Genomic DNA, 72,089 nt, shown 5'->3' with positions numbered 1-72,089 from the left:
AACAGTGTTATCTACACAATCAAAAGAATATAATTGTAATTAGGATGCACCACATGGATGTCAAAGTGTATCATATATAGAGTCAATAGTGGATCAAAATATAGCAATGGTAGAATGCAAACATGTGAGGCATTACATATTTTGATAAATACAAAAATTTATACCTCATTAATTATTTTATTTTTTCTTCATTTTTAAAATTTATCTAGAAAATTTAAATCACAAATTTTGACATTGAGGTGATATGTATATTTATATTTTTCTTTTATGATTTGTCTATATTACGATAAAGTTATTTTGTAGTTCGCATAATTACATGAAAGTAGTTGTACGATTTAAATTTAGCTTTTATTATTTTTGTATGTAGACTCTTAAATAGTTTTTATTAACACACTCACATCTCACTCATTGTTGTAATAGAACTCTCAACGTAATTAATAACTTTACTTTATTTCTAAATTTAAATGAGAAAATTTCAATTACTTCAAATAAAATTTTAATTAATTATTATACAGTATTTAAATTTTTTTTATATAAAACATATTAATATAAATAATTCTTAAATATATTAATATGATTTTTTACTTTAAACTTTATATTTATATATTTTAAACACACCAGTTTAATGCAAACATTATCTCTGGATTTCTCTTTCTCAATCACCTCCACATTTGAAAGAATTCAGTACAAAATTGTTTTGTATTTTCAAGTAGAATACTAATGAAAAAACCAAACATTGATGTGAATGTTTTGTTTGAGAGTTTAGGAATAGGTGCCTCTCTAGGAAGGTGGGAAGAATTCTCGTGAGTTTTTTCCTCACGAGAATCCACACTTATGCTCGTGAACTGCAGTCTTGTTTTTCTCCTGATTTCATTGCAGTACGAGTTATAAAAGGAGCTACCAAACTCTTGAGAATGCAGAAAAAATATAACATGCAGAAAAATTAAATTTATGAAAACAGTTGAGGAAATTGATGAAAATGGGTAGAGTCACTTAGAAAGTTTCAAGAAAGGTTTTATTTTATTTATATGTTCAATGCAGTCAAGAAAAGCTTAAGGCAGAAAGAAGCGGTCAGTCTTCAATGGATTATAATATAACCAGAGCATAAACTTCCTTTCTTCCACTGCTGCAGTCTTGAGACAGTCATTCTGCTTTTCCGGCAAGAACGTCAACCTTCTTTGTAACATTACATTCTTTTAGTTCAGATGGTTTCAAAACCTACATAAAAAACATCAGCAAACCTACTTAGTTAAATCGTGTTTTCCTTTTTATGTTCTTGAATGAAAAATACAGGAAATCATAAAGCTTCTACTGATGAATAAGGCGAGGATATGCATAACAAACAATAGTATTACAAGGACCCACCAGCTTCACTTAACCATGGCAGTCAAAATCGTACTCACAAAAGAAATTAGTACCCCCACAAACATATAATATGTACCTACTCATTAGAATTGGGAATATACAGGCATAATAATGCACCATGCTCATTTGGCTCATATTAAAAACATCCGGTCAGGTGTTTCCCAGGCAACCCACCGGCAATTTTCTAATTTAAGAAGGCAAACAACTTAACAAATTAATTTTAAAATTGACAAATATTATTGCACTGTTGCAAGACCTGCAAAATCAACTGACCACTTTTTATCACTAGAAAATCCATCAGATCTCTAATAACTCTATTCAAGTAATATATATATTACAACCTCGAATAACTAGTAAAAAGAGACTCTTTCTTGCTCATATTTATTATGGGAGTGCTTGAATTACAGCCAGAGCTTCAATAGCACTTAATAGCCACTACCTCAAGTATAAAATCTTCTCTTAATGATACCAAGAAAACAAATATGTTAAAAGAGAGATGTTGAGAAATATTGCGTAATATGATACACTTATTTTTCCGCTTAGACAATTTTACTCAATAGCACTCAGTAGTATTAGTGAAACAGATATTTTCAAGTAGGGATTATGAGAGCTACTGAATAGTATGATATATTGTATTCCCACTTTATCATATACCTGGAGATTTTTTGGTGGGAGGTGAGCCATTAAAGATGAGCTGCAGCCTTCTTCAACTGAGGAATCTTTGGAGTTTGAAACTTGCTCTGTTACCTTCATCAATGATACAAACAAGATTAAGAGAACCCAGAAATTAAACATAAAATAGGTTTTGAAAATACCCACTGAAGTTAAGTTACCTTGATAGATTTGGGCAGTATAACTCTCAACATTGAATAAAGCAAATTCAATTTCCTCTCTCTTCTTCGTTTCAGAATACGGCGGCTGATAATTCTCTTCCACACAGAAGCTTTTACGTTTCCCCTTGGCAATGTTCTGGTAACATTATCCTTCATTTTGATGGTAATAATTGAAGAGAAGGAGAAGATAATTCTATAGGCTAAATGCCTGTGGTCTTTATAATTTAAAAGCGTGCAGCAGCTGAGTAGTGTTGAAGTTGTAGAGGGTCACGAGATCTGCTGTATAGTACGTTTGATTGGGATTCGACCACACATTCTGAATTGACGTTCCACACGTTTTCCTTTCTCTCAATGATAGTGCGTCCTCATATAATCTTAATATTAGATTTTCTAGTGCCAACTACTTTTCTTCGAGTTTTAAATTACTGTATTAGTCGTTTTAAATATTTTAGTTTTGATAGATTATGGCGTTGTTGGGATGTAATTGGTAAGATTTAATTTCTTTTTTGAGCTGTTTAGCTTTATTAATAAATTTGAAAGTTATTTAATATAATTTAGAAATTATAAATAATTTAATATGTTTTGCTTTTTATTTAATTGGTTAAAAAATTTAAATTTTTAGTGTATAAATATTGAATGAACTGTTTCTGGATTTGATTGTGATGAAAAAATGTTCACATAGTTGAATCCAGAAATAGTTCATTCAATCATATGGATTGTGGAAATCTACTAGCATTAATGTATAAATATTGATGATAAAAGTTTGTTTATGATTCTTTCAAATAAGATAGTATTATATATTAGAGTATGTATAATAGTATCATTTTTTAATTTATAGTTATCTGAAGCTGTTATTTTTGTCTTTTTTTTCTATACTACATAACTTTTATTGTATGGAAATTATTAGCATAATCATAAATTTTTTTTTTAATAATTACAATATCTTTATTTTGTAAAAATAAAATTACTTTTCATGGGCATCACAATAGCATTATGGAAATGCTTCATTTTTATCAACAAGTCACACCAGTGACACAAATTACAATATTTTTTAATCTATCTTTACTATTTAATAATTATTTACTCAATTATACAAGTCCATGTGATTGCCATTTTATTCTTTTAATATATTTTTGAAGAGACAAACTAAGATAAAATCCATAAGATAACTTAGATTGTGATTAACAATTAGAATTAAAAAAGTAAAGATACAAATATATGATTTTCCAGTCAATCTGAATTATTTTTATATATAAAATATTTTTTAAAAATATAAAAATATAAAAATAATTCCAGGGGTTTCTACTTGCTCTTTGCCAAATTCTGACCCATCCTTGCAGCCGCAGTCTGTTTGGCTTCCGGTCCCTTTGATTGATGTCTCAAATTTTGTTATGGGGAAAAAGGTTCATGACCTTCGGACTTTGGTAGTTATTATTCAAGTGTGGGGTGATTCCATTCCTCTTTCAAAGCTCCATTGTAAGATTCATGCTCATTGGTATGGCACTTTGTACTTCCAAGTTTTATCTGCATATTCTTTTATTATTGTCTTCGATTCTGCAGAAGCTAGGGATAAGGCTTTGAGTGTTCCATTTTTTTGGCTTGGGAAAAATTTGATTTTGTGGAAACTTGGAAACCTTTTTTTGCGCCCTCTAGGGTTGGTTCTAAGCAGGTTCCATCCTGGTTTAAACTCCCTTTGTTACCTTCTGAATTTGTGGAATCTGACATTTTAACAAAGATTGGGGACTCGTTTGGTAAATTTTTTTTGTCCCATTCGGTGTTCGAAGATGGGTTGTTTGTGATCAAAATTTGTGTCTTACTTTCTGGTAATGCTTCTTTTCCTAAGACTTGTAGCATTCGGTCATCTTTTGGTATTTGGCGTCAAAACCTTATTAGGGATTCTGTGCAATTTGGTCTCTCTTTCGTGATTATGGATTCTCCTTTGTTTTTTCACATTAAAAAGATTAAATTTGGCTTAGGAGTGATTGATTCCTCAATTGATAAGAATTTGGAAATGTTTGCTTGGAATAAAGATCATGTAGGAGTTCAAGATTCTCATTTGGCTTATGTTCCTTCCCCATTGAACAAAAATTTCTCAACTAGGGTTACCTCAGATTTACCTCATTGTTCAGTTCCTTCTCCTGTGGTTGGCTTTGGTAATATCTCTAATTTAGATAAAATTAATGACATCTTGAATGCGGAAAAACCTTCTTCGCATTCTGGTGGTTTGGAGAAAGATTTGAGGGCTGGGTTAGAGACTCCTCGGTCGGGTATGAAATGTGTTGAACATCCCTTGGAGGTTGATAGTTTTGTTATCGTTCCAGATGATCATCTTATTGCCCAGGTGCAAGATATTGTTAAAGTTGGCATTTTTTATGTTTATGTTGTGATTGTCATTGATGGACACACACTTGTATAGAGATCCCCTTTATATGTATGAACTAGAGCTCAACTGGTATTTGTTCCAACCGGTATGTTGTATTCTAGTCTTTAGACTATTGGTGATTTTGCAGAATGTGTTTCCCGGTCTGAAGCGGCATGTCGATCCCAAGCGGTTCGTAGATCTCAACCAGTACAAGGGAGTAAAGCGGCATAGCACATTCTTACCAATTTTCATTTTTGTCAAGCCGGCAACCAGTATTTTGTATGAATCGGTAATACTCTGTGATGAGTTACCAACTCACCGATTGATTGACGGTGCCGACAAACTGATGGTGCTTTTTGTGTCGTGTTACTGAGTATGTCTAGATTCATTGAACCTAGGAAATTGTAATGTAATCCTATTGGACTGACATGAAATCAGATTCCTTTAAAAGGACATCATGTCTAGGGTTTTGAGTTGTTGTTTCTATTACTGAAAGGGTTTATGTTGTGGATAGGGTTTAAGGTGGTTGTTGAGTTATTATAAGAGCGATCTTATCTGAGAAGATCAAGTTGTAACACAAAGAGATAGAGAAGACTGAAGTAATGCTGAAATGCATTAGTAGTGAGCTACACTAGATCTAACCAAGCAGTTTGTGCTATTAGATAGATCAAACACTTGTTGATTACTCACATCTTTGACAAGTCTGTAGCCCTTAATTGGGTAGGCCCAAAAGCCTTTGTAAAATCCTCTAACAAGGTGGTTCACTTCTGTGAATCTAAAATCCTCTAACAAGGTAGTCTTTAATCGGACTTATCTAGTAACACAGATTGAGATTCCTAACAGGATCTGTTCTGGTGAAGAACATTGTAAGACCTTAACCGATCTAACCTTAACCGATCTGGTTTCTATTCTACAGATAGTGACTTGTGAGTTCCATCTCACCGTGGTTTTTTTTTTCCAGTTGGTTTTCCACGTCAAATATCTTGTGTTATGGTTGTATTGCTTTTGTGGGTGAATGCTTTATTTGCATTTTGGTTTGCATGTGTGATAACTGGTCTGTCTGTTAGACTGTTGGACCGGTTTATCTTCAAACTATGTAAGTGTTTAAGTATAGAGATTTTTGGCATACTAATTCACCCCCCCTCTTAGTATTCATCAGTTAATACTAATAATTTGGCTCTAAATTCTGCTTTAGCTAATAGAGTAATCTCTTCGATTTCAAAAGATTTAGGCACTCTAGAGAATGAGTTAGTTGCTTTCCCTACAAAGAGTTATTTTGATCTTCTTAATCTGGAGAGGGCTCTAGTGTCGTTGGTTATTGGGACACCATCAATTCCCATTGAATCTGGCAAAGTGAATCATGGTCAAGATAAGGCACCCGTGGATTCTACTCCTTTGGGTTTCAATGGGTTTCCTTTGTTATAGTCCCCTCTTTCTCCTACTTCACCTTTGTCTACTCCTCGTAAAAGAGTTCGAAAGCCTAAGCATGTCAAGACTTAACTGGAAATTGATGCAGGCATTCAATCAACTCTTCTTTCTTCTTTGGAATCTTCCAAAAAGAAACAATCAAGAAAACCCTTAAGCTTGCCGGTTACAAGAGCTTTGGTTTCTAAGAGAAGTCTTCATAAGGCCTTCGTGGGAGGAAAGGACTCTCAAGTTTCTTTGTGTGTTTTGAGGGGAGTGAATGCCTCCCCTTTGGGTCAGTGAGGATTATTTCATGGAATGTTAGGGGCTTAAACGCCCCTAACAAACGATGCTTGATTAAGTCTCAATTGGACTTAATGAAGTGTGATATTGTGATGGTGCAAGAAACTAAGTTAAGTTTATCATCTAATGATATGTTATTTTCTTCTTGGAAAACTTGGAAATTTAGTGCATCTTCCTCTTTAGGTGCTTCAGGCAGTCTTACGATCCTTTGGAAAGATGCTTGTGTGGATTTCTCTTTGATTGCTTCCTCATCTAACTGGATGCTTGGACTGGTTAAGAGTAGGATATCAAACTCTAAATTTTGGCTTTTTAATGTATATGGCCCATCTGGGGTGTTGGAAAAAAAGAAACTTTGGGATTTTTTAGCTTCTGTTGCGCTTCCTTTGCATAATGCCTTTTTTTAATTTTTGGAGGTGATTTTAATGCTATTGTTGGTTTAGATGAGAACGTTGGGGGAATCATCCCTAATAAGCATGTTATCTCAAATTTTTGTCACTTTATCGATACTTTGAATTTGGTTGACTGTAAACCTCTTAATGGGCCATTCACATGGACTAACATGCAGAGATATTTTTGTCGAATCTCTGAAAGATTGGACCGGTTTTTGGTTTCTGAAAATTGGTTTAACTCAGGTCAGGATTTTGTTTCCTCAGTTCTCCCCTTCTCTGTGTCAAATCATTTCCCTATTTTGTTTTCTCTTCTTGAGGATAGGGCCCCTAGGAAACTACCTTTCAAGTTTGAGCCAATGTGGTTTAGGGACCAATCTTTCTTGCCTTCGCTAAAACATTGGTGGCTTTCTGCCCCATTTATTCCTGGGTCTAGGATGTTCCAGATTGTTAAGAAATTAGCTTTCTTAAAACATAAGATTAGGAGTTGGAATGTTGCACACTTTAAGAATATCTTTGGAGAAAAGGCTAGGATTCAGGAAGAAATTGAGCAGCTTAATAAAAGTATCATTAATTCAAGTATGTCCTCTTTTTCTTATGATAGGGTTAAATTGTTAAATTTTCAATTGGGTGAGATTCTGGCTAGGGAAGAGTCTTATTGGAGGCGGAAATATAGGGATCTTTGGTTATCTGAAGGGGATAGAAATACCAAGTTTTTCCATTCTTCTTCTAAGCTTAAGAAGCAATGCAATAGAATTTTGTGTATTATTGATGCTAATGGGAAAAGTCTATTTGACGAGGGTGATATTGCTTATGAAGCTGTCATGTTCTTTAAGGCTTTTCTTATGGCTGAACCTATTGCTTTAGATAATGCTTTTGGAAATTCAATCCCTCCTCTAGTGACTCAAGAGGATAATAAGATGCTTATGGCTCCCTTTTCCTTGGAGGAACTTAAAGAGATAGTCTTTTCCATGCATCCGGAAAAGGCTCCGGGTCCGGATGGTTTTACGGCTTTATTTTTTCAGAAGTGTTGGGATTTTATAGGAAATGATGTCTTGTCAACCCTAGAAGAGTCTAGGAGAAATAGGTCGATATTGAGAGAACTTAATGCTACCCTTATTGCTATTATTCCAACAGTGGATAATACTATCTCTTTTTCTGAGTTTCATCCTATTGCCTTGTGTACTACTTTATATAAAAAATTTACTAAGGCAATTTTTGTTAGGCTTTCTAGACTCCTTCCTTGGATAGTTTCCATGGAGCAGGGTGGTTTTATGTCAGGTAGGAAAACCTCTAAAGGTGCGATTGTGGCTCATGAAATTTTGCACTCCATATCGCAATAAAAGGTTCCGGCCATGATCCTTAAACTAGACATGCTAAAGGCTTATGATTGTGTCAACTGGCAGTCCCTTGTTGTTGTCTTGAATCGTCTAGGGTTTTTGTGTGGTTGGGTTAAATGGGTGTTTTCATGCATATCTTCAACCCATTTCTCAGTGTTGATTAATGGTTCTCCTTCGGGATTCTTTGCTTCCTCTCGAGGAATTAAGCAAGGGGATCCTCTCTCCCCTTTTTTGTTTATTATTTTGGTTAAGGCGTTAAGCAGGGCCATTTCTAACGCTATAACATATGTTTTGTGGTCAGGAATCAAAATTGATGGCCTTTCTTCTTCACAATCCCATTGCTTGTTTGTTGATGATGCGCTTTTCTTTGGGACTCCCTCATTGAGGGAAGGTAGAGTTATAAAGAAAATTATTTATGATTATGCTGCATTTTCTGGTCAGAAGGTTAATAATCAGAAGTCTAAGGTTTTGTTTGTGAATGTCTCTCCTCTAGTTAGAAATGGACTCATTCACTTTTGGGGCTTTCAAGAAGGGACCTTTCCTTGCAAGTATCTAGGCATTCCTTTTTTTCTGGGCTCTGAAAAGACCTCCTTTTGGGATAAAGTTGTTCATGTGATCACTTCCAGAATATCTTCCTGGAATCACAAGTGGCTTACGATGGCCGGTAAGATTCTTTTGATTAGATCAGTTTTGAATGCCATCCCTACATAGTTGTTGTCTATTTTGAAGGCTCCCCCTAAATTTGTTAAGGACATTAAGATTTCCCTTAGGTCCTTTCTTTGGAATGATAATGTGGGGGGTAGAAAGAAGATTCCTCTTCTTGCATGGGACAAAATCTGTCATCCTAAAGAACTGGGTGTTGCGGGTATTCGTGATTTAGTAGCTCAGAATAAGGCCCTGGGGGCTAAACTAGTGTGGAAGTTATATGCAGACCCTTTATGTAAATGGGCTTCCATTATGCATGTTAAGTATTTAAGGGGAGCTTCTAGAGAAAGGATTTTTACGGCTACATCTCTCCCAAAGGGTTATGCATTTTGGAACTTTCTAGTTTCTTGCAGGATGGTTATTCTACCTCACCTTCCTTGGGTTGTTCATAATGGGAAGAAGGCTCAGTTTTGGGATGAAGTCTGGAATGGTCATCTCGCTCTTTCATCTATTCAAGATTGGTCTTCTTTTCCTGGAATTTTATCGGATCTTTGGGGGGCTTTAGTTGTTGATTATTTTGATATTGTTTCTACAGATCCATATTTAGTAGCTAAATGGAAGGATATTCCTCCTTTTCCCATTGATAATGATCTTAGACTTGCTTTTATGGAAGAACTTCAGAGAAGACCTCTTGTATTTCAAGATAAGGAGGATTCGTTGGTAGGGACTAAGAGTGCCATAGGTGTTTATTCAGTAAAAGAAAGGTATAATTCATTGTCTCAGGCTTCCAAGTCCTCCCTCTCCTGGTCTACTAAACTATTTTGGCATCTGGCTTGTCTTCCTAAAGAAGGGGCTTTTGCTTGGTTAGTAGTCTAGGATAAAGTTCTCACTGGGATGCATTTAGACAGGCTTGGGATTACAACAGTATTCCCTTGTGTTTTTTGTGGATATTGTATGGAAACCATGGATCATCTTTTTTTTCTATGTCCTTTTGCTCGTGAGTGTTGGTATTGGCTTTTTGGGATGCTTGGTTGGTCTTCTGCTCTTAGTTCTAATCTATTCTCACTTCATGGACTGGCCCTTGTTGTACTCATCTTCTTTTTATTCCTATTTGGGTTGTGGCACCGTCTCTTGTGATCTAGAATCTCTGGATAGAAAGGAACTCTAGGATTTTTAAACATAAATCTGCTATACTTGATGAAGTTCTTAGCAAGGTTCAATCCTCTATTTGTGAGGTGGTTTTTTTAATATCTATAAAAATTTAGATCACCTCAGGTCTTTTTCTCACTAGGATAATTGAGTTACTTGGAAATGGGGTTCTCTTCATCTAATGCCCTCTCATGGGGCTATATTAGCTAGTTTATCTTCTCTTGTTAAGCGTAGGATGGCCAAATGGAGGCCTCCCCGCAAATTTGCCTTCAAGCTCAATTTTGATGGGGCTTCTAAGGGAAATCCGGGAAGGTCTAGTATTGGAACGATCATTTTTTACCATTCTTCTAAAATTATAAAAGCTGTGGGAAAATATCTTGGTGAGGGTTCTAATAATGTAGCTGAATTTCAGGCATTATCCTTTGGCCTTGATCTCGTGATCTCTTTGAATATTAAAGACATTGTTATTGAAGGAGACTCAATGTTGGTTTTTCAGGCAGTTGTTGCCAAAAAAATGTATCTCTTGGCATTTACAGTATTTGTTAGAGTGCATAATTTGTACAATTGAAATGTTTTTCCACCACCTCCATCTCTCATTGTTACAAAGAGATCAATGTCATTGCGGATTTTTTGGCTAATAGGGCTATTGCTGAGGGTGCCGATCTCTTAGAGGTTCTTCCTTCAAATATCCAGCCTCTTGCATTAGGATTCTCTCTTAGCGGGAATTGGGTCTTTCTTGGAAGCCTTCCTCATTCTCTATGCTAGATGTGGTTTTCTTTCACAAGTATTAGCAGTGAGGGTGTTGCTCCTTATGACAATTTCTTTGTTGTAGATAGTTTTTGTTAGAATTTCCTCATGGAGCTTGGAGGATGTGGTGGCTTCTCTTGCTGGTGTGCTAATTTTTCTATGGTATTGTGTTGTAGTCTTTTTTCTTCTCCCTGTTTGGTGTGGTTTTTCTTTCGTATATGGCTATAGGGAGGATGTTGTCCTACCTTATAGCAACATCTTTGTTGTGGGTATATTCGGTAGTATCTCCTCATTGAGCATGGAGGGGGACGGGGCTACTGTTGCTTGGCTGGTACTTTATGTTTCTTGCATTTCTTTTGTGCCTTTGGTTGTTTACTGTTTGGTGTATGTTATGTTTAGTTGTTTGGTTTTGGCCTGGGTTCCATTTGGTGTTATTTTATTGGTGGCTGACTCGGGCTCCTTTGATGATGTGGCTTAGTTTCTTTGCAGAATGGTGTTGGGTAATAATGGTTTTATGTAGTGTTGGATCTTCTTCATTATTTGGCAATCATTAACTCCTTGGTGTGGGCATGGTGGTTATTTGGTGGGGGTTTGGATCATGATTGTGGTTTGGTTGTGCTGGCCTCATCATTCCACGGTCACCCAATGTCATGTCTGTTCATTTCCTTTGTGTGTTGCTCATTTCATGATTGGGGGTGATGTGTGAGGAGGTTGTGTTCTTCTACATGATTATATTTCATCATTGGTTGGTCAGTATCCGCCGAGCTCCTGCATTTTCTGCTCATTTCCTTGTGCATTGCCTTTTCTTGATCTGGGGGGCTAATCATGTTTTTGATATCTTTTCTTTTATTTATATGCATGGAGGTTTGTATTCTTGGTATTATTTCTCTCTTTGCATTATCTTTTCTACTAACACAAAATGCTTTATTTTCTTTGGAGAATACTTGTTAAAATTGGGGGTTGGTGGTTGTTTTTGAGGAACTGGAAATTGCAGATAGCTTGGTGTTTCAGATGGTTTTTCATCCTGCTGCTATTTCTTTGGTTGTTGCTTTGGCTTACCTTATGGCTCGGTCTTATTCTGCTTCCTCAGGGTCTTCAACATCCCTCTCTTCTTCTTATCTAGATTATCATATGTTTGCTCACCATTTTTGTGTTGGCAGGTTCACTTATCTTAGGTTCTCTTCTGGTTGCGAGTTTTATTCTATTCAGAGGTCTGGAAACATGTGTTGAGTAGATAGGATGATTCTAGGTTGATGACACTAGTTTTGGTTCTGATTTGATGGTGTTGGTTCTACTTTGATATATTCTTTACTATGCTGGTTGAGGCAGCTTCCTTTATATCTAATGTGGATGGCTTTGTATCTGGGAGGGTTTTTGGGGAGCCTATGGACTTTTGTAATGGGGTAGATAGGCTTATGTTTTCTTGAGCAATACTAAAGGGTTTTCTTATTGGTTCTTTCCCTTCAGTGCTCTTTGAACCAGACACATGTAAAAAAATAACAAAATTTTTAATATAATTTCAGTGGTTTCATCCACTTTTATCAAAAAAAAAAAAACAATTTCTTATTATTTTAAATTTATATTTATCTTACACTATATAAATTTATGTAGAACTATATATGATACATTCTTTCTACTAACACACTCTCGTGCTCTACTTTTACTTAATAGTTGCATTCCTCAATCTTGACTCTCTAAAGACATAGCCATGATCGTGATCATGCTCACAATATTGTTCTGAAGTTTAGTCCCCCTTATGGTCAATACACTTTACTATATGACTATTGTCTTATGGACCTTCATTTGATATTGTTTATGCCCATACCACTTCCCCACTAAGAAAATTTCATGGAGGTCCAAAAGTTAAACACTAACTAATATCTTAGTTATTCCTATGGCCATAACAAGAATAGAAACATTTCCTAACATATAATAACATTTATTAGGGTTTATTGGAAAAACAAACACAGGGTTTGTGAGTTGATGAGACTAGGGACTCAAAGACTAAGAAATGCCTGAAATTTTCAAGAGACTATCCACACATGCCACCAGTGGTAGTAACCTGGGCATTACAAACATTGGAAACAAGAGGTCAGGTTGTCCCTGTGAAATATTAATGCCTGGGATTCTCAAACTCTGAACTACGCATACACAATTTAAGGAATTCAAGAATGGATTGGATATAAGCTCACGTATGCCAGAGTCCAAGCCAGTCATAAATGACTTAAAAGATAAATAAAAGATAAATAAAAGATAATTTTGCCAGGGTCATGCCATATTCAGCTCTGTATATTTCAGAATGCTTCTTAGTGTCCATTAAACAAATTTGTATCTGGACCTTTGAAAATGTACGTAGAACTTAAAATTTGTATTTATCCTTGCTGTGAATCATAGATTGTGCGGCTCAAATTATGCATTGTATTCCCATATATAGCCATCTTCCAATAGAATTCCAAAAACTCATTTTTCTCATCTATGAGATCATGACTAGGATTAGATTATTTTGATCTGAAAATTGAAAACTAAACTTTTGGACGGTAATAAGAAATAATGGGTTTAATAGTTTAAAGTTCTATTTATCATGCGAACATATAGTTTCTTTCAAATCCTTCTATACAAACCAGAGGGATTGGGAATGGATTTCAGTAAGTAATAACTGGCAAGTTTAGTGTAGTCAATTTGTCTATATTGATTTCCTTTTCCATGACAACTTTTTAATGAATTTTCAAAAAAAAATGGTTATTTGGCAGTTATTGTAAAGGGAGACTATAACTTTCGTGTCTTTTCAGATGTGATCTACGAATTGTGAGTGATGCCAACTTGTTTTTCATCAATATTATTCTTGAACATCATGACCTCTTCCACTATTTTATTGACATTAATAAAATTCCGGCAAAATTGATGAAGGGAGACTAAAGATATTTCCATTCCATTCAGATACTGCTGTGCCAAATGGCTACCAACTTTGCCTTACTAATATGTGCAAGGTTCAAACACATTATCCTCTACACCTATTTTTCATTTGTGGTATTAACAAAGGCTGTGCAATTGTAAGTTTTCTAATAATAATTAGTAGGCATATCTCACCCATAAATTATTTTCCTAAACTGATTTGGCAGTGTCTAGCTTTAGAAAATAAACCAAAGTCTTCCCATTTAAAAGAACTATTAATTAGAGAATCCACGTGACCTAGTTTGGTATGTTTCTTTGTGCATAGTTTTTAAGTTGTTTATGTATTAGTTATATTTATTCTATTATTTATTGTAGGGAATAATAGTAGATGACATTAAAAAAAAGCTTCTCTTTAAGGTATAAGAATCATTTTATTTATGTTGGAGATGAACGGAGATTTTTGTTCTCTATTGAAATCAGAAAATGAGGATTATGTCCTTCTAAGAAAAGGGTTAGTCTAGTTAACTATTTCAGCTTTTTAGACCAACCTTATTTCTTGTTGTAAACTAAACCATACAAAATATATTTTCAGACCATTATGTAGCCTTCTTCAAGTAAATTCTAATCTTGTTAAATATTAAGTGCATAGTAGGAGCAACACCAAAGAAGTGGAAGATTACCTTGGCAAGTTACTTAAAACTTGAGGAAGAAATATTTTCCTCTTTTTGAGAAAATGAATGTACATAAAGTTTGTTTTGAAACAACACTCATGAATATTTGTTTGATTACAAGTGCCAAATTTCTCCATGGTTGGATACTTAAACACTCTTGTAGAATCCATACAATGCATATTTCATTAAGGAAAATCTGCAACCTATATACTAGAGTCAAATTGTGTTATTCTTTGTTCCGTTATATTAATAAGTTCAAAATGTATGCCCAAGGAAGTTGAATATAATTTCATATCATTATTAACATGAAATTTTATCATTGTTATTTTGTTCTATGATATGGGTTTGGAGTTAAAATGGATAATTTTATGGCCTATCTCATAAATGCATTATAAATAGCTTTTCAAAAATTCATAGTTTATAATGATGTTATAAAAAATAGAAGACATAGTTTTAGGTGTGTTTAGGTATTTTTCTAATATCAGAAGCTAATACAAATCTCAACACATAGTTTTTTCTTAACTGTGATTCACTTTTAGTTCCATTAAACTTGGAAGCACTAAAAATAGAAAAATATAATTTTTACGTGGAGATTGATAAATCATGCAAAGAAGAATGGGCCCAATCAATGAGTTTCACATATAAGAATCAAATTGAGGAGAGGTAAATGGAGAATATATATATTATACAACAATGAAGAAGAACATCCAATTAAAATATGTTGGAAGTTATAATATTAGACAAGTCTAATGGATTGGAGGCTTCTAATCTACAAATAAACTACTACAATGACTCTCCCATCTAGTTAGGCTCAAGTTCATCCAATGCATCCAAATTTTCAAAACCAAAGAAACCTCTTGATTGTCCCTCATAACTAAATTCTTAATATTGAATTTCTTTTGTGTGAGAAGTACTAATCATCATTAAATTTTCTAAAATTATAATTCTTAAAGAATAATATTCATGAAGATGGAGATAAGTGTGTTGTAAGTAATTTTAATATGAATAATATATAATAAAATGTATAATCTCTTAGTTAGATAGTTTGAAGTTCTTATAGTTAGTTTTTTTCTTTTTAATTGTGTTCATTTGATGTCTTAGTTCATAGTTCTAACTTATGTTTGAAATAGTTAGATGAACCAATTTTTTTAACCTTGATTGCTCTCATTCATGTTGTAATATCCTCTTGTAAGTATTTATAGAAATGTTTTGACCTTTTATCTAAACTATCTTAAAGAATACTTCTCAAATAATTAATTTCTTGTACATTATACTCGTGAAGAATATTTTGAGGAGACAAATTACTAAAAAAATTATAGTCCACTTAGGAATATCCACATGCATGATCTATAAAGTGAATTATATTGTTCTTCTAACTCATATTGGACACATATCACTAAAAAAATCTACCTAAATGTAGGAACTTGATAGAAAAAAAAAGGTCAACTTGGAAGATGTAGAATCAAGAAGGTGGGATAACTAAATAGCTAGCGTACTGATACAAATAATAATTTATGATATCCATGTTTCTAAACTCGTCTCCAAATTTCAAAAAATAGACATAATACAGGAAGATATGGTTTTAGTATTAAATATTTTAGCTATTGTTGTTAAAACCTAAGATCTTTTGTGAACAATCTACATAATATTGTAGTTAGCAGATGGTATAAAATTTCAGAAAGATATTTCTTTTAGTAAATGCACAATATTAAATTTATATTTGGTGGCAACTTTATATTAAGGTACAAAAGGTAGTAAATTTTTGTGATCTTTAATGGACTATAAGTAACAAATTTTGTAATAACACTTCTACTATATTTAACATCAAATAGAATAAGTATTCAAATATCAAAGGTATCCTCAAGACAATAATATGTTGATTTTTATTTTTAATATATTCATCTAATGGAAAATGAATCATGTGCCACATTCATTTTTAGACCTTAAGATTGGATGAATCCCAAACTTTAAAAAATTGTTATAAAATTACTACAAAATCTCTAGTTTGGTTATTTTTTCAAAAAACATCAATTTTGTATTGTTGGAAATATGCGCTAGATGTTTTCATTGATTTCAACCTATCATAATTATATAGTGATGGTTTGGTGTAGTTGAAGAGGATGAGATATGATGGATTGGTGTAGTTAAAGAGGCTAAGAAATGGTTTGAGACGAGAATTTAGAGAGAGATGGTTTGACAAAGATAGAGACATAGGAAAAACATGATTGAGGATAAGCAAGACATTTTGAAAGACTGGTAAATATATTCATGATAGTGTAGCGTCTTAAAATTGAGACATTGCAATTTTTGACCACATTTGGGTCTTCACATTGGCAAAACGAATCCCTAAGCTTGATCGGAGACGCGAAACATGCTCACACATCCCGAAACATGCATTTCCTTGCACCCAGCATTGCTTGTTCCTTCTTTCTATCCTAAATTGGGGTAGGACATGGGCGTGGTGCCCCTGTCCCCCCTAGGACATGGTCATGGCACCCCTATCCTTGCCCTATTTTGTGCCCCCTCCACTTAAAACTTGCATTGGGCTTGTCAATTGTGAAGCGGGAAAAGCTTTTCTATGTTGGCCTAAGATGGAAAATTAGTCAAATAACCCTAATTGGCAAGTATATAAAGATGCATTTCCCCTCTTATTCATATAAGTTCAATCAAGTGCAATTAAGAGAAAATAAGCAAAATCAAGTGCAAGAATTCAAGCATTCAAGCATTCAAGCATTCAAGAATTCAAGCATTCAAGCATTCAAGAATTCAAATAACCTTTCAAGCATTGAGTATCTCAAGTCTCCTTTCAAGGCTAGGTGTTGCATTCAAGTCAAGGATTCAACCATTGAAGAGGAGATCTCTTTTGACATCCTACTCTACATATCCTTTCAAACAACTCTATATACATTTAAATTGCATCCTCTCTTGAGGTTAATTCTACTTCAAACATTTCTTTTCATTTACTTGCAATTATTTTTCATCATTTGGTTAATTCCAAAAATGAGGTTTGACCTAAGAGAAAACCCCCAATCCCAACAACATTTCCTCTCTTTTATGTGTAGGTTGTAGGTTCACAACTATATTATAGGTTTAGACTTCATTTTTAGAGACAGGAAAACCCTTTTCAACGCGCGGATTTTTCGAAGGACCAAGTAACATTCAAATCGGTCTCAACAACTTTTGCCCAAATTTATAGGAGAGCTTTGTCTCGGCATTGTACCACTAATTCCAGGTGCATAGCTTCGTTCTGCATTTCTATCTCAAGTTATAATCATTTCTTTGGCATATTTACACTTAGTCTCAAATTGCTTAATTCAACTTGTCCATCCTAAAAGAAGGGTTACTTTACTTTCCAAATCCATTGACAATTCACTTAGCATTCAATTTCTTTCCATTGAGATTAGATCTAGTGAATTCAACCCCCTCTTTTAAATGTAATGTGTGTGAAAGGTTGAAGAGAATCCTTTATGAAACTTTCACTCCTTTCTTGAGGAGGGTAAATCTTTCCACTTGATCTCCTCATCACCCTTTTTCCACATTACATTTTTGTGAACCCGATGTCTTACATGCTTGACATTTCAAATTATTGCATATTTTTCATTTACAAGTTTATTTTTCTTGTAAAAGTTAGTGGTTAATTTTTTCAAAACCACAGTTGTTAAAATTGAAATTGAACTTGTGGCTTGTAAAAATTGCTATCTATTGTTTTAGATCTAAAAATTGCATTGCTTGTCAAATTCAATTTCTTCATTGCTTTGTTCATTTTGCAAATAAAATTTACAAAATTAAGTGGTTAATTGTCAAAACCCTAATTTTCAATAATCAACTTGAACTTGTGCAAAAATTAAATTTACATTTAATTTTCAGATTTGTCTTCTTGCCTAAAATTCAAATTTTCAATTTCCCTCCCTTTTCCAAAATTCAAAATTTTAAAATTCAGTGGTTAGGTCCTAAAACCCTAACTTTCAAATTCACTTGGATTTTGTGTAAATTTCAATCAATTTCAATCAATTTCAGTTTTCCAAATATTATTCAAGGTGGCCCTATCCATTAGGTTTGACCTTTTTCAAATTTGCAATCCAATTTCATATCTTTTACAAAACCTTAATAGGGTCCTATTTTCGCATTCAAACCTTAATTTCACCTATCTAGAGTTAATAAAATCAACCATTTGGGGGGGTTTATCTTTAAAATCATCGTAACTTTCATCCCTGAAAAATTTTCGAAAAAGTTGGACAGACCAGGTGCACTTTCAACCTAGTCCTCGGCTTTTTTCTCGAAATTTTGGGAGACTGTTATGATTGTATTCAATTGCTTAAATCCAAAAAATTGGCTGATTTTAACGAATTTTGATCCCTCTAAAATAAAAAATACTTCCAATTACAACATCACAACTTTCAAGGAAAGATTTAAAATTAAGTAGTTAATTATAATCTGCCCTGATTTTAAAAATATTAATTTTTGCAATTTCAATTTTAAAATTAAGTGGTATCCCATTGGCCCTAATTTTCAATTTTCAATTTCTTTATTTTCAATATTTTTCTTGGAAAATTGTGTCATTTTTCTTCTTTCCACAAAGTTCAAATTTCCTTGAATTTTGCGTTATTCAATTTTGCCAACTTTGTTCCCAAAATTTAAAATTCAAATACACATTCAAATTTTCCCTCTAGTGCATGAGTTTCACCACTATTAGTCCTACCTATACTATCCCCATTAGATGAAGCATTAGAATTAAGGCTTCCCAAGGTTTAATTCCCGAAGAGATGGAGCCTAATTTGGGTGACTTCTTCAATGAGGACAATGCTAATTCTTCCCATACTAATAACATTCCTATCTACCCAATTGATGATTCTAATGATGAAAAAGAAGCTTTGACTAGAGTTTCCATAGATCAACTTTCAGAATTGGACAATCAATTTGACAACTTTCAATAATGGATGTCCCAAGAATACCCCAACAGTGAAGCTCTTCCATTAATTGAAGGTCTAAAGCACATGATTCAAAGTGATAAAAATAGAATTGATATATTGCATGGTATTTCTCATATTTCTTATTCTAATGTCATGCTTATAAAGAGTTGTGCTGAGACCTTAGGTTATTCACAACCTTCTACATAAATCAATCATTTTATTCCTTTGACCACTCCAATAACTAGAATTCCTAGTTTCACTTCAAACATTATGACTACATTAAATCAAACTATTATACCTAAAAACATTAGTGATGGGGGAAATCTATTACATTTTCTTTGAAGGATGTGTTACAATATTTTTTGGACCCCAATTATGATTTGGGTTGATTCGCAACTCATTTTATTTCACGATGCATGTGTTTGAAGTTGGCCTATGCAGTATCACATATTTCATATAAAAGATCATATTGAATCCAACCTAATTAGCATTTTGAGAGGTTGCAAATGATATATAAAATAGAAAATCTTTATTTGAAGTGTATCAGTTGTAAACTATGGAGTTAGTGTGCAAAAAAGAAGTTGTCACATCTACATATGTCAGATGCATATTTTATAGCAGTTCAAGTTCATGTTGTTCATTGTAATATTCATGTGCCCTTCTTTAAGTAGGTACTTCTATCTTTACCTACAAGTTCATCAGGAAGAAGTGAGCTTCCTTAGGTGGTGAGCCTTAAAAACAATATTGTAATACATGTTCATATAGTGTGAGTTAATGCTCACCATTTTTTTCCCTTATTCCTTTTTCCATGTAAAAAATATTGGTGTCCTTATGTGGAATATTGTGTTGCATGCTTTGATTTTTGTTTTCTCTTTTAGAAAATATAATTCAATGTTTAACTTGAAAATGAAATTGATTAATTTTAAGTAAATATCGACTCAGCCCCCCCTCTCAGACTTGGAATAAAATTTACATGTCATCATGAGGAAATCATATTGATGGAAAATATTTTTTAATTTTTATGAGATTGAGCTTGTTGTAATGTATACATATAAAAACTTACCTCATAATTCAAATATCTAGTTGGTCCTAATGTGCATCATGGTCATAATCATCTCAATCACTTAATTTGTTCTCAATAATAACAACATACTAGGGTTTAAATGTACACTCCTTCTAGACATATACTAGATTTTATATTTGAGAATAAAAAAACTCAAGTAGATCAAATAAATATTAGACATAAATTGAATCTGAAATCAAGTGGAAAATAAAAACTTTAATGCCAACATAATGGTGTGTGGAATGGATGATAGATCTAGGAAGTATAAATACGGACCAAACTCTAAAAGAAAGATATATCAATGAGACACAATAATATTTAGATCTTATTTAAAATATGGTCTAAAATTAGAAAATTGTATATCTAAAACCCTAATACAATGTAAAATCTAAAAATAAAAATTAAGTTATGTAGGATCATATGAGATCACCCAATTTTCTCTATTGGTAATCTAAGTTAATTTTCAATGAATTCCATCAATCGAGCATAAGCAACCTAGATTAACTAAATATATTGAGAGCGCTAGTATATGGTAAATCAAATTAATCTAGTTGTTATGAATTAAGAAATATAGATGTGAGAATCGGGGTACTTAGCTCTATGACTAAGGAATGAGTTCCTTAGTAGAAGATTTTGATATCAAACTAACATATGATTAGAAAATAATGTCTCTCCATTAGTAAAATGTCTTAAGCTTTGTAGTATATTTAGACTTTGTCAAAAAACAAGATTGAATTAATGATCTAGATGTGCCTTTAGTCAACTCAAGGCAAGAGAGTAGATGGGATCAACTAGGTGATATTTGAACTTTGTCAAGAAGTACTGAGAATGGGCAAACAGTTAGAGATAAATATCTAGGTAGGTGCATAAAGAGATGTGTTAGAGGTGAATGTGTAGAAGTGTGAGAATATGATAAGATTAAATATATAAGAATATTTATATATATAGATAGATAAATGACTAAAAAAAATGAACTAACATCACATAAAATATTATCATTTGTCATTATATGTATCAAAATATTTCCTCAAAATACACCTAAAACTAAATTAAAAAATAGCATTTAAATTTCACATCTTCTGAAGATCAGTCACTATTTATCAACTTTTTAGACTGATTTTATTGCATTGATAATTTTAAAGCGTCTGCTGCAAGGATAATATAATAAAGAATGGCAATCCAACTCTAGAATGTAACAAATAGCTATTATAATAAATTTATAATATAAAAAGGATAAGGATACCTTGATGCATTTTAGAAATTAAATAATAATTTTCTTCACATCACAATAATATTAAAAGAAAAAACCACTGAATATATTGGTAAAACTATCTGTAGATCTTTTCAGTTCATTCGACATTAACATTAATGAAAAATTCTACGGAACGTCGATGTGAATATCATGTGAGTTGGGAATGGTTGCCTCCGTAGTAAGGAGAAAATAATTACCTTGGACTCTTCCCTCACGAGGATGCACACTTTTGCTCGTGACTGCACTCCTTGTTTTCTTCTTATTTGCTGTTAACTTTACTTTATAGAATTGGAAGTACTATTTGGATTCGTTAGCTCAGATTTCTTTGCTTTGTAAAATGTTTGGATATGATTATTCATCCTCACTTTTCAGTAAAGATGAATTATAAATTGTTATTGATTGTTTGATGTTTAAGATTTTATTATTATTAGTATATTTGACTGTATTTAATAATTTATTAAATTTTAAAATATAATATAAATTTCAATTTCAATTAATTAATAAATGCTGTCAAATGTATATCTATAATATTAGATAAATATTGTTCTGAAGAAAATGCTATTAAAATAAAATAATTTATTACAAAAACTACAAATAAACAGAAAAAACATTCAGAATCATATTATTTTGCAAATCAAATTGAATTATCAAACAGTAGAAAAAGTAATAATAATAAATTAGATCACCAAAATGAGACTTGAGCTTTAGAAAAGGAAAACAAATTTTCAATTGAGTGAAGAAAATGTGGCATTAGAAAAGACAAATGTTTTTAACATGAAGTTCATGTACAAATATTTGATTTGTTTTCCCCTTGCTTGCGAATCCTTGCAGAATGATGCTCCTAATAATATCACATTCTTCCAACTCAGATGATTGCAAAACCTACCTACAAATCGACCACCACATTCAGCTCCGTTAAATCAGAGTTTTCTTTCTAACTAAACACACAAAACATTTTGTAAATTCTTTCCTGCAAGTACAGAGAAACAATGGAACTAATATTTCTAAATGGAATAAACTCAAACTAATACGGAAATTTCAACATAGCAACCAATATTAGTATTTAAAGCATCCATCAGCTTTTGAAAAAGATCTTCAATGAAAACATAATAACCAAAAACAGCATAATATTTGTATATGATTATAGTGGCTCGATTTAAATATCTCACACGTTTTAGTTAAATGATTGAGAATATATTTCCTTGTTACCAGTGAATATAAATCCGCATATCTCTTAGAATTATATTAAGAGCACACCAAATTTAAGAGGAAATCTAGTAATATAAATGGACGTATTTAAATACTGTCTAACTTAGTTCTAAATTTAAATCTCAGTACAACTGGACATATTCAAATCAAGCAGTCGTTTTTTTTTTATCTCTTGATCCATAGTAATATGAAAGGCTTACTTCAAATAAACTTATATAATGAAATAATATAAAAATATTGATATATTAATTATATAAAAAGGTTATATAAATTCAAAACCCACCTGATCTCAAATAGATTGAATACCCAATCTGTGTAGCATGTACTTATGCAATCATAATATCAATGAACGACCCTAAAATTTATCATACCACAACATATCCACACAAAAATAATATTATTTCTTTCTTATTTATCAATAAAATAAAAGGGTATAAAGTCAAGATGCTTAAATTCAGATTTTATAACAACCATTAAGATAGTAACCTATTGAATACAAATTTATAATCAGATTTGCCATCATTAACCCTTTTTTTAATAAATGAAGCCTTTAATGCTTAGATTCTAAGCACTGTGGTCAGATTGAGAGTTCTTGCCTTACAGCTAGGGCTTTAACAGTAGCAAGAGGTGAGCATGTAGAGTTGGATTCAAATATTAATACACAGCTCTTCTTTGGAAGAAAAAGCCAAAAACTCTATAATCTATAGCCAAATCTATCATCCTCAGTAATTCATCTATGAAATGAAACAGATATTTTAAGGGAGATGATGAAAAGCAGTGAATACAGTGGCAAATTGGTACGGATGATTTGCTGCAAGAAAATTTCATGACATACCTATACATCCCTTCTTGAAAGATCAACCACTAAAGATGAGCTGCAGCTTTCATGATCAGAAAAACTTTCAGATTTTGCAGCATCCTTTGTCACCTATACAAACCATAGATATAAATCAAAAGACCAAGAATCTGTTACAGAATAGTATATTATGTTGCTCATTCAATATAAAAAAAATATAAACGATATACAGTTATATCCCAGAAACATTAATAATAGACTTTGAAGTTACCTTGATAGATTTTGGCAGAAGGGCTCTGAGCCTTGCATACAGCGAGTTCAATTTCCTCTCTCTTCTTCGTTTGAGAATACGGCGGGTGATAATCCTCTTGTATACAAAATCCTTTTTGCTTCCGTTTCGCAAGGCTCTGATAATTTTATCCTTCATTTTGGTCATACATTATAATCATCTAAGGGAAAGGGAGTCTAAATATAGTCGCCAGGTTTTCTGTGGTCTTGAAAAGGTGGAAGTAGTCACGAGATTCGCTGTGGTGTACGTTTCATTGGATTCGACTGCTGTATTGTGACTTGACTTGCCATGCCTTTTTCTTAAAAGGATTCTGCTTCGTCACACTCTCAACTTTTATGTTTTGTAGTTATTATTAAAAATTTCCTGCTCGTGTTTAAAAAGTAATTTGCATCTAAAAACGTACACATTAACCTGTGAACTCCTGCATTCATGTAAATCCATAAGTATGAGCAATCTAAGCTATGCCTCTTAATGGACACATAACTAAGTATAGAAATTTATATTTGAGTTTTTGTAATTTTGGTAAATTTGCTTGAAAAAGAATGTAACTTAAATGTCAAAGCTGAAAGAACTTAGTCAGTTCAATTAAAAATTGGAATTTCTTATATTGATTTAGTTTTCTAATTTTTTTAAATTAATATCAATTCTAATGATTTTTTTTTAAATTATTGTTTAGTGAGTGATTTTTATATTAAAATTGTATCAAAATATGGTTAAAAATAGATAATATTTTCAAAAATTGATATAAAGTCTAAAAATAAAATAAAAGTGATCATAATTAAAATGATCCCAACAAAAAAAGATTTGTGAATAACTCCTTTATCATATTTTTTTTCTTACTCTCATAAAAAACTATAAAATAATAATGTATATAGGAAATAAATTAAGATAGGTATTTTAGTAGTATTTACAATATGTAAACAACATAATAATAATGCAATCTTAATAAAGATAATTGAAGAATAAATTTAATGAAAAATAATCATTGAAAATTTATTAAAGATTATATTTTTTTAAATCACAAATTAATGTTAGCTTCCTAATTAACTATAATATAAAAGAAGATGAAAAAATGAAGACCAATGTAAGTAATACAATCTTGAAGATAAATTTATCATGTCAATTACTCATATTTTTTATTATCAATTTTAACAAGTTTAATTGATATTATTAATATGTATGTAGGAATGGAATCTAAAAGAATTTAATATGAAAGTGACATATTTTAAATTACATTTTTATAGGATAATAAATGTAATGTTTATTTTTTACAAATAATATTAACACTAATTTATAAATAAAATTATATTTTTAAAATATTATATAATAGTGATCACGAATAAATTTGGCAATACAATTTCATTTGATAGTAATATGTATAGATATGTCTTTACACCTTTTTAAAATTATTTTAGAAAAATAATTATTAAAAAATATGTAAATTTTATTTAATAAAATGATTAAAATTATAAATTTCTATAGTTATTTAATAGTGAAATATGTATTTTTCATACAAATAAATGTATTTGTAATGGTTAATTTAACATATTCCTACCAATCTTTATTTATTTTTCAATTTAATTACAAAAATATCAAATCTAGATATATATATTAAGTTTAGTTTCTTCTTAGATCTTTATCAATCTTCAATTACTCTCATTTTCTACATTTCCTTAAACTTGATGATATTTGAACCTTATTTATATATATACCACACATTTACTTTATTGTTAGCCTTTATTTCCATAGATCTTATCTCTACTTCTAGATTCCCTCTTTATTTAGTTCTAGTTAATCTTGAGATCCACTTGGCATGGATCTACTAAAATTTTCAATTCAAATTGTTAACATCCACCCTCTTGTACAATGATCCATTGTGTCTTACTATTTAAAAACATTCATTTGATTAAAAAAATTCTAAAGCACGTACATGTAACATTTATAGGAGAACCTATATTTGAAGCACTATAAAAATACTTAGATAAAAAATTTGCATCTAGATCACTTGCACATTGTCTATCTATCTTCCAGCATTCACTCAAAGCCTTTAAGTTGGTCATTCTAGGGTGTTGACTTAGGAGAGCATGAAATCTCACAATCCAACAATCTCTCTAAAGTATTTCAAGATATTGTAGTCCTTACATATTAAAGAAGAGAAATGATCATAACAAACTAAACCACAATAGTTTTTATTTACTTAAGTTAAGGTCATGCATTAGAGATCAAATAAGTGTTTGATGATTTTATAAGATTGATTTCAAACTATGGAATTAATCTTTATAAAATCTCAAATTTGTATAAAGATCACAAGAATCAACACATCAAAGTCATTAATTTTCTATACAATAACAAATTGATTCTATAAATTATCTCTATTCACATTCCATACTCAACTCAAAAACAAATTTATTTTTTTTATTAACATTTAATTTCTTAAATAAGATTTATTACTTACTTTATATACCAATTCTATAATCTAAATTAATCTATATGCATTCATATATTCTTTCTTTGCAATTACAAAATTCATGTTGTAGGAAGCTAAATAATAATAGTTTAAATTTTCTAAAAAAAAAAAAATTACTTTATAGAATGTCTATCCTCTCAATTTTTTAATTCATTCTAATTATTTTTATATATTTAAATTTACTTTCAAAATAAAGTAGATTTCTTATTTTACCAATCACTTCATTCTAGATAAAGTTACTAAACAATTATAATATTTTAAACTGTAAAAAATGTTTTTAACCATTAAACCAATTAAAAAAAGCCACAGACAACAATCACTTCTCCACAGACCTGATAAAGTAAAAAACCAATTGAAAAAAGCCACAGGCAACAATCACTTCTCCACAGACCTGATAAAGTAAAACTCTAAATGGGTGGTGGTCTTTACTAGAAAATTTAAAATTAAGTTATATATACAATCAATCCTGTATAGCTCACGAGAAAGTCAAAAAAAATCAAAAAACTAAAAGCTCACATACGATAAGAATTACTTGTTACTCGTGACCTGAATGTCAGTTTCTTCTTTCTGATTTGCTGTGTAAGGAATCCAAACAAAGGTAAAATTTAATGGATGTACAAGAACAAGCGATCTTTTCTTTTCCCAACTCTAATGGAATATTATCCAAACGAAGTGATGCTTTGAAGCATTGCATGTTGACAGATTTCTTGAACAGAGTGAGAAAGTAGTAAAAAATTCAAAAGGCTGATGAAATGAGAAGTATTTTCAATCTAAAACAAGGTGTTAAAAATGTCATGATCGATCATTTTACGCTCCCATTGACAGGCAACTAGGAAACAGAGACTGTTTTCTGAATATCCCAAAATACTTTTGAGCTCATCGACCCGTATTGCTTTCTCTTTATGAGACCAAGCCTGATAATGCAATATTTTGATACGCTTAATATCTTAATGATTAAAGGGATTAACAAGTTGAACTGACATTAGCGCTCTCAAAATAATATCAATCAATTCTGATATGAAACTCTCGTGAAGCATGGGACGTACGGGATGAGGAGATCATTATGGGTGCGCCCTCCATTTTGGACAGATTCAGAATTGTTCTTTCTTTTCTAAGATTAAAAACGGTTTTTAAGGCTTTTCAATGGCCCTCTTCTTTCTCACAACGTTCACAAAAACATCAGGGTGGTACAGAATACAAAATTTTGAGAAGCATGAGAGGGCATCTCTTTGACACATGCCCTCTCAAGGGCCATGTCATGATGGAAGATGTTATAAAATGTTTCTTATGATTTTTAAAAATGATTCTTTCTCTATGAAATTGTATCAATTGATTTGGATATCGTTGAAGTCGTGTCACAATAAAAGATGTTACAAAATCTTTCTTAATGATTAAAATTTTGTTGTTTCTTAATGAAATTGTATTAATTATATGGATATTGTGAAAGATCGTATCACGGATAATAATACAAAATGTTTCTTGATACTTAAATCTTTGATGCTTTCTCTATGAAATTGTATTACTTTTGTGGATATTATAAAAGATTGTATCATGATGGAAAATGTTAACAAAATGTTCCCCAACACTAAAGTAAATCTTAAAAAATTAATATTTAAGTTGTATATATCCAATTTTGAACACCCACAAACTTCAAGACTTCTCTAGATTTTTTAAATTTGAGATGTGATATGACCTTTGTGAATCCATCTCCAAGTTGATCTAGAGTGGAACACTATTAAAATTTCAAATCTTCATTTTGAGTCTTTTCTTTGATAAAGTGACAATAAAATTATAAATCTTTTGATCATCATACATAATTGGGCTCTTTACCATTTTCAAAACACTTTAATTATTGCAAAATAAGTTTAGTGGTTAATTCAATGGTATGTTCATATCACTCAAGATTTTATAAATCCGTGGTGTTTCATAATTCTTTAGGTTTCTTTATACTTTGCTTCTATATATGAAGTAGTGGCAACCAACCCTTTTTGGGTTGATCCAAGAGATAAGTCTTGAAGCCATGTTGTGCCCTAGACCAACAACCCATTTTGACTTGGCAAAATGAGCCCCCCTCCCTTTTTTTTTCCTTGTGTACCTTCTTTGTTTTTCTTATCTCTTTTTTTTTCATATTTTTCTTTTGTCTTTAAACTTGTTGGTTCTCTCTCTCTCTCTCTCTCTCTCTCTCTCTCTCTCTCTCTCTCTCTCTCTCTCTCTCTCTCTCTCTCTCTCTCTCTCTCTCTCTCTCTCTCTCTCTCTCTCTCTGTTTTCAAGTACTTATCAATATTTCAAAGTTAGTCATCTCAGCATGATTGTAAATAACCCTTCAAAAATTTTATTATCGACATGTAGCAATTGGTTGGTGTGTCAGCCTGCTAGGCCTTCAAAAAAAATTATGTTGACATGCCAATAGGAAAACCTCCAATACTTTGATCCCCAATGAGGGATATGACATGTCTCTCACCTACCATGGGCTCTACATGTATTATCATATGACACATTAATGGATATTTGCAATGTGAACATTATAGGGGATTTCATTATGTTTTATTTCTCTTTTTGATCATTTTTGTTTATATTTCCTTGCCTCCTATGTGCCTTGTTAATTTATTTTTTACTACAAAACCCTTAACATAATTTGGAGATTGAAAGTGTTCATTCTTGGTGTTTCATTTTCTCGTGGTATATTTGGTGCATGTGTGCTCACTATGGTTGTGTGTATTCAAGCTCTCCTCATGATGTCCCATTTAGGGTTTCACCCATTCTATTAGAATTTTAATAGTGACTCTTAAGGTCTCATTTCCTATTTGTTAGATTTCAATTTGCATGACATGTTTGTTTTTCTTTTCCTTTTCTTTTCCTTGCATTTCAGTTAATTTCTTATCCTCAAATTTGACCATGCAAGTTTTTTCTTTATTTTGGGTTTTATTCTCATTGTTCTTTGTGTTTTTAGTTTTTTCCTTGATATGATCCATTTTGACATCGACGTTCTCTTTCTTAATAATTAAAGTTTTATTCTTTCTTTATGAAATTGCATCATTTATATGGGTATTGTAAAATACCATATCACAAAAAATATATAAAATATTCCATTACAATTAAATATTTAATGCCTTGTCTATGAAATTGTATTACTTTCATTGACATTGTAAAAGATATTATCATGATGGAAATTCTCAACAAAATGTTTCCTTATACTATATTAATTCTTAACAAATTGCTACTTTAGTTGTATATATTCAACTTTGAACTACCTCTAAATATAAAAATGGTGAACATTATTAATTAACTTCAAGTCTTCTATAGACATTTTGAATTTAAGATGTAATATGGCCTTTGTGAATCCATCTCCAATTTAAACCTAAGTAGAGCACTATTAAAATTGTAAATCTTCATTTTGAATCTTTCCTATGATAAAGTAGTGATAAAATTCCAAATGTTTTGATCATCATGCATAATTGGGTTCTTTACCATTTTCAATTGACACTTTAATTATTGCAAAATAAGTTCGCTAGTTAACTTAATAGTATGTTCAAATCGCTCAATGGTATCTTGAAACATTTCTTAAGTGACAACCAACCCTATTTTTGCTAATTGAAGAGATATCTCTTGAACCCATGTTTTATCCCATACACACACTCTCTATGTTGACTTGGAAAAATAGGGACCCCCTTTTTTGTTTTGTACCTTCTTTGTTTTTAATTGGTGGTTTTTCTTTTACTTTTTGTCTTTGAACTTTTTGGACTTTTAGGTTTTATCATCTCAACATGATAGCATAACCATCCCCAAAAATCTAATGTACCCTTTTCATTTTTTCTCTTGGATGCCTAGGTACTTATGGAGATTTTTAAGTTATTCATACTAGCATTATTGTAAAAAACTTTTGAAACTTTGATATTTGACATGTAGCATTTAGTTGATCTATTACCCTATCACACCTTTGGAGTTAATTATGTAGGTATGTCAGCAAGAAAATCTCCAATGGTATGATCCCCACCATGGGGTATGACCTATCTCTCACCTAAGATTATCTTTGCATTTATTTCCATATGGTGTATTAATGACATTTTTGGCACATGAGCATTAGACGTTTTTTTATTATAATTTTATTTATTTGGTCATTTCTATTTATGTTTCCATGTCTCCTATGTGTTGTGATTATTTCCTTTGTACAATAAAACCCTTGCCACAATTTGCATATTTCTAGTGTGTCTAATTTGTTCATACTTGTCTTTTCATTTTCTCATGGTCTATTTGGTGCATATGTTCTCACCATATTTGTGTCTCTAAGACCTCCTCACATTATTTTCAATTAGGTTTTCACCCCCCTCTTGAAATTTTAATGATGTCTCTTCTACTCTCATTTCCATTTTTGTTGTTTCAATTTGCATGGCCTATTTATTTTTCTTTTCCTTTTCTTTTCCTTTCATTTCTCTTGGTGTCTCATCCCCAAATTTGACATGCATGTTTTTTCTTTGTTTTGGTTTTATCCTCATTCTTCTTTGTTTTTTCATTTTTTTCTTGGTAGAATCTATTTTTGCCCTAATGTCAAGGTTATTTTTTATATGATGACATGATGTCTCATAAATACCATCTATTGGTATAGTGCATAGGATTTCTCCAATCATCAATCTCTCTCATATTGCATGCACTAAGTCCTTTGAAGGTTGTTGATCAAACCTCTCTTATTGAGTATTCCTTGGTGAGCTTTTTGTAGATGGTATATTTTATTCTTGATCCTCGATTAGGTAGGTTTTCCCTTGGCTTCTTTTTCTAACCTCGTAGGGAAGGAGGTTTATCTAACTCCTGAGCTCCAATAGTTTCCAAGTTACATTCTTAATCTATTTAAGTTGTGAAAGTTTTGCCTTGATAGTGTCACCTTTTTGGTTGGTGTCATACAAAATGTACACATCTAATCCTTGACACTTTACCCTTTATTTCACAAGTGGGATCAAGTCATCAATATTCATTTGGGAGGTTTGTCAATCTGGGTATAAGTTATAAGCTATGCCTAATTCCCAATCTTTGACAGTGTACACTTTACACCCTACACAATATCAGGTTTTATGTGTCCTTTGGGTAGATGTTACTAGTTTTTCTCAATACATGAAGCCTAAAAAATGCTACCTAGAAACATTTTAGGGTGTTAAACCTACTGGAACATGATTGATTTTATAGAGAAAGATTGATTTCCAAATGTTAATAGTTAAGTGGCGATAAAATTTTGGCCTTGTGTCGATTCTAATGATTGATCATACGATGTACTTATCATTTTAATGTGTTTGATGCTCCCTAATTCTTAAATTGTGTCAATTTTGTAGTATAATGCTAGTAGATCTCACCAAAAGAGAAATCAAGTACAAATTCAAGGGGTACCATCCCCCATCTAAAATGTTCTCGCCATATAAAATTTAAAATTGGAGATACAGACCTAGGCCATGTGGACATAACTTGTGTACTATTCTGCAAATTCAATCCAATGATCCATGCTAATCCACTCTACTCTTTTTCAAATGTTGTTTCATGAAAAAACTTACAATTTTTTCATAAGATTTTATTTAATGATCTACCATCACACTTGATCAGCTAACATTTAATGCAACAAAAAGGTTATAGTAATGAAAATTATCCCATGTGTATCAAAATCCTTGAACAAAGACAAATAATTTTTTTTATTGGTTACCTTATAAAATATGTTTTAGTAACAACCATAGATCCCATATGATACTTAATATCTTCTCCATTTATGATAGAAGTTGTCATTTTTTTTGCTCAACAAAACAAGTAATAATCTATTTATTATTTCTTATCTTTATCTATAATAGCTACATAAGCATGTCCCACATTAAAATTGTACAAAATAATAAATTAAACAAAAATACTATGTAATAAGGTAAAATATTAATTTTATTTAAATAAAGCAGTTATAATACTCGGTTGCACTAGATCAAGATTATTTATGGTCAAAGTTAACTAGTGATTATATCTCCATGAGTTGTAATGCTTATGGAGGTCAATATGTCTCAAGTAGAAATAAAGTTCTAGAATGTCATTCACCAAGCCAAGGTGAAAGTTCAAAATTGCGTCTCACTTTTATGAAGGGGCTACTACAAATAAAAAATTTCAAATCAAAATGTCTAAAAGTCACATTGTATTTTAAATTTTTAAATTATATGAACTAATAAAATGTTGAACTCTTATTTAGTTTATGTTTCTAAATAAATAAAATGAATATTTTAATTACTAAAAAAATTCAAATAATGAGGTCAATGGGAGGTAGCTTTTAATATAGTAATTTTTTTCTCACTTAGCTAGCTTAAATATCTAATGCATGGAAGGAAAAATTAATTAAATTACATTTAGACATCATGATTTCCCACCTTCATACCATACTTTCATTGACATAATTTGGATTACAGGGCATCATGTCTTCCCTCCTCATATACCATGTTACATTCAAATAAATCTATTCCTCTCCCATTTCAGATTTTTCCCATCTACAATCATGTTACCACTAGGACCTATTGCCTTACCATCATGTGATCACCTTTCCACATTGGGGGCACATGCCTTTTCTATAACCCAATACACTTCTACTACTCTTCCTAGCCACTAAGGTCCACAACACCATTTCAGAATGCCCATATTGGGACACAATTCAACTTGGAGATTCATCTCTAGCCTGCATGTGTCTACCACATGTACTTTATTATTTTACATGTTCAACTTGATTATTATGTAATGTATTTATATAATTATCACTTTACATGATTCACACATTTCTTACATGCTTATAAATCTTATTTTTACATTTACATTTGATGTATTATGTCTCCTTCTCCTTTGATTCCTTGCCTCCTATAGATGCAACCAAATTATGGGGGTATATATTGGTACCTAATTATTATATTAAGCTTTGAGGTAGTGAACACATGCTACATGTAAATACTTATTGCTATGACATGATATATTATCATCACATGACATGTCGGCATACCATACACCTTGTCTTCCTATGGCCAAATAGCCAAAAATAACATCAAGTTACTTTCCAAACATTTGAAATTATTTAAATTTACTCATTTCCTTATTTTTAATATTTTCTAGATGGTTAAAACTTGTGTTTTGTACCTAGCTTCTATTTATTAGACATAAGCTATACATGACATATTTTCCCTCTATTTTGTATGTTATTGTGGAGAATGTATTCTAAAGGACAAACCTACATGATCATATTCCATACTCGATTGATTTCTTTATATGGATCTCTATGATATCTTTTTATGTTTTAATATGTACTTCAAATTCATGTTTGTAAGTACTATTTCTTTTGAGATACATGATCTGTTAGGGTTTCAAGCAGATCCGAAGCAAATATGAACTAACAATTATATGCAGATTTAAATACAAAAGATAAAGGAATAAAATAGGACACAGATAACACAGAGATTTAACGTGGTTCACCCATAATGGGTTACGTCCACCATACATAGCCATCCAATCTTTCTTATTATCCAGCAAAAATAGTACATCAACATTACAATGCCTTAAGCATCCCAGCCGCTTATAACATGCATTTTTAGGGCAACAAAAAAAGTCAGCCTTTTTAGGGTTTTAATACAATGTCAGTTTTCATCAACAAAAAATAGAAAAAAAAATTTCTCAAGGGCTACCGCCTGCCCCCAAACCCCCGCTCAGGGCCCGGCCTGGCCCCAGACCCCACCAAGGATACGTGCTGAGTGTACAGTACTTTGTTGATCAATCGCCACATTTCAACAATCTCCCACTTGGAGACTGATACTACACGACACCACTGTACATGCAACATCTACTAGATAAAACACTAGGACTTGACTGGTATAAATTCCACAATTATCAATCAAGAAGACCAACAGAAACTGATGAAGAAATCATCTTCTCCTATGGAACTGCCTTCGTGAACATATTGGCAGGATTCTCACTTGTGTGAATCTTCTCAAGCCGTAACTGACCCTCCTTCAAAATAGTCCGGATGAAGTGGTACTTGAGCTAAATGTGCTTTGTCCTTGAATGAAAAGTAGAGTTCTTCACAATATGAATGGCACTCTGGCTATCAGTATACAATGGGCGATCCTCCTGTGTCTAACCCAATTCCTCCAGAAAACATTGTAACCAAATCATCTCCTTGTTGGCTTCTGTAGAAGCAACATACTCAACTTCAATGGTTGAAAGTGCAACAACCTTTTGCAGCCTAGAAATCCAACTGACTGCGGTTCCCCCTATAGTAAAAACATACCCTGTAGTGCTCCTCCGTGAATCAATATCACCTGCTAGATCAGAGTCAACAAATCCACTCAGAGCAGCATTAGATCCTTTGAAACATAATGCCTTTGTAGTGGTTCCTTTCAAATATTGAAGGATCCATTTCACAGCATTCCAATGTTCCATACCCGGATTACTCATAAACCTGCTCACAACTCCCACTGCATGTGCAATATCTGGCCTTGTGCATACCATTGCATACATCAGACTACCAACAGCTGATGAATATGGGATGTTAGACATTTTCTTTACCTCTTCCTGTGCCTTTGGGCACATCTCCTTAGTCAACTTGAAATGACTAGCCAAAGGTGTACTAACTGTTGTTGCATCCTGCATGTTAAATATTTTCAACACCTTCTTTATATACTCACTTTGGGACAAATTCAAGGTTCCATTTTTTCTGTCCCGTGTAATCCTCATACCTAGAATTTGCTTAGCTGCACCCAAATCCTTCATAGCAAATGACCTGGCAAATTTATGTTTAAGATCATTTATGTGTTCTATGTTAGACCCAGCAACAAGCATGTCATCAACATAAAGCAACAGGATAATATAACTACCATTATCCAATCTCTTAAAATATACACAATGATTAGAATGACATCTATGATAACCATGTTCAGCCATGAAGCTATCAAATTTTAAATACCATTATCGGGGTGCTTGCTTTAGGCCATACAAACTTTTCTTCAACCTGTACACCAAGTTCTCCTTACCTTTGACCTCATATCCCTATGGTTGCAACATGTAAATTTCCTCCTCCAAATCTCCATTGAGAAAAGTTGTTTTCACATCTAATTGTTCAAGATGTAAATCATCTGCAGCCACAAGACTAAGTACAATTCTAATTGAAGTCATTTTTACAACTGGAGAAAATATTTCATCATAATCTATACCCTTTTTCTATGCAAAACCTTTTACCACAAGTCTGGCCTTATATCTTTTCTGACCTCCTTCCCCCTCCTTTAGCCGATAAACCCATTTGTTAGGCAAGGCTCTTTTTTCTACAGGTAAAGGGCCTAAGTCCCAAGTCTTATTTTTCATCAAGGAGTCCATCTCCTCTTTCATGCCTAGCTCCCACTGTTGTTTGGCATCCACCTGCATTGCTTCTTCATATTCTTCTGGTTCACCAGAATCAATTAATAATATAGAATACAAAGAAGGAGAAAATCTTTCAGGGGGCCTACTTGACCTCGTAGAACATCTAACACTTGCAAGAGTTTGTGGGACGTTCTGTTGTTGCTGAGCATTAGGTACTTGTGGCATTTCATTTTTAGGAATCTCATCCAACACCACATATTCTTGCTTGTCCTGTTCATGCTTCTTTTCCTGCATCTGTTCTTTATACATAACCTTCTCATTGAATATAACATCGCTACTTCTAGTTATTTTCTTATTTTCAAAATCCCATAACCGATACCCATTTTCATCTATCCCATATCCAATGAAGGTACATTTCTGAGATTTAGCATCAAGCTTGGTTCTATTTTCTTTATCAACATGGACAAAAGCTTCACAACCAAAGGTTTTCAGAAAAGAATAATTTACCTTTTTACCAGTCCATGCCTCCTCTGGAATACCATCCAAAGGGGTTGAAGGTCCTCTATTTATCAAATAGACAACACTATGTATAGCATTTGCCCAAAAATGTAAGGGCAATCCAGCATGCAATCTCATTCTCCTCGCGCGTTCCATGATAGTCCTATTCATTCTCTTTGACACACCATTTTCTTGTGGAGTTCCTGGAACTGTCTTCTGCTTCCTAATCCCATTTAAGGAGTAGTAATCTTCAAATTCCTTGCTGCAATGCACACCTCCATTATCCGATCTGAGATACTTCAACCTTTCTCCTGTCTCATTCTCAACCAAAGCTTTCTATTTCTTAAAAGTTTAAAAAACATATGATTTTTGTTTTAGGAAGTATACCCATGTTTTTCTGGTTGAGTCATCAATAAAAATAACATAATAACAAGAGCCACCAAGAGGTGATACCTGAGTCGGTCCCCATGCATCTGAATGCACAAGCTCTAACTTCTCACTATTCTTCTCTTTCCCAACCTTGAGAAATCTGACTCTTTTATGTTTACCATAAACACAGTTTTCACAAAACTCTAAATCAATCTTCTTTAGTCCTGGCAATAAATTTTTGGAGTGAAGGATGTTCATCCCTTTCTCACTCATGTGTCCAAGCCTATGGTGCCACATTATCAAATTTGTTCTTGCAACATCTATTGTTGTTGTCCCTGTAGTAACTTTATCTGTAGCAGCTAAGGTAGAGTAAGTGTTACCAGTACACAGATATAATGTGCCTACCTTTGCACCTTTAGCTACTACTAATGATCCTTTACTGACCTTCCAGATACTGTTTGAGAAGGTAACTATGCAACCTTCACTACCTAGTTGCCCTCTAGAAATTAAATTTCTTCTTAAGTTAGGAACATGTCTTAGCTCCTGCAGAAACCAGTCATTACCATTTTGCAACTTGATCTTTATCTTTCCTTTTCCAACAATTTGACAGGGATCATCATCACCCAAATATACCTATCCAAATCACCTTGAACATAATCTAGAAAATATTTTCTATGGGGTGTAGCATGAAATGAAGCCCCGAAATCTATTACCCAAGAATCATTAACATTATTGAGACATAAGATTAATGCATCTTGTAAAGTATTACTTGCAATATTAGCTTCCTTACTGTCATTTTCATTTTTGTCTCCTTCTTTGTTTTTCTAAGACCAACAGTCTTTCTTTAGATGACTAGGCTTTCCGCAGTACCAACAATCTTTCTTTCCTCTAGATTTAGAGCGTCCTTTCTTTGACTTCCCTCGTGACTTCTCATTCCAAGGGCCTTTTCCTCTTTCCTTTGATCTTCCTCTGTTCTCCACATTCAAAACACTACTTGATGATGTTGGAGTCTCACCTGTGCTTTTCCTTCACATTTCCTCGCTTAGGATAACACCAACAATATTATCAAATACCAAAGTATTTTTTCCAAAGACAGAGTTACTTACAGCCATAACCAAGCTATTCCAGCTTTCTAGCAAAGAACATAAAATCAAGAGAGCCCTAACCTCTTCTGCAAAAGTAATTTTTACCGAAGACAATTGACTAGTAATTGTATTAAATTCATTTAAGTGCTCCGCTACAGATCCTCCCTCACTCATTTTCAAATTAAACAAATGCTTCATAAGAAATACCTTATTCGAAGCCGAGGGTTTCTCATACAGCTTAGCCAATGTCGCCATCAAATCTACAGTCGTTTTTGCTTCTGTTATATTGAAAGCTACAGATGGTGCAAGGCACAATCAAATGGATCCTAGTGCCTTTCTATCTAAAATGTCCCATTCTTCATCTGACATTGTGGTCGCTTTCTTTGTCTTTCCTTCTAATAACCACCACAAATCCTTTTGATATAGGTAATCCTCCATCTGCATTTTCCATAACTGATAATTCTAACCATTAAACTTTTCGACCTTGAATTTGGAATCCTCCATTGCTCCCACTCAAATCTGAAAGTCTTGCCAATTTACAGAAAACCTCGCTCTAATACCAATTGTTAGGGTTTCAAGCAGATCCGAAGCAAATATGAACTAACAATTATATGTAGATTTAAATACAAAAGATAAAGGAATAAAATAGGACACAGATAACACATAGATTTAACGTGGTTCACCCAAAATGGGTTACGTCAACCATACACAGTCGTCCAATCTTTCTTATTATCCAGCAAAAATAGTACATCAACATTACAATGCCTTAAGCATCCCAGCCGCTTATAGCATGCATTTTTAGGGCAACAAACAAAGTCGGCCTTTTTAGGGTTTTATTACAATGTCGGTTTTCATCAACAAAAATGGCAAAAAAAAATTTCTTGGGGGCTACCGCCCCCGAACCCCCGTAGTGGGCTTCGTGCGCTTTGGGGGCTGCCGCCCCCAAACCCCAGCCTGGGGCCCGGCCCAACCCTGGACCCCACCAAGGATATGTGCTGACTGTACAGTACTTTGTTGATCAATCGCCACATTTCAACATGATCATTTTTTAATTCATATGTACTTAAAAGTATTACAAAATGTAATGGTGAAATTAGCATGCATGTGTCTTTTTCCATTTAGTTTTGTGCCCATATTGAGAGAATTTCTTAATACAGATGTGCATATATGTATTGACAAATAGCATAATATTTTGTGAATCTTGTTTTATTTCCAAAGCTTTTACCTCTTCCTATAGACACATATCCCTATATGTTTATCCACCCCTTATCCATAGGTCTACACATCTTTCAATACAACCTTTATTTATTGCAACCCATATACCGATACATTCATTCTCTACCTAGTTTAGATTATTTAACATTCATATCCTAGATCACTTATGTGGACATGAGATTGACCTCATTACCACATAATTATCCTCATAATTTTAAAATTTAAATAAAATTGCAGCTAGCTCCTACAATTTTATTAGTTGTGAGTTGACTAGAAAAATGTGTAAATGTATGATTAAATGATTCCAAAGGCTTGTTTTAAAAATTATTCATTTGCATCCATATATCAACTCCCATTTCTCTCACATCCTCTCTCATTATACAAGTATTTATGGAGCAACTGATAGTGGAACATTTCAACTTAGTGAATTAAAAGGAGTATCTATGCATGCATCATTCCAAGATACATTCCTCATGTCTAAAGCTGACCATAAACACACATCTCTAAGGTTGACCTTGATGAACATGTCTCCTTGTGATATAATAATGCTTATAAGAAATTTCTAAAGACTATTAGTCTCATATATCATAAAAAGAGTAAAGTAGACAACTTGGCCAATTAGGAGAGTTCTAGAGTAGATATGCACACTAAGTAAGGGATCAAATTCACATGTGGAGGATAAATCCACATGTTTGGAAAGATCCTAATCTATGAAATTGACAAAAAGATAACATTTCTAAGTTAGAGATGCTTAAAATTCAAAACCCACATTAAAATCATTATTTTTATGGTCATAGAGCTAAATACTCTAATTATTATATTTACTTTCTATACTTCAATACCTAATATCAAAATACATTAACCCACACAAACTCACACTAAACATAACAAAATTTTATTTTCTTACAACATAATAAATTTTTAATATATAATTATAAAAAAATAAAAAAAATTCTAGATATTTAAATTATAAATAATGAAATTTGCATATAATTAATTCTTTTTAAAAAGGAGGGTAAAAAATTATTCAACTCAAAGGAACATTACAAATCAAAAGAGCCACAAGCTCATCAAATAACAACCTAGAAATAATAGAATAGAACCTAGAGAGGATCATCGAAGAAGAAACAAACTACATATTTTTATCATCTATAACTAACTTATCCAAAGGTTGAGAATACTCTTGGGGAAAAAGTCCCCACTCACCAACATTCCACTTCTCTAAATTCTCAAAAGCCCATTTAGCAAGGAAATCAGCTGCCCTATTTCACTCTCTAGGAATATGACAAAAGGAAACAAATTTTAAAGAGCATCTTAGACTCAAAATCCATCTAACCACCAAGACCAATTATCAATTAACTCCATCCAACCTTTTCTCATTCAACATATCCACAATAATCTATGAATTAGATTCACAAATACTTTTCCCATCCAAGAGTACAACCCCTTTCCATACCATAAAGAATAGCAAGTGCCTCCGTGAGGTTATTAGTATGTTTCCCTTTATAGATAGAAATGAAAAATGAAATTTCTCCATAACTATTCTTGTTAATTCCCCATAATCCCTGCATGTCCAAGATTCCCCCTAGAAGACCTACCAATATTTACCTTTAGAACTCCTTGGGGAGGAGGAAGTTGTTGACCCTCATGATGAAAATTCATCTTAGCCTATCAAGATCTCCAACCCATATAAGAGCTAAAAATAGTGTCAATAATATTCAAATTACTTATAATAGAAAAATCACTAGGGTCCATTGTACCAGAAATATCACATTTTGCAAAAATAGTCTCCTGAAGCCTACAAATAATCTTCTACCATAATTGAACCACCGTTGTTTTCTTATCCTAAAATATCCTATGATTCCTCTCTAACCAAGGATGCTAGCTAACGAAAGTAGGACCAATAGCCCAAGATAATTGAAGAAAATAATTCTTAGTTGGAGGCCTACCCAGACTTTCCTAGAAATTCATCAAAGATGTCGAATGAACACAAGCTTTATTCCATCCTCCACACTGAAGGTTTCAAAACTCCCTAGAATAAAGACGATGGAAGAACATATGTGGAGGGAATTCTTCATTGTTAAAACAAAGAACACAAATAGAAGGACCCTATAAATCTCTCTTTTGTAAAATCTCCTAGGTAAGACACTTATTTTGAACTACCGAACACAAAATAAATTATAATTAGGAAATGAAAATTTATTCCAGACCTACTTCCACCAAATAATTTCATCCCTCTCATACATTTGGCTACCTAACTCTAGGTAACCTGAGGCAATCAAGAATTTTCCCTTTGGATTAAGACCCCAAGCTAAAGTATCCCTCCCTTTTAGGCAATTATAGATTCTACTAGCCAAAATTGTAGTTAGCTCCTATCGAGCCTCCTATATAATTCTAGGAGGACATTCTTAAGGATCCTTCCACTGAAACGCCTCTACCAAACCCAATTATGAGCTACTTTAAAATCTCCAACCTTACTCTAGCCAACTTCACTTGAAAAATATTAGGGGTTGTAAATGTAGAAACAAATTTACATGATGTGGTGATATTCATCCCAAGAATCATACCAAAAAAGAGCTTCAAATCCCTTATTAAAGATCTAGAAGAGACCCTCTTTGATAAGCTTAGCCCCTCTTTTCAAAGTATTCAAGATAACATATCCCTTCCCCACAAGGCAACACTAAGGAACATTAGAACTATTCAACCCTAGAGATATTTGTAAGGATTCTAGAACAATCCTAATCTTGGCTTGTACACTATCACCAATATAATTTGGTACCTAAAACTTGGCTACTCAAACCTACAAGCTTGAGACTAAGACCTCCCTCCCACTTTGGCCTACAAAGAGACTCCCACTTAGCCAAGCTCCACTTCAATGAAAGAAAATTTTCCACCCATAAAAAGTAATAATAGAGAGCATCAAACCCTTTAACAAAGCTTGAAGGAGCAACCTGCACCAAACACATATAGACAGGGAGGGCCCAAACCACTAAATTTAGAAGAGTCACTCTCCTAGCAAACAAAATCCATCTGCAAGTCCAATGGTTAACCCTCCTATGAAACTTATCCAAAACATCCTGTGAAAACTCTCTAAGCTGAGATCCAACAACAATGGGAATCCCAAGGTAATCCATAGGAAGGAAGCTAATATGAAATCCAAGAATCTAAGAAATCCTACTTTGAATAATCCAAGGAGTATTGAAGAATAAAATAGAAGATTGTCTGCATTAATATTTTGTACAAAGGCAACCAAGAAAGTATAGAAATTCCTTAAATTCACTACTTCATTCATTTTGGCAGTACCCATTAGAGTAGTATCATCCACATACTATAGATAGAAATTAGGAGACTATAAGTTGGTTCTCCAACTACGACCCTAAATCAAATTTTGTCTAAAATGAAGCTTGATAAATCTTTGTAGACCTTCAACCATAATAATAAATAGATAGGGAGATAGAGGATCCCCCTTTTTGAAGATCCCGAGATGCTTTGAATAACTCAAGCAACTCCCTATTGATAAGAACATAAAAGGAAGTAGAAGTGACACAACTCATGATCCAATTAACCCAATCACTACCAAATCCAAATGATAGAAGGACTTTATGTACAAAATCCCATTTAACTTGATCATAGGCTTTTTCCATGTCTATTTTAATGAACATGGCCTTTTTCTTAGAGGTTTCCATAGAATGAACAACCTCAATAACTAACACAATTTTCTCAAGAATTTGTCTACCAAAAAAAATTCCACCCTAGTCCTTAGAGATCAAAGAGTTGAGTCATGAATCTCCATGCAATTAATTTACTAATAATTTTACAAACCGCATTGCAAAGGGCATTAGGTTTGAAATTGTCCAAACAAGTAATCCCTTCTCTTTTTGGAATAAGATCCAAGAAAGTAGAGTTCATGACTCTCAAAATTTGTTTATTTCTCTACAACTCCTTCACAATATTAAAGAGATTCAATTTGATAATTTATAAAAGCTCCTAGAAAAATTCTATTGGAAAACCATTTGGGCTTGGGGCTTTTCCTTTTTTCATTTGAAACATAACCTCATCCAATTCTTGCAAAGAGATGAGTCAAATGAGGGCCTCATTCATCTCATTAGAAACTAAAGAGGGATTGCAGTCTACAATAGTGTTTTCTTATTCTCTAGCTAGGAGAGAATCCTCAATAAATAGAGCTGAGAAGAATTGAGAATCCTTCTAAGATATTTTCCCAAGGAGGAAATTTGAGCCCCTTCCGATGGCACAAAAGAGGCAATAAGATTTCCATTCCTTCTATATTTAACAAAGTTATGAAAAAATGTAGTATTTCTATTCCCTTCATGAAGCCAATAAATATGAGATTTTTTCCTCTAAACATTTCCTCACATAACTTCCATTTGCCCAACTCCTTAACATCAGCAATATCCTCTCTAATTAAATCCTCCATTAGAGAATGATCCTATATTTGGCAATAAAGAGTATCCAAATGAGCTAGAGTTGTCATTTTATTGAAATGAATGTTGTCAAAGCTCTACCCATTCCACTTTTTCAAATTGTATTTCACAAACTGCAACCTTTTAGTGAAGGAATACATAGTCATGTTGTAAGCTGACCTCCCTTTGTGCCACCAATCTAGCATAAATTCTTGAAGGGAAAGATCTCAAAGCCATATCAATTGAAACTTAAAAGAGGGATTATTTGAAACTCTGAAGAAACAACTAAATATTTGATTGGCCAGTGATCAAAACCTCTCCAATCTAAGATCTCAAGACTAGTCATCCACCTATCTCCAACCCAAGAACAAGAGACAAGGAATATGTCAAGCATCTCTGATATAGCATTTTCACCACTTCTTCTATTGTTCCAAGTGAAGATTCTATTGTTACACTTAAATAGATTTAGAAGATCAATTGATATTGTCCCTAAGAAGGCCAACAAATGGATCAAGCCCGAGTATTCCACCCCTTCTTTCCTCTAGAATAGAAACTAAATTAAATTCTCCAACAAAGATACAAGGAAGAAAAGGAGCGAGAAATCAAACATATACCTAACATGAAACCAAAGTTGGGATTTCCTAAGAAGATGGTCTATAAGGTCATAAATATTAGTTAAAAGAAAAGTCTTAGTAGAATCCAAACTAGAAGCAGCTAAGTGATTCGAGATCCACCGGAGTGGAAAAACCTTCCTTGGGTCCCAAAAAAGGTTACACCGCTTGAGATACCATGAACCCCCACGCATTGGCCCAACATGACCATGGGTTCAGATTCTAGGATTTCTATTCAACATACCATCCACTGTCAATTTAGTTTCCTAAACAAAAATGATATTAGGAGAATAAGTACCAATTAATTTGTGACTATCTTTTTGTCTAGAGATACTATTCATATGCTTCACATTCATGAGATAACAATCATTTCTAAGATAAGGAGAAATATGATTCAATGGTCTTCACTGATCCAAATTCTATCAATTTCTCACCAATTTATTTCATTTTCTCGTGATCTTTCTTATGTCCCACCCTAGAATATTTCTCTAGAGGACCCTTTCAAAGGGGTTTTTGTTGCAAACCAAAGGATTGTGAAACCCCACTTATTTTCCTAGAATCCAACACCTTCTTCACCCGAGGAGGACTAGGATTAGCTCCATTGGAATTCCTTCTTCTTGAACTAAGTCCTTCAGTGCATCAAACCAATTGAAGACCCCATATTTTTTTCTATCCTTGAGGATTCTCTTCTAGCCCCTCCCCTTATTACAAGGCTTAATAGGAATAAATCCCTCATTATCTATAACCCCTTCAGACCTAGGGGCCTCCCCTTTATCAAGCTTAGGAATAGAGTTAGAAGGAACATTGGTTGTAGTAGCAACCTAGTTGAAATGAAGGCACCTTCTTTGTAGATTTCCATACTCATGATATATTCAACATAAAAAAGAGAGAGTCTTACAGTAGTCGAGCTATTGAATCCAAGAACAATATCCAAGAAAAAATTTTCATAGAGTTTGGTAAAGGGTGATTCAAATAAATTTAAACAAAAATTCAGGCATAAGAGAAACCTTCCTATCTAGATTTTGTTTTGTTGAACCAATTGGCTTACCAAGCATAAGAGAAATCATGTGTAGAATGCTATTTCTTCAAAAATCAAGTGACGCCACAAGAGACAAACCAAAATAGGGACTTTCAAAGGGCACTCCTAAAAAAAAATTAAATCCCACATGCCAAGGTTTGATGAAGAGACCAAACTAGTTGTAAAAGTAAGGTCCACCCTTAAAAGTTGTATTCCTAGATCTTTCATGTATGAAAATATAACCACAAAGTAATTGTTGGAATCCATCATTATCTCCATATCACCTTTAGGGTTCCAAACCTATTGATCCCATAATTCCAAAATTGACAAATAAATTTGAAGCCCCATGAATTTGCAAATTAAAGAATGATTTCTTTAATACATGACATCCTCTGAAATAGGCTCTAGTAGCACCACCAAGACTATCGAGTGGCTTCTCTCCAATCTGCCATTAACTTTCCTGAATATAGGCACAACTATCACAAAGGAAGAAGCTTCACCATCTTCTTATTCAAATGATCCATAGCTCTGAAGGAGAATTATTTGTTTTACCCAAGGCATCATAAATCATTAGGCTTGGAGAAGCACCCCACCTCTCCATAAGAAACACAAACCCAAGGGCATAAAAGAAAAGTACGAGATGGAGAAACAACCTCCACCAACCTACAAGCCAAAAGCCCATGAAGACCAAAGCACACTAAATACATCACTCAACTCAAAGGAAAAAAACCCCACCATCATACACATCAACCAAACCTACCAAACACAAAAATACAAAAGAAATGCCACACAAAAAACCCAAAACACCTTGCAAACCAAGCCACCACTCCACCTAGGCCTAAACCAGACCAATTCACCCCAAATTCACACCCAAAATTGCAAAAAAAAGGAAGAAAAAATGTGTGGCTAGGGTAAATCCTAACATTGTATCATGAAGTTAACACTCTCACTATTGCTATCGCCATCCTCCCTTGTCCTTGCATATAAATAAAATGTAGTAATAGGATTCCTTTATTTTGTATGTAAACTAATTTCACATTTTAAAATTCTAACATATTTCTATATAAAATAAAAAATATTTGATATTATTTTGGAATAAATAAAAAATTTAGAGAAAAAATACTATATTTCCACAATCTATAATGTTGAGAATGAATGTTGTTCATTTAACTCTATTAGTTTGTTGAGATTGTAGAGGAAATAAAGCATTCATGCAAAAGAAGGGAGCAAGAAGGATTTTGTCTACCTATCTTACAACATGTGCCATGTCCCTTTGATGGCAGCAAGATTAATGCGATGATGGACCAAGTTTTTCTATGATTAGGATGGGTTCAACTTCTTCAATTTTGTGTAACAAGCTAATTTAATATCATGATCAACTCCTTTCTCTTTCATTCCAAAGACAAACATTATTTATTTTAAAAGGGGGTTAAATAGTTTGGTGACATTTGAGATTTTAATTCCTTAGATTGGGCTTCTTAGCAAAGCTCTAAGAGCACACATTAGTTAAAAAACATGTCTAAAGAGTTTATGATTTTTTTGAAATCATTGGTGCCAATGGACCTTTTTACTAAACTTTGCAATCCTTTATAATGTAATTTTTGCAAGGATTGGTGGTAGCTTTTCAAGCACCATTTCTTTTTATTTCCTTCATAAAAATAATATTTAAGCCCACTTTCAAGCATGTCATTAAACCCAAGATTGAACCAGAAATGGAGATGTGGGTTTCAAGATAAGACATGGATGAATTTGAGCATTCAAATATGGAGGTTTAATGTTGAGGCTAATGCTCAAATGTTGGCTTAGAAAATCTAACATTACAAGCTTCATGTGGGGGTATTCAACAATGGTAGGGTTACCATCCATCTGAGCCTTCTAAGAGCCTTGTGAAGATAGATTGAATTGTAAAATGGTTCAACCAATCAAATGAAAACACATTCTTTAAGGATTGTTCTTATTAGAAAAAATGGAATGCCATTTTCAATTACTTTCTTGTTATTTTTATCATGCTTTGTGTTGGAAAGAGGGTATTTTGGGTATTGGTTTTCATAATTAATGTTATGGCAGATGCTATGAGACAGACTGTTTTGCCAAATATATGAAAAAGTAGGTGTTGAACACTTTTTTCAAATCATTTTGTTCACCAACAAACAAAAATGCTAAATTTTTACTCTTACATCTTATTCTAAACTATCTTGCTTTGTTTACATTTGTAGGGGGTTGCTAATGAGCCATCTAGAAACAACACTCTTTTGGGTGAAATTAAACTTCAAACCCTCCAACTTCACAAGAGGATATCATCTCTTCTAGATAGTTGCAACATATTTTGGTGGGTTGTAATGCTTGTTTTAGTCTTGTTAAGGACTAACTATTTGGGGCTTGCTATTTTGCTATGACAACCATCAATATTATAGTTATTTTTTCTTTCTTGACAGTCCATTGATTGCCCTCCTCTTATGTGTATTCTTTTCTTTGCATTATTAAAAAAACTTTTATAATTTTTTATATCAAACAATTATTCTCAACAATTGATTTATTTTGTAAGTCTAAGATGTTTTGACTTTTAATTTTTTTTTTTAAAGTTTGTCTTTCCTATAAAAAAAAGTTATATATATAATAAAATACAATTTTGTGATTCAAATTCTTTATATAAACTTTCTAGAAAGTGCAATTCAAAATGGCCTCACAATTTTTTTTCATAATATACTTGTAATAAATTTTGTTTTGAACACTCATGTATTTTTTCTCTTTCATTATTTAAAAACCCAGAAAACACAACTCTATGAGTTTCGTGGTCTCTTTTTAATTGTTTGAATTTGTATACGTTTGCCTTTCTTGTGGGACAAGTTCTGTGTTGTAACAGTTTTTAGCTTTTTTGAATAAAATACAATTTTATGATTCAAATTCTTTATCTGAACTTCTTACATAGTGCACTCCCAGGGTGGTCTCACAGAAACGTGCTTGTAGTGAATTTTGTTTTCCCTAATCCCTTGCCGGAGCCAATTTCGAAAGCTATGTATGCCCTCGCCTTGCAATTCGATCCCGCCTAGAAGAAATTTTTTGTCGTTCTTCACTATCGGCTGCAACGAAGAGCTGTAAATTCTTCCATAAGCAACAGATAGTGGAATACATCATCACTTTTGCCCAGACTGAAAGCCAAGTTATCTTGCCCAAATTTTAAACCCTAATTTATATGAATTGAATGTTCTGTACCTAATGCCTGCCTGAAATAAACGTGTGTTTTGTAATGCATGTAGCAGCTACTGGCGATGAAAATCTCTTTCAAGGCATGCTGAGCGAATCATTAAAGGCTGAAACAGCGACTTTAGGCAGCAAGGTTAGGTTCCACATTTTGAAATTCCTGAAAAGTGGAGAAACAAGTATTATGCTTCTGTTGAAAATTATAATTGAACATAAATGTCTCTGATTTAAATTTTTAAAGATATTAAGTTCCGATGTTTTTTAATTTGTGGAAGTGAATTGCGGATCACCAGGCGAGGCGAGTCTTGAGTATGTTTAAGTTTCCTAAAATAATCACAAAACTAAGAAAAAATAAAAAATAAGAAAAAAACAAACCCTAAAACAATTATAATTAGATATTATTTGGAGTCAAAAATTAGTTTGTCAATTATTCGCATCAGCCGAGTCCTAAGATTTATAGCAATTTAGTTGAATGATAAGGCAATTATATATTTAGCAGTTTTGGTACTTGGAGTTGGAGATGAAAACCTACAGGCATGTCACTCCATTTACCTTGGGGATGGAAACCTTCGAGAGAAGATCGAAATTCCGGGTGACTCAGAAACTTTGGTAGTGTTCAGATTTGCATGTGTACCAGAAAAGCATGCTCATATCTATAAGTTGTATCAGGCCGGTGAATTTTAAGCTGTACATGTGTGTTTGATTAAAATATAAAAATAAAAAAATATTTATTGCTTTGTTATATCTGGGTATTACTGTGTTTGCTATTTCATATGCATTTAGTTGAAGTTTTTACAAAACGGACACTGATACCAAATACTACCTAAGTCTTACAAATACTCTTCATGACTCAAATAGTTACCAAATAAAGGAATACCCTTAAATGCACTATGACAATACAATGGTACGAAAAATCTAGATATATTGAGCCAAAAAATCGTTTCAGCTTTAAGCTCCATATGCACAAAGCGAAAATAGTACATGAAATAACCTAGGCTCAAAGTGAGGAAGAAAAAAAACATGTGAAGGAAAGCAATTACTACAGTAGAAAATTAAATAAAGCTTGTCTACAACAAAACTCTAAGAATTCAGTATCATCAATATATCTTTTGCCTCTTAAGGAAACAATTCCTGCTTTGCATTGTCTAGAAAATGATAACGAGCATTCATGATCCCAATTTCAATCTCTATGTTCAATAATTTAAGTATGAATTCCCGGGAATCATTTTTATTGCAATAGTTGAAATCCTTGGCCAGCTTGATTCTTTTCCTTGCTGTGGCAGGCTTTGCTTCTGCTGCAACTGTTGCCTCCAAACATATGTTTAAGATTTCAAGCAATCCTTGATTGCAGTTTTAGTCAGCTAACCTAAAAATCAGACAGAGGTTCAGCAGCTTTTAGTTTTCTTTTCTCAAATACATTACAATACCTAAGAAAATGCCACAGAGAAAAACTAAGACAGAGGAGCATGTTTTGTTGGGAATCCATGGCTCTTAAACAACCAATATAGTGCTGCCAAGTCAGTTGTAATTGCACACACAAGACATAAATGCCACTTTAGGTAATTAAACATCAGATAACATAACTGTACTTTTTCTGGAGACAATTAACGAGCTACACATGTCATGCTTTCTATCTTAACTGTAATAGTAGCATGACACTTCATTTAGTGGAATAAAGCTTATAACAACCTTGATGTCCGTTAATGAGATATTATGAATAGCTACTGTAATAAATAGTAATATAGATTATAGAATAAAGGTGTTGGCTGTTATTGTCAATGGATTTTCTATTTCTTCATGCTGAATGTTAAAGGATTTCTAATTTCGTCACTGCCAGGTATGCACTTCTCCCCTACTTCCTCACTACTCTGATATTTTTTGGTGTTAGCATTCAATGAAAAAGTCAGTGTGGGCTCCATGGATGAAAAGACCAAAAGAAAATATTTGACAAATTCCATAAGCTTATTTTTGGCTTCAGACAGACACCTTTTCATTTCTCAAAATGTATGAACCATTGAAAAACAAATTAATGCATTTTACTTATCCACTGAAAACTCAAAGACAAATTTGGGTTTGTACACTTGATCTTGTTGAGACATGGACCAGCTAGGACTCGAACCTAGGACCTTCCATACGCTGCTGGAGTGCTCTACCACTGAGCTACTGGCCCCTCTTGGACCAGTCCATCATTGGTCTGGGTGTGGCTTATTTCCAACACCAACACCTCCCCTCTGCTTGGGGCTCCTAGCCTGGACCTGGCTCTGATACCATGTTGAGACATGGACCAGCTAGGACTCGAACCTAGGACCTTCCATATGCTGCTGGAGTGCTCTACCACTGAGCTACTGGCCCCTCTTGGACCAGTCCATCGTCGGTCCGGGTGTAGCTTATTTCCAACACCAACAGATCTGGATACACAATTTCAGGGGGGAAGTTTGGTTGATTGACTGCATTAGGAAAGTCTTTGAGTATCCATACACAACCCAAAATGTTCCTTGTAGACTGCCCCTCCTTTGCACCCACTTATATTGAGAGTATTGGTGGTATAAAACTGCCTACTTGGTGTCCACATCTTCAACGTTCTCTTACTATGCTCCTGTTTCATTCTTGCAGCTGGTCGCAGACCATTCTTAAATTTCTCTGTACCATCAAGAAAATAGTTATGATCATATCCCACAGAAAGCTGATTTATCCTGCTTGCAGTAGTAACTTCTTTGGTAAAGTTCAAAGGAATAACTTTCACAATCAAGATCTGTGCTGCAGGGATAAGGGCCTTATCAGTAGGAGTATAATGTGAAGCTCATATTTTCACAATATGTCTAAGATTGTCTATTCCACTGTTATGGCCTGCAAGGTCTCAGTAAGTATGCTGGACTATGTTTATGGATGTAGCCTTATTCTTGGCCACTGGTTCCATATCAAACCTCAATTATTGCATCCACCTCTATATGTGGCAGCAACATGAAGATCCCTTGAAAATAATGTTCTTAAATCAAACATATACTAAACATCAAAGTGCAACATAAACTTGAATTTTCTTAACATCCATTCACATTGTATTAGGAACTTAAGAAATCCAACATAAAGTTCATTTTTTCGTAAACCCATTGTTCTGTTCAAGTGGCAGCACATCAGTGTCTTTCAAGAATAAGAATTGGAAATGCTTTTGTGCTTGAAAAATGTTCATTGTTTTTCAATGCAATTGTTTCCTCCCCGCATACCTCTCTTCCCTTCATGTCTCCTTTCAACTTACTAAAACTACAAAACAAAGCAGAAAGCATGCCGTTAAATTCAGGACCAAGCAAATGATCATAGACATAATTATGTGTATTTTCACCTAGCTAAAATATGGTATAATTTGATCTGAAAACTAGCTAAACGGTGGCAAAACTTAGAAGAAATTAGTCACTTACCTAAAATGCTCTGTCTGATTCAAATGGATAGGTTGAGGCTTCTGCCAAGTTCTTAATTATATTGAATGCCATCAACCAGCATCACAAATACATAAATACTATGACCTTCAACCTGAAAATGTATCACATCGCTTGTTAATATATTTAGAAGGGATACATTTTGAGAATGTTAAAGTAGGTATACTCCTAAAATAGACTATACCTCACACTCTACAGTGAGCAAGGCTGCTTCAGCACAAAGTGAATCTGAAATAAGAACAGATTTACCTCTAATACAATTCCTACTGCACATACCATAACAAAGCATCACTTACATGATAAATGAAAGAAATAGAGAAGATTGATGTTCTGGAATCACCTCTGCAAAATCCTAAAAAACAGAACATTCTTGTCATTATCCATACTCCATAACCATGCAAATCCTGGGCAGTAGTTGATTGTTTAGCAGAGTAAGGGTGGTCTTGAAGTTGGCCTGTGCATGCCTGCTGCTAATAAATATAAAATCAAAGAGCTCAAGATAGCACATACGTGCTTTCTTTGTTCTTATCTACTGCTACGTTGATTTCTCACTGTTTACACAGCATTTTACTTAAGTATTTTATGTGGCCACTGCAGGTAATAAACACATAGGCATGCAATTCACATGTTCAGATGGGTGACAGCTGGGGAGGGGGAGGTGATTGTTTTACATTACATACATTGGCAGTTTTATTTGATTTTACAAATCCGAAAATGGAAAATTTACACAGAAAAATTACTCTGCGCCAATAGGAAAAAGTAAGAAATGCAAACTTAAATATTAATAAATACACAACTTTGGTAAACTGAATAATTTTTTCCATGCATGAATATCAATGTATAATCATATAGTTTTTGTGAAAACTACAGTCCTCTGCTATAGTCAGGGACAACAAGAAATAGCCATACATTGTGGATTAGCATAAAGAATCAAACCTTAAATTTTCATCACCTACTCTTGAGAATTTTTGAAATTTAATTGTCCGTTTTCTTGGGTTAAAAGGTCTAACTGTGGTTCATGAATGGTTATATGAAATTGAGGGACGTTCACATGGGTTATTGTCTTAAGCCGATAGTCTTAGTTAGCTGGGGCTTCAACAGTGAATATTCATCAGTCCTGCTAACTGTTAGATATTGCTGGGAAAATATTCCCACTCCTTGACAAGTGGTGTAGTCTGTGTCTACCATCCTGCATAGGGCTCCATGTCGACACATAAAACATAGAATTCAGCATCAATGGTGCCACCAAATTAAAGTGACACCCACAAAGCTAATGTGCCACATATTAAAATCAGATGCTCAATCCACCTATACAAGAATCTGGCTATAAAATAGCATATACTAAGAAGCAAACAGAATTAGGATCTCCCTTTTTATAGTTTCTATGCACTACTCTGATCATGGGGCAGATATAACTAAGAAATTGAGGTTAATAATTTATCTGAAACAAAGCACAAACAAAAGTTTCCAGTTAAATAATGAATAAATAAATAAAAATAATTAAAGCAGTTCCATTATCATCTGATAGGTTTTGGTTGGTGGGAGAATGGTTGCGAGAGATTTGTTAGTGCCAGTAAACTAGCTAGACATTGGAAAACCTTGCATTTCCACCAGTTGCAATTCTTCATAAGCTTGACAGGTTTTCCGTTGACTCTGACAGGAATAAAATCTGGCAGATACATAAGAAATTTCAGAAAACTGTGCATAGAATTCGAACACACATCCAATAAGGCATAAGTCAATGACACGTGCCAGAGATCGTCCTATGCCGCCTGCCACTGCTTCCCAACTGCTTCCAACCATCATTTGTCCTGGCTTACATATATAAGAATTCACCTCATTTTGCACACACCTTGTCCACAAAAGACAGAATAACTTCACCTCCAGATAACATGCTCTGTAAATCTATTCGTTCTGCTGCCAAATTTGTTGTCTTTATATTCTGAAATGATTTATTTCATTCATGGAATTTTCCTTGAGCTATGCATCTATAGCTTTTTAACTGGCAGGAAGAAATTCCAAAAGCATAGAACACTGTTGGAAAAAAATTAACATTAAATACAGAAGCTCCTGTTGATGTGTTTTTATGCACCTCGAACACAGAATAAAATACCAAGGTATTCTATCCTCTCTTGAACAAAGAAACTTTGAATGCTAAACAAAGTCATCAATCAAAGCAACTCCAAGTTTTACAATGCGAACTATGCGACTTTAAATGCTGTGGATAGACTCAGTGTTTATGATGTGATTTGCTGGAATCAAAGTCATAAATCAAAGCAAAGTCCAAGCAACTCCAAGGTTTACAATGCGAACTATGCGACTTTAAATGCTGTGGATAGACTCAGTGTTTATGATGTGATTTGCTGGAATCAAAGTCATAAATCAAAGAAAAGTCCAAGCAACTCCAAGGTTTACAATGCGAACTATGTGACTTTAAATGTTGTGGATAGACTCAGTGTTTATGATGTGATTTGCTGGAATCACAAGGGGACTTACGTTTATGAACACATGGAACGTGAAAATTAACTTATCTGCTTGGAAAATAAAAGGCAAAAGACATGAAGGGTCTAGAGATCTGATCTAATCCTAAGAACAATGATGACAATGGATGATACTTAGATATACAAATTCCCTCAAACCAAGCTTTGCTTTGCTATGATGACAAGAACTACACAAAATTGATGCGATCTTCTAGGGAAATGGAAGATTTTCGTACTTCAAATACATTACCCAAATACCCAATGCTAGCACAACTTGAACAAGTATCCACAATCGAACTTAGCACAATGATTAGGCTCAAGCTAAATTTGCACTGTAGCTTACAATCAGCAAACCACAAAAAGTATGAACCAAGGAATTCATCATAATATCTTCATAAACATCCACCATAATGAGTGAACTCTAATTAACTTTGAGAAGTAACAAGAAACCATGCAAATGTAGAAACAACACAAAGATCCATGATAATTTCAATGAAATAAAGTATTTATTTCCACAAGTCTTGGCAACAATTTCAAGCTTCCTCCTCCTACTCTACTACTACTACTACTAACTATTTATGAACTATTAACCTTTACAAATGAGAAGGGCAAGCCTTTTATAGAGGTCTCATTACATTTTGAAGGCTCAGATTGATTTTCAAATCAACGGCCTAGATTCAACTATGAAACCCTAATTAAGGTTTGTTACAATTAACTCTCTTGACCAATGAGATCATTGCAAGATTTGGGACAAATGTCCTTCTTTGAATATGCACCAAGAGGAATTGAGGTTAGATTTGTTGAACAAACTCCAATGCAATGCCATGTGTCACAAGTTCCCTTAGATGAATCAAGTTCAATGAATCTAGGCGCTTTGACTTGGAATGATGTGATTGGGTAGATGATGAGTAGGATGTCACCTCAGCTTGCCATGTCGATCATCACACAGCATATGTGATCGAGCACTAGCTCTCAATATGATGAAGGTAATGGGACATATTCCCAAATTGTATCATCTTAGCTTGATCAAGCTAATTTTCTAGCTTTGATTAACTCTCTTGAAACTATCTGCTTGATCACATTTGCATTTTCCATCTTCCTGATGTTCAGGGATTCACCTCCTTGTGATGCCTTTCACCTAGATGATATTTGATGTATACCTTGTCTTGTCTTTGTGATACTTAGGTTTGAATTCCTTGACCATATCTCCCTTATGCCTACGCTTGATCCTTTTGTACAGGTTTATCTTCTTGCTTGGGGACCCTATGCCTATGTAGTATTGCATCTTGAATGCCTTGCATTGATCTTCGCTTAGTCTTGAATTCCTCACCATCATGTTGGGTACCTTCCATGTGTAATTGATGTCTTTCATGTGGCCTAGGTCTGATGTAGAGTTCCCCACTGTGACATAATCTTTATTGACCACTCCCTGCCATACTGATTGCTATTCTTGGATTTCTTGAAGGAAATTCAAGATTTGCTCATGTTTTTCCTCTTTGAACTCTCATTTTGAAGGTCTTTGGACTTGTCTCCTCTTTGTATCGCAATATTGAAAGAATGAAGTGTATATGTTGATCCCCTCCATTTCTTGAAGTCTTGATGTTGATGTTAAGTCCTCCCTTCACATAATTGAATTCCTTCAATATAGAGCAATCTGTGCATTGTGGAGTCATCCTCCCACCCATTTCCTTGATCTTAGATTTGATGTAGAATCCCTTGAACCTGTGGATCTTGATGCCTTCATCCTAGGAATCCTTGTTCTTGCTGATGAAGTCTTCCTCTTGAAATTGCATGGTGATGTCAGTCTTGCAATCCTCCTTCTTTAACTCTTTCAAGATGTTGTTTGCAATTTGCATCATTTTCTTGTATCTGCAAATCAAAACAAAGATGGTATCAAACACATATGATAAGTAACTTTTACACACCCTCCTAATCTGATATGATCTCTAATTTTCAGGTTGGATTGTTGAATTCTTCCAGTTGGTGGAGTCCTTCATGTTCATTCTGTAAATCCTTGTCATGTTTTGATGTCCTGACTTTGTTCTTTTGCACTTTCATCTCCATGTAGCTGAGGTATCTCTCTTCATGTATCATTTCCTTTGCACAATATCTTCCAGAAATAATGATCTCCAATTATGTCTGATTTTTTCCTCTGAAATGTTACTTATAGATTAGAGAATTCTGGAAATGGAAGTGTCGATCTGAAACAATGCTTAGAGTGCTGATTGGAAATGATTCAGGTCTGAAAGAAATGGATTTGTTTCTCCCAACACATAGTCAGATATCTGGTCTTTTTACCTCGCCTACAGTCTGATCCAAATTGACCTCTTCTTGTATTCTGCTTCAACCTCTCTTGTCTAATTTGCACCCTCTCCTCACTCCCCTTATGGTCTGCTTCTGCACTTATCTTTTCTGCTCTTCTTCTGAATTATTTGTGGCAGAATGTTTGTGTTTTTGAATTGTGAAATAAGTTTGTAAGTTCTTCCTCATACTTCACTCAATACTCACCCTACATCTTGCTGAGTCGGCCAAGGATATTATTAAATTTGTTTCCATTTAAATCTCTCTCTAAACACACTCGAAAATGCTTTCTCCTCTTTGAAGCCGGCTGTCCTATGCATTTGCTCACACGTTTTACTTTGCAAATATTATATTGTTTTCCTTTCTTTGCCAGGTCGGCCTTATATCTCTTTGAATTCAAATTGTCTTGGACGATTTAAGTAAAGAGTTGAATGCTCATTCCTCAACATAATTCGCCTTGGCATTAAAATGCTAGCTCTGCTCTGCTCTTATGCAAATTCTGCCTCTTGAAATGAATTGAATTTGATGATGAATGCTTTGTATGCACCCCCATTATATATGCCTCTCCAAACATGAATCGCACATCTCTCTATTTAAGCCAACTTACTTCTTTTATTTCACAATTTACCAATAATTCCATTGAAATTCAGACTCAACACCAAAGGGTGGAAATTCAATCATGAGGAGGAAATTTTAGTTCTTGAAAATTCATCACCAATGAAGTGGGAATTCACACCATGCAGGAAACTTAATTTACCAAACAAAACCTGACTTCCTTAATCATCATTCAAATTGAAACCAAGGGTGGAAAATTGATATGCACGAGAAAGGGTGGAAATTCGATCACTACAAGGAAACTAGGAAGTTTAGATTTCCAACTTGTCAAAGGGTTGAAAAATGACCCCTACAAGGAAGGGTGGAAATTTGATATGCACATGGAAGGGTGAAAATTAAACCACTACAAGGAAGGTTGGCAATTTGACCACTACAAGGAAACTAGGAAGTTTTCCTTTTGATTTGTAAACATGGCCAAAAAGGGTGGAAATTCGAACATGAGGAGGAAATTTTGATATTAAGGGAACAAGTTCCACGCCTAGCCTCCTTGTGATCATTCACTAAGCACCAAGACGTTGAGTGGAAAATTGCACTAGACAAGGAAGGGTGGAAATTCGCTACATAGAAGGAAGATTTTTATTTCCTTGTTTTTCATCCTTCTTCGTTCCAATTTACTTGCATTTGTTCATCAATTTGCTTGGAGAGTGGAAAATTGAACCACACAAAGAAATTTCATATTCAAACAAAGGGTGGAATTTCGTGGTCTACAAGGAAATTCCACTCTTTCACCTAATTTTGCCTTGCAAATTTTCCCTTAGAGTGGAAAATTGACCTCCACGAGGAAATTTACAATTTTCAATTATTTTTCTTCAATTATACCTGATTTTTCATTCAATTTCAAAGGGTGGAAAAACGACCCTGACAAGGAAGATCCCACTTATTTTTCATTTTTCATTTAACATTTGATCTCCAGGAGTGGAGATTCGATGGGTACAAGGAAGGGTGGAAATTTGACCACTACAAGGAAGGGTGGAAATTCAACTACAAGAAAGGGGTGGAATTTTGAGTGGTAGGAGGAAATTTCCATTCTTCCCTCTCAACCTTCCATTTATTTAACTTACCTCAATTCATCTCCCATGAGTGGAAAATCGACACCTAGGAGGAAATTAGGAAGATTTCTCTTCTCACTTGTAAATTTTCACTTAGAGTGGAAAATTGACCCTTAGGAGGAAGATTCCACTTTCACTTCCTTTCCTTTAATTACACTTGATAATTCACTCAATTTCAAAGAGTGGAAAAACAAGCCCTAGGAGGAAACTAGGTAGTTTCACTTACCTTGACATCTTTCTTGACAACATTTGACAATTTGACAACTTTTGCAACTCTCCTCAATCTCGGACCAACAAAACCAACCTCTTCCCATAAGCAAAGATTAACAACTAGGACCAAGCTAAAAGACGACTAAACCTAAAGCAAAGCAAAAAAAAGTGGGGGTCCCCATTTGCAATGGGGCAATGTGTGAAAATGTCACAACAGCTCCTAATACATTTTTTTTCTCTCTAAAACCATGATATTTTCTTGTCGAGAAAGAATCAGAAACCTCAATATTGCTGACTCAGCTGTGAATTTATTTGGCTGGATGCTTTAATGAAAGATGACGTCTGATGAAAAGATTCCATGCCCACCATTGCCACCATGACTCAAATGGCAGTTTACTCCATGTTTGGAATGGGTATCACAGTTCAAATCCCAATTCAAATGCATTTTGTAATGCCCCCTTTTATAATCTGTGTCCGAGTGAGTGGTTTGGCAGCATAGGTGTAGTAATTAGATCAATGTTGCTGAATTGGCAGATTTACCCACCTATTCCAGGTATGAAACATCCTGGAATCGGAATATCTCCCGAAATGTTTGTAAAATCAACTAGGGTTCTGCATTTTTCCTGGTGAAACGTTTTTTCCAAACAACTTCTGCCCCTGCACGATTCTGCCCATGAATTGGCGTCTGCAGAGGGATTCCAAGGCGATTCTAGGCATCTTTTTTTTAAATTCAAAAGCAGAAAATCCTAAAATAGAACATTTACCAAATGCTGCAGGGCAGTGTTGTCACCATTTCACACATTCTGCTTTCTAGGATAGTTGTAGAGTCTTTTAGCTATTAGCCTTTCACTTGTAAGAAGTGTAGCATCTTAAGTGGCCAGGACATAATCAAGTCAAGTCTCCCTCTCTAGATGAAGCGAGGTCAGTCAATGAATGATTCACATCTTTGCTCGCTCTAATGGAAATGAAGTCTTGAAATTTGGCTAAGGCAAGTCTCTTTTGGAGGATTGGCATTCTAAGTTTGCACTTTCACGCTCGGTCATTGACCCCGCAAATGTGCACCTTAAGCATCCAGCTCGGTCATTGGCCATCCAAATGTGCACCTTAAGCATCCAAGCTCGGTCATTGCTGCCTTGAAAGTGTGCCTTAAACACTTTGGACACTTCCTTGCCCTAGTCTTGCACAACAATACTTTTGAATGAAAATCATCATCGTTTGACAAGGATGCTGCTAAGATCAAGTGATATTGAGTGAAGGAGGAGATTGGCTACTTCAAGTATATAAGCAAATCCATGAACTTAACGTCTTTTAGCCACTTCCTTTTCTCTCCCCAATCAGTGGCTTAAGGATTTTATTTGCTGAACAAGATCAGCAAGTTGGGCGATTGCATTTTAAATCAATGAAGAGGCACTTCCTTTGACCCCCCAAATGTGCGCCTTCAGGATTGCATTATTTCCTTTGACCCCTTGGATATGCACCTTAAGAAATAAAAGGATTTCCTTTGCCATGCTGGAAGTGCGCCTTAAGCTTTGTAGCTCTGTCATTGCCATGTTAGATGTGTGCCTTAAGCCTTGAAGCTTAGTCATTGCCATGTCAAATCAGCGCCTTAAGGAATTGTGCTCAGCCTTTGCCCCCCAAGATGTGGGCCTTAAGGAATTGCGCTCAGTCTTTGCCTCCTTAGATCTGTGCCTTAAGGAAATATGTTTGAATGGGACCCATGATTTAAAGAAAGAAAAACGTTTGATTTAAATGTAAATTTAGATAAACCAAGTCAGCCTTTAAGTCTTATTGCAAAACATTTAATGAGGTCGGCCTCGTGATGAGTTACCAAACGCATTTGATGGCCTATAAAGGGAAGTTTGATCATTTCATTTGATCAAACTAAAACAATTTCCCATTGGAGGCGGCGATCCTTTGTTTCATACAGCGAATTCATCCCCTAAGCAAGGCGATTTTGATCAAAGACAAAGCAAAGTCATTAGAGTGATCTGAATTGATCATCTTTTACAGCGAATTTGTCTTCAAGGACAGCGATTTTAATTCTGATCAAGTATTTCCAAGGTCATCATTGCAAGCATGGACAATGAATTCATTTTTGAAGGGCAATTTGACTAGGACTAAGGCAAAGACATTCAGGACATCAAATTGATCACTATCTACAGCAAGTGAACTTTTGGACCAGTGAATTCTGGAAGTGAAATTATCAAATCCACATCAGCAACCTTGCAAACTCCAGTCATGGATCAGAAGCGCATTCATTTAGAAGGGCGATTTTGTCAAGAAGCAACCAAAGTAAAGTTCTCAATCTGTTTTGAAGAAATTCGCAGGTGTGAAATAGGCTCATTTTAGGATCTTTACACGAAGTCAGACTTAAAATCAGATGTTTCCATGATCAGAAATTCATTTCCAGATTTAGAGAAGGTAGTGGAAAAGCTTGGTTAAGTACTTTTTACAATGTTTTGATTCAAGTTATGTTTGCCTCTAGGTTTGATGCAAGTACGATGAAAATGCAAAGCAACGAGTAATGAGGACCAGCTCCAAGATGAGGACTTATCAGCTCACATACAACATCAAGATTTCACCACATAAGCAAAGACAAGAGCCCAAGGATGACATTGCAGAACTTCAAGTCTCAGGCTCATGCAAGGAAGCTGCTCGAAGGAAAAGGATTTCACAAGATCATACAAGGAGTAAGATCAATGCATTCAAGCCAAGAAGGAAGGATCAAGCATAAGCATCACAAGTAGCACTAAGGCGGAATTCCCAAACAAGAAGATGAAGGGTGAAATGATCAAGAAGAGACATGCCTCATTCATTTACAACTTGTGATGAATTACAAAGATCAATCAAGTTGAGGTGGCACCTAGTCATCATTTATCCAATCACGTCAGTCCATGATAAGGCGTCCAGATTCAATGAACCTAACTTATCTAATAAGACAATAACTACCACATGGGCACAAAGTTCGATGCACCTATCGTCATCTTCTATTGGTCAATTATTCAAAGAAGGACGTGTCCTATATTTTGTAAATTTATCATTGGTCAAGCATTCGATGCTTTGTAATGGGTGTAACTAACCATAATTAGGGTTTCTATCTTTTGATCTTGGCCATTGATTGTGAATCGATTTGAGCCACTCAATTGTAATGAGAGCACTATATAAGGTTCCACTCTTTCATTTGTGAAGGTTATGAGTTAATAGTAGTAGAAATAGTTAGATAGCAAGCAAATAGTTAGAGTAGGAAGAGAAGGCAAAGATTCTTGCCAAGACATTATTGTAAGAACCAAAGAAGCAATAGTCGAGAAAAAATACCAATTATTCCCGATTAATCGGCAATCGGCGCTGCTCCCGATTAATTCCCCCAAAACATCGGAAAAATTGTTGACTGATTGTTTGCTGATTTTCAACGATTCTTTCCAGTTTTAATCGCAAAAAAAAACGTGATTAATTACGTTGCACGAAAGCCTGCGAAAAATAAATGCCGCGTAAACCCTAAAATGTTTGCAAAATTCGATAAATAGCCATCTTTTTTCAAGGTTACTCATTCAGCTCGTGGCTAAGGGTTAAGAGGCGAAGTTGAAGTCGAAGGGAAGCGAATAGAAGGTGTTTTTTGGTCGCGCAACAGAGGGCATTACCGACAACTTCATTTTCTGAGGTATGTACAATAGTATAGCCATCTAATTTCTGATAAATAGCTGTCTTTTTGCTAAATAATTGTATATATACTGTAAGAATTATACAGTAAGAATTGTATATAGTATATACAGTATATAATTCCTACTATATAATTCTTACTGTGTTTCTTATTACTTATTTCTTATACAATATGTAAGTAGAATTATATATTGTATGTATGTATGTATTTCTTATACTGTATGTATGTATGGAAATGCCCTAATATATTAAAAAGAATTAGTTTTTATTGTTTTTCTGCAGTTTTTTACGTTTTTTTGTATATCCGATTTTTTCTCGATTTTTTCCTGATTTAAAAAAAAAATCTTACTTTTGTTTTGCCGATTAATTCCCCAAACGATTAATGCTTCCTTGGTACTAAGAACTATGTAAACTTCATTGAAGATATAGTGAAATTCATATGTTGATTCAACAATTTGCATAGTCTCTACTTCTTGTTTGATTTCATGTTGTATAGATGAATAGAAGAACTTTGTGTATGATCAATGGTGAAATTTGTACATCCATACTACTAACACTTTGCTAATTGTGGAGTGCCTTGCATAGTAAACTAGATCCATATTAGCCAAAACTTAACTTCAGTTGTCTCTTCTTCATTGATATGTGTGAGATTTTGCCAAGATCAAGAGCTCAATGAAAAGTACAAAATAGAGAGACAAAATATAGGACAAGAATAAACTGTATTCTCATCAATAGATGAATGATCAATTGTTCAATAGTTGTTTAATACAATGTAGATGAGCCTGCTTATATAGGCAAGGCTATATGGATATGTGAGCACACAAACATGACATGTGGCTCAATGAGAAACAAGGGTAGGTAGGGATAAGTAGGGTTAGGTAGGAGAAACAATATAATATTCCACATGAGGTGGATCACCCACTGAAGGTGGAATTATCACTCCACAATATGTGGATATGATAGAGTAATAACAAGATCACACCATAAAAGGTGGAAATCTCCTACAACACACTATCCCAATGTGGTACAAACACCCAAATGTCTCATACCCAAACTGCTATGAAATGCATTATCCTAAGTAAACTTAAGTAAGGTGTATTAATATCCAACATGAATAAATAATTACACCAACAATATGCTTCACCTTGAGGATATCTATCCTTGTAGTGGTGATTTGAATATCATTAGCTATCCCTAGAAGATTGCACTAGCCTTGTGGAGACGTTTGCTGCATGTCAAAGAAAAGCTTAATTGAGTTCCACCAAAGATTGTCCATTGCTCTTGCATTCTTAGGAGTTAGATTAGCTTTCGCAAACCTCATCCTTTTTCCTTTTTTTCAAATCAAGTGAAATTCCACGTTCCAGTGATATTCAAGTATTTAGGCATTGAATGTAAGTCCACCTTGTGATTCCAGCAATATCACATCAAACAACTGATTCTATCGAAGAGCACGTCAAGACCTTACATTCGAGTACCTTGGAGTTGTCCCATTTGATCACACAACTTAGCATTTGGGGAGTCTTTGTTCAAGAGAGGATAGAATACAATATTTTATTGTATTGCATAGTGCATAAAAACACCATCAACAGATAGGTTTTTGTGTTTCCTTGCAAACAACAAATATTTTAGTTACCGTATTTGCAGTGGCAGATTTTTTGTTTCGTTGGAAACAAAGAATGGATATTAATCTTTAAAGAAATATCTTTAAAAGATTTTTAAAATGTCCTTAAAATACTTATTTTCCAAAAAATTACTGTATCTCTATAGTTAATCGATGTGCCGCTAAACTTTGTTGTTAATAAGTAATTTATTAAAATTTAATCACACAACTTTGCTGTTAATAAGTATAAACTATAAAATAGATAAATAATTAGAACCTAAATTTGCATTTAGATTTATGTACACACTATTAATATATTATTATTTATTAAAAAACTAATTTATTATATATTATAATTATTTATAGTATTAGGTATATTATTGATTTTTTGATCGGTAATTGGAATTTTTATTAATTCAAAAAGAGATTCACATATCATATTATCATATCGTTCATAGTGCATACCCCATGCAAAATAATTAGTAGCATTTGCAACCCTTACATCAAAAAACAGATTTGCAAACCCAACCCCTAGCATTCTACATATTTCAAATCGACATTATACAAAAACCACAAAAGGTAGTGCAGTCCCATCCTTCCTCCTAGCCCTCTTCCATTACTGCTTTCTCTTTGTCATCCTCCGCCACAGTGTTGCTGCATTCTAGCCCACTATCTTTGGTTCGCATTTGCAACCGGAAGACTCACTCTGCAGCAGCACTCGGACCCTCCTTGTCTTCCTTGAGCCCGCAGGTCATCCTCTTTTATGCTTAGGAAGAGCATTTTTAGCCTTCAAGGTTCTGTAGTTCTCATATGGTCCCCATTTTGCCTGCTCTAGTTTGTTTTCCCAAGTAGTCACATAGTTCAAGTATGCTTTCACCCCCTGCATCCCAATTTGGGTTGTTGCCCTCCTCACTTCTTTATTACAATTCGCACTCCACAGTAGAAATGGTCTAAGAGGAGGTTCAAATTCACTGACATGAATCCACACTCCGCTTGGGAAAGCAAAACCCTCCTTGTCTTTGGTCATTTCCAAAAAACTTTTCATCCCCACCAGCCATTCTTTCTTCACACATCTGTTCATTATTTCCGCTACCTTGTTCCTTGGCTCTAGTTCCAGACACCATGCCACGAACATCGAGACGATGTTCGCATTGGTGTGGTATCGGAACTCTTCATTCAAATACTTCTCTCCAAGCATGATTTTCATTCAGGTGATGAGTGTCTTCTCTTCAAAGTTGAAGAGATTCGCGAGTCTTTCATCGAAAATTCGGCCCCAAAAGGTGACTTGCTGTTTGTGGGTTTGCAAAGAAAAATTTGCCTCAATCTCCCAACACTTCTCACTCACCTCACTCCAAACTTCTCCAAGACACTAAAGAAATATGAATGACATTTCGACCTGGAGGTATATAATTCTCTTTCATTTGCCTTACGTCATTAATGCCCTTCCAACTTGGCATTCCTTATTTAATTTTAGCAGCATATTTGTATACGGATCTAGCTCTGCATTGGGTATTTGTTTTTGGTTTTCACACCTTGTAGCCATGATATCTTTTCTTTAAAATTTCATTCAGCCTGCCATTATTTCTCAGAGGGGATGGCCACCATTACCACCACTTATCAGCTCACTTGTTAGTACAATGGAATACTTCCTTCTTATGCCCATCTCTGTCCAAAATCTCGCCATATTACTCCCTGCCTGCTCCTACACTTCAAGCATCTTGTTTCATCGTTCCGTTGTTTTCTGGCAATGATGATATTGCAACTACCCACATCTCAATTCTAGTTTGCCAACGTCATTCTTTCTTTGCTCTAGCTTATGTCACCTTGTCGGAAATCCACTACCTCCTTAGCTTGCATATTGGCCTCCCGATTTCCCTCTCTTAGAGTGTGAGAGACTTTAAATTTTGGGAAAGCCATTAAGTGTGTAATTATGATTTGAATTAGTTTGTCTATTTTCCAGTGGATTGCATTCCCCTTTGTTATCGCCTGAGTAATAATTTTAGAGTCACTTTCCAGCTGCAAGTATCTTACCCCAAGCCTTTTTGCCATCTGAATTGCCAAAAGGGCTGCATTTGCTTCTACTATATTGTTAGTAGTAATACCTACGCCTTGTCCACATCTTGCCAAGGCTTCACCTTTATGGTTTCTCGCCACACACCTTGCTCCTAATTGACTTGGGTTGCCTCTTGTCGCTTCGTCAAAGTTCACCTTAATCCAGTCTTTATCCAAAGGAATCCATTTCACATTCGGCCTATTGCATTCCTTAGGATCAACCCTTAAAAGTCCATTAACGAGCTGGAATTTAATCAGTGGCCATTGAGCTTGAATTTTGCTGTCAAGCCAGTTATATGGGCATTTATTCAAGTTGATCATAGACGCTGCAGTACTTACTAATTCTGATATCGATCTTTCTATCTTGTTCCACAATCTTTCATCACTCTCCTCCTTGTCTTGGAATATCCTATTCCTTTCTTTCCAAACCTCCTAGATTAATGCCGAAGGAGCAATTTTCCATATACTTGAGTAAACCGGTTTGTTTTTCACAACAATGCCAAGCTTGAAACCAACTTAACAGACTACCTGTTAAAGGAGTGCTCCACGCTAGCCTCTGCAACAATTTCTTCCAACAATTTTGCACTATTGGGCAATGCAAAAGGAGATGAGTTGATATTTTTTCAGCTTTCTTACACAGTATACATCCCCCATAAGAATTTTGTCCATTATAGCTAGCCACACAAAGGATCCAACCTTTTGTAGATGGTATTTGTTCCAACAGAGCTGGTGTGGCCACTGATCATTCATTTGTTCTTGATCCAAGAGTTTATATCCAATCTTTACTACATAATTCCCACTTTTAGAACCACACCAAACAATTTAATCTTCTTCACCAGTTAGTTTAACTGTTCTAGATTAAAGTAATTCTCTAAATCTGATCTCTAGGTTGCCTGGAAGTTCAAGTTCCCTTGGTTCCTTCCAGCACTAAACTGGGACCTCGAATTGCTCCTTCTAAACCAAGTATTTTGCCACATATCTAACCCATCTTGTTTCCGTGACATTCCTAATCTCTTGCCACATTCTGTCCTCTTTAAGATTTTGGAGGCCTTACCAGGAGTCCTCCCAACATTTGGCTTTTTTACCATCCCCAAGCCTCCAAGTTAGGTGTTTAATTATCACCTCCCTACATTCAATCAAAAAATTCAATATAGCCGAGCCTCTGGGGGGTTCTTGATTGTTAGAATTCTTTCCCTTCTTTGGTCATCCAAATATTTATTAGCTAGAATTCTGACCCATTTTGATTCAGGTTTTTATACATATTCTAAACCAACTTAGCTCCCATTGCTTCATTCATAATGTTCTATTTTCTTATTCCTGCTCCACCTCTTTCTTTCTGTTTGCAAATGTTATCCCATGCAAGAAGTGGGATCTTATCTTTATCCCGATTTCCATTCCAAAAGAATTTCCTCATCCCCTTTTAAATGACCTTATTGATTTTCTTCGGGATCCCTAAACATGACATAGAAAATAAAGGGATAGCTGAAATCACTGATTTTAGCATCAGTAGTCTTCCCGCTGAGGTGAGCCACTTGCTTTTCCAGCCATCCATTTTGCCCAAACATTGCTCGTCTAACTTGTTCTACAAGTTTGATTGACATGCACCTCCAAACAAAGGAATACCTAGGAACTTCCCAGGTACTTGGCCAACTTGGATGCCCAAAGTGTTTGCAATGTCCGTCTAGATATCACCATTGGTATTGAAGCAATAAAATTTTGACTTATGCTAGTTCACCGCTTGTCCTAACACTTTGCAGTGTTTGTCTATCATGCTACGTATCAGTCTTGCTTCTCAAGCTATAGCTTCCCCCATCAACAACATATCATCAACAAATTGTGTGTCACCGCCTCCACATTATTCGCAATCTTAACTCCTTTCCATCTGCCCACCTCTCTGTATCTGGAAATCATCCTTCCTAGTACCTTTGCCATGATGATAAATAAGAATGGGGAGAGAGGGTTTCCCTGTCGGAAGCCCCTTGATGTCGGGAAGAACTCCTACGGACTCCCATTTACCAACACTGACATTCTTGGTGTAGAAACACAACTTCTTATCCATTCCAACAATGATTAATTAAATCCAAATTTCTGCATAATTTTCGGGATAAAGGATCGATTTACATGATCATAAGCCTTCCTAATATCCAGTTTAATCATCATTGTACTGGTCTTTGCTCTTTGAATGGAATGAATCGCTTAATGTGCAATATTGACCCCTTCAACAATTGATCTATTTGGAGTGAATCTGCTCTGCTCCTCTGAGAATATTCGGAAGAATCTTCTTTAACCTTTTCGCCATCACCTTTGCAAAAATCTTATAAGTAGTATTGCAGAGCGAAATCGGGCGTAGGTCATCAAAGGATTGCAGTCTCCTTCTTCGGGATCAATGCTATGAAAGTGTTGTTAAGTTCTTCGGACATATATCTTTTACCCGTTGCTTCTTCTACCATCTCCCAAATATCCACCTTAAGAACCTCCCAGAATTTTTGAAAGAATGTTGGTGGAAATCCATCTGGGCTTCGTGCCTTGTCACCCTCCATTGAGAATATAGAAGCTTTCACTTCCTCCATAGAGACTTTTTGGTATAAAATTTGATTTGCCTGCTCCGTAATGATTGATGGGATATAACTTAGGACTTCCTCCAAATTATCCTCCATTGGGTTATCATTCGCCGTCAAGAGATTCTGGAAATAACTCAATGCCTCTCTATTAATGTCTTCTACATTAGCTAGAATAGATCCATCTCTTTTGATCTCCAAAATTCTGTTGGAAATCCTTCTCGCTTTTACCAAACTATAAAAAAACTTAGTGTTCCTGCCCCTTTCTCGAAGCCAACATTTCCTTGATTTTTGCCTCCAGAAGGTTTCTTTCCTCGCCACTATTTCTACCAACTGTGAGTGTAGTCTTTTTTCCTCTTGAATTTCCAATTCTGTCATACCATTTTGAATTATATTCTCATTAATTCCTGCCAGGCAGTTCTCAGTTCTGATTTTCTCAGCAAATATATTACCGAAATGCGTTTGGTTCCATTCCTTTAACTTTTCTTTTAAGGACTAAATCTTCCTCACCACTTTATGTGCCTTTGTTCTTGTTAGCCTAGGTGCATTAGACGACCACTAAGCAATCAATTCCTTTAGATCTACATCACGAAGCCACATCTTCTCGAACTTGAAGGGGCATCGTAAAGGAACATTGTCATTCTACAATAGCAATGCAATGGGAAAATGGTCCGAGCTAATGAAAGGGAGAAGGGTCGCCTCCCAAATTATAGAAGAATGATTCCAATTTTCAGACAAAAGGAATCTATCTTGTTTCTAAGCTATGAAGTCTCCCCCTACTTGTCTATTTGTCCATGTATAACAATTTTAAAATATTTGATCTATGAACGCATTGTTCACAATAAAATTCCTATAAATGTAAATGCTGATTGTTATGACCTCCAATTCCTCCTATTTTCTTAGATGGACATCTAATTGCATTGAAATCCCCCCCTAGGATTACATACATATTATTCACACCTTGTAAAAAGTTTGAGATTTGTTCGCATACCTCAACCTTAGCCCTCCTTGATGTCGGTCCATAAACGTTGATCAATATGAATTCGTTGTTATCCTTTAGATTCTTGATTAACACAGCAAGCTAGTCTATTTTGTGCCAATTCCTTGCCTTTGATTGAATGCAGTTTCTAGAAGATACACATTCCTCTCGAAGTTTCTCAACATCTACCATAGAGCCATTCCATAATCTCCATTTTTTGTTGAAATTTACATCTTTCTTCTTGTTTGATCTTGGTTTCCTGGAACATGACAATTTCTGGTTTCACCTGGTCAACACCTCATTCGACCAGGCGGGCTTTGTCAGGGGCATTACAGCCCCTGACATTCCATGATAGGATCTTCATTGGCCTCCAGGAAGGGTAAAGCACTTCCCGGATCTCAGTTTCCTTTGCCCTTTTGCACTGCTTGCCATTTCGAGTTGGGTCTTTCTGGATTTCTTCCCTCTACTTTTTTCCTCCCCCACACTGATTTTGCTCGAAGACGCTATTGCTTGTTCAATGGTTCTCTCATCACAGACATCTTCCAATTTTCCTTGGGGTTATCTTGAGTGGCGATGGACAATTGCTTTCCAACCATATAGAGCTTGGTTTGGGAATCCCTCCTCCTTCGTTCATATTTTCTAAATCCTTCGTTTGTCTACTTTTTTTTGGTGTGATGGAGTTCTCCTTTGGTATGTTTTACTTGGTGAACAGGTTTCTATCCTTTGTGTCTGGTTAAGTTTGTTTCCAACCTCTTGTAATGTTGAGCTGTCAATAACATTTTTTGATCATGTCATATTTTGTTCCTTATCAACTTGTCCCTACTGTCTATCCTGAAATGCCTGAAAAGGACGCTCTGCCTCCTTTTGCATTTCTGGTTCTTCATCCCCTACCGCCCTATCCAACTCTTGGTGCTCTGTTACATTTTCTTTTGACATGTTGTCTTCTGTGTTATTGTCCTATATTCCCAAACCTTCTTCCATGAATTCCAATCCTACTTTTTCCTTACCCTTGTTGCTTTTCAAACACTCATTTGCTTTGTGGCCGTTGCTTTTGCAATTTTTGCAGGTTTCCACAACTGTTTCTACTTCAATCTTCTGAATTCAAATGCCCTCATTCGTGACCAGTTCAATTTCTTTTGGTAGCGGAGGAATCAGGCGCAACAATATGCAGATTCTTGTGTAAACACTCCCATCTTTTGCTTCTAGAGCTTCATCTTCGTTTAGAAATCTCCCAATCTTGTTCCCTATTTGCTTGAGGGTATCTGTTTCCCAATACTCTCATGGGAGATTGTAAAGCCATATCCATATTGGCACCTCCTCAAAATTGGCTTTGAGAAGGTCAAAGTTTGGCTCCCAATCTTTGATGTAAACTTTGGTTCCATCCATCCAGGAGGGCCACCTTGAAGAATATCCTCTTTGCTCTTTTTGTGCAGGAAGATAATCAGAAAGAACCCATTTGGAAGGGTTTTAATGATAATTTCTTTTCCCCAAACCTCATCACACAATCTTCTGACTTTCAGGGCTGCCGGCCACTCCCCTACCCATTTTATGAAAAACCCTGAAAGGGTTTTAATGATAAATTCTTTTCCCCAAACCTCTTCACACAATCTTCTGACTTTCGGGGCTGCCGACCACTCCCCTACCCATTTTATGAAAAACCCTCTTTCCTTGAGACATCTTTTTGAGTCCTTCCAGCCTTCATCTTCGATCGTGATAGATATCCTTTTCTCACCATCAACTTGGATTTAGTCTTCATTCTCCATTGTCTTCGGCTTTCCTTGTTTTGGCTGCCAGAACTTCTGTGCTATTTTGTTGAAGCCCTCCCTATGACCTGTGAACATCTCTGCATATCCCCATTTTCCCAATGATGACCAACTCCTTCTTTGGCTGTTTGGTTTCACCACACGGTGTTTGTTCCGTTCTTGTCGCACTTTCTAATCCTCCCAGACCCTCTGAGGTGGACTCCAAGGTAACCATCTGCCCTTCTGCCATCTGTGATTCCTTCCTGCAAAATTTGACCGTTGGCGAAACCCTCGACTCTCCATTTCTGCAACTCCCTATATGAGCAATGTGTTCAAAAATGTTGATGATTGATGTAGTATTAGGTATATTATTATTTATATAACCTTTTTTTTGATAGGGAAGCTGCAGCTATTGCTGCTCTATATATTGATCAAAAGAAAATATGCGTATTGTTCAGGCTCTTGCCTTTTTCATAATAAACTAGGCTTGACTACACCTGGGATTTCCTTGACTACCATCTTCTGTTTTATACTTACATGTATTGCTACTACATCAGATATAAACCAAATCCTGATCTATTTGTTCCTTCTATACTATATACTACAAATTTATTTTACATTGACTTTACAACTTTAATTGCTCTCCTCCTCCTGCTCCCAGTTGACGAACTCAAGAATCCATTCAAGAACATGGATGGGTTTTGTTGATGTGTTTTTTACGCACATGCGAACACAGAATAAAATACCATTAGTATCTTATCCTCTCTTGAACAAAATCTCTCAAATGCCAAAGATTAGCTTAAGGATCACTTGAGAAGGCTCCAAGGTTCATGAATGTAGGTTCACTACGTGTGGATAAGCTCTGTTGGTCTGATGTGATTATGCTGGAATCACAAGGGGACTTACATTCGAATGCTTGAATGCTTGATTTGCTGGAACTTGATCATTTGATATTTCAATTGGGCGATGCTCTTTGTCCTAGACTAACTTGAATTGAAAAAATGGCAAAAGACGAAGGGTTGAGAGAATCTATTCTAATCCTAAGAATGTAGGAAGATGAGTGAATGATTAGATGGAATCCTACTGAGCGAGGTCTCACCATCAAAATGAACAATTTGACACAAGATCAATGCAATCTTCTAAGGACATTTCTAAGATGTTCGAATCAATACCATCAAACATTGATCACCATTCCAGTTAATGCATAAGCAATGAATGTAGAACGATTCGAAGTTAAGCTCATAACATTCGAGTTGACCACACAAGGCGCTCTTACAAGCAGCTTGAGGCTAGTGGTATGGATTAGGTGGATTCCACATAAATACATTCAACAAATTCGTCCACTCAATCTAATTACATGAAAGCTTATTGAGAAGCAAAGACCATGCGAGTTGTTGAAGTAACAAATCAAATTCACCATAACTTCAATGAAATCAATTGTTCTTTACAACCATGTTTGGCAACAATCTTTGCCTTCTCCTACTCTAACTTCTTTTCTAATTGCTATTCTATTCTTTCCTAACTATTAGCTATTCTCCAATTATTAACTATTAACCAACTATTAGCTATTAACCT

The 72,089-nt window shown here is 34.4% G+C and overlaps 2 protein-coding genes, 2 long non-coding RNA genes and 1 pseudogene across 4 annotated transcripts; 1 reads left to right on the top strand and 4 right to left on the bottom strand.

Moving 5' to 3' along the window:
- Positions 1-1,001: 1,001 nt before the first annotated feature.
- On the bottom strand, positions 1,002-2,365 carry LOC131067672 (uncharacterized). Its single transcript, XM_058002785.2, has 3 exons — positions 2,199-2,365; positions 2,020-2,112; positions 1,002-1,218 (listed from the first exon to the last, which is right to left on the bottom strand). The coding sequence occupies exons 1-3, from the start codon at positions 2,352-2,354 to the stop codon at positions 1,144-1,146; spliced, it is 324 nt and encodes a 107-aa protein (XP_057858768.2). The 5' UTR covers positions 2,355-2,365; the 3' UTR covers positions 1,002-1,143.
- Positions 2,366-22,031: 19,666 nt separating this feature from the next.
- Positions 22,032-23,786, bottom strand: LOC131067673 (uncharacterized). The gene is made up of 3 exons (XR_009358720.1): positions 23,599-23,786; positions 23,367-23,459; positions 22,032-22,208 (listed from the first exon to the last, which is right to left on the bottom strand). It is a non-coding gene; the product is annotated as an uncharacterized LOC131067673 (long non-coding RNA).
- A 23,658-nt stretch (positions 23,787-47,444) lies between these two features.
- On the top strand, positions 47,445-48,105 carry LOC131050202 (uncharacterized). The gene is made up of 2 exons (XR_009106871.2): positions 47,445-47,799; positions 47,900-48,105. It is a non-coding gene; the product is annotated as an uncharacterized LOC131050202 (long non-coding RNA).
- A 1,741-nt stretch (positions 48,106-49,846) lies between these two features.
- On the bottom strand, positions 49,847-50,757 carry LOC131050195 (uncharacterized; annotated as a pseudogene).
- A 14,235-nt stretch (positions 50,758-64,992) lies between these two features.
- LOC131050196 (uncharacterized) lies at positions 64,993-65,556 on the bottom strand. The gene has a single exon (XM_057984381.2). It carries the CDS (start codon positions 65,554-65,556, stop codon positions 64,993-64,995), a length of 564 nt encoding a protein of 187 aa, XP_057840364.2.
- Between the last annotated feature and the right edge of the window lie 6,533 nt (positions 65,557-72,089).

Source organism: Cryptomeria japonica, chromosome 8, assembly GCF_030272615.1.
Source record: "Cryptomeria japonica chromosome 8, Sugi_1.0, whole genome shotgun sequence".
NCBI lineage: Eukaryota > Viridiplantae > Streptophyta > Pinopsida > Cupressales > Cupressaceae > Cryptomeria > Cryptomeria japonica.
The sequence above is the reverse complement of the archived record's forward strand: the minus strand, read 5'-3'. Positions and strand labels throughout refer to the sequence as shown.

Bases quoted from the DNA above. Each gene is read 5' to 3' on its own strand.
- LOC131067672 (XM_058002785.2), bottom strand. From the start codon at position 2,354: ATGAAGGATAATGTTACCAGAACATTGCCAAGGGGAAACGTAAAAGCT. The intron at 2,113-2,198 runs GTAACTTAACTT...TCATTGATGAAG, and splicing joins TACTGCCCAAATCTATCAAG to GTAACAGAGCAAGTTTCAAA. The intron at 1,219-2,019 runs GTATATGATAAA...TTTTTTATGTAG, and splicing joins TCCCACCAAAAAATCTCCAG to GTTTTGAAACCATCTGAACT.
- LOC131050196 (XM_057984381.2), bottom strand. From the start codon at position 65,556: ATGATCAACTTGAATAAATGCCCATATAACTGGCTTGACAGCAAAATT.